Below are 60,948 nucleotides of genomic sequence, written 5' to 3' on the forward strand. Positions count from 1 at the left end.
CATGCCTGTGTTATCTAACATGGGGTCATCTTGTATACGCACGCTGGAGAGCCTTCAGGCACAAGCACTACGGATATGTCTTGGCTTGCCACGCTGCACGTCAACCAAGGGCACAATAGCGGAAGCACGGGCTTGTCCACTCGACATATACAGGTCTTGTGAACCTGTGCGAACCTATATTCGCCTGCTAACCAGACACCCACACCATCCACTGTCAACACTTCCAAGCACCAACCTTGACTGTGGTTTTTTCTAAAGCTATTGCATGCCACGCAAGTGTTATACCTGCAAGATTCCAGGCCACCGATATTCCCGCAACACCTCCATGGACATTGCCAAGACCACTAGTGAGGCTTCAGATACCCGGAATCATGAAGAAATCTCACGTTTCCCCTATTGGCTTGAAACAGCTCACCCTGTCCCATATATTTACATTATATAGTGGGACTGTACAAGTATATACCGATGGTTCGGTCACGCCATCTACCACAACGGCCGCATTTGTCATCCCACAACTTGGAATTACTCAACGATTTAGATTAGACCACAAATCGACATCTACGGCTGCGGAACTCGTGGGAATACGGGAGGCTGTCCGTTTTATGAGAGCGCAGACACCTCATAAATGGACGATATTGTGCGATGCCAAATCAGCGCTACAAGCGCTAAAATGTTTTTAAAAGAAAGGACCATACTACCTGCTCGTGCTGGAAATCGTCGAACTTCATCACAGTGCCGAGTTAAGTGGTCACGTGATCACCTTTCAATGGGTGCCAAGTCATTGTGATGTTTTTGGCAATGAACTCGCTGACAGTGAGGCAAGATCGGCGTCCTCTTCCTCTGATGAAGTACGGATTGCTTACTCGCGACCTGACACCAACTCCGTGATTAAGGCACTCATGCAGGACCTTACAAAAGCTTACAGAGCCCACTATAACAACATTCACAGACGTCTACACATGATTGACCCAGACGGTAAATTCTGTTTGCCCCCGAAGCTTACACGGAGCAAAACATCACTGTTACACAGGATTCGGCTCGGCGTTGCTTTCACCCGTCGCTACGCACACCTTATCGGCCAATCGAACAGCCCTGATTGTGATCACTGCCAGACGCCTGAAACACTGCAACACCTACTGTGCGACTGCCCAGCATATATGCTGGAGCGAAGGACGCTAGAAAGTTTCTTAGCCAGCGTTGGCAGGCAACCACTGTCGGAGGAAGCTATCCTCGGCCCATGGCCTGACACTGCAACTTCAATACGTGCAACAAAAGTATTGTTGAAGTTCCTGCAGGACACCAAGCTCGACGAGCGGCTCTAGCGAGTCAACTGTCTCATGTACATAAACACTCACCACTTCTATTATCATCATCATCCATCCCAATACTTTCACTCCCCTTCCCTCTTCCCAAGTGCAGAGTAGCAGACTAGAGCGCACTAGCTCAGGTGGACCTCTCTGTCTTTCCTGTCAATAAATCCAATCTTCTTCTTCTCACCAATCGTATGCTCCCCAATCATTTCATTGGATGAATGAACCGGCCCTACAGTCCATACAATGTAATAGACATAAAGTTTGTTTCAGCGGTCACTTTCAAAACGTTTTAAAGTTGCTTCTGGCAGATAGCACAATTTTAGTTCATGAGCTGGTCTATTCGAAGAGCCGGAGATTACCAGCACAAAGAAATTGAAATGCATATGCGACTCATTAGCCAAAATACACTAGTGAAGTTTTTAACTAACTACCTTATGGCCGTATTGCAATTCACAAATTCTAGCCCTGGCGTTCGCAAGCCGTATCCACTTGGAACGAATTCTCAGGATGTCATCAATTTGGAGATATTAAATCCCGAACTTTGCGGAGAAATGCGATGGCGTTCCGGTTACTTTCGTGCTTCAAAGCATAAAACAACGCTTTGTGAAGAAAGTAGCTGGAACTCCAATGCATTTCTCCGCAAAGTTCTGGAATTGATATCTCGAAATTGATGACATCCTGAGAATTCATTCCAAGTGGATCGGCCTTGCGAACACCACGGCTAGAGCTGCCATGAACTAGAATTGTGCTATCTGCCACAGGCAACCTTTAAAAAAAATGTTTGAAAGTGTTCGCTGAAACACCCGGTATATACTAGTTCAGTTCGGATGAAAGCAGCGATGACATCTCTGTTAAATCTTCAGCCATCATTAGAGACTTCTAGAATACGTGACAGAATCTGTTCCAGAGTTCCAACCGAAATTTCTGAAGATTTTTTTAAGCAACAGCTAGTTTCTCGGAATTTTAAATTTACACTACCCTTCTAGTTGAGTTTCGTGGCAGTACAAAACTCGCGAGAATTTTTCGAACCTCTGCTACAACGGACAGGACTACATTACCTTTGCAGAATGGGATTTTGTACCGTATCGCGCCAGTAAAAATGCTTTCAATGATGTTGGCAGCCCTGTGAATTTAAGCGTTTAGCGGAGCCTCCAGAGGCCTTACAGAGACCGGATCACGACCCCTATCATAGCTAACTGCTCTCCGAATGAGCCAAGGAAAAAAAAGTTAAAGAAATTGGCGTATTGTGTGCGCTCAAAGGCGTTGCCGAAGAAAAGAAATCAAATTAGCGCCACGCTTCCGTATCAGTCACAAGCACACGACCATTACAACCCTTTCATCCATCGCCCCTATGCGTGGTCTGTGCAGGGTTGGCTCTCCTTTCATCGACACAAGTGTTGGAGGTGGCTAAATAAAAGCTAGGATTGGGTGAGGGAACAAACGCGAGTTAATGACATCTTAGTTGAAATCAAGAAAAAGAAATGGGCATGGGCAGGACACGTAATGAGGAGGGAAGATAACCGATGGGCATTAAGGGTTATACGGACTGGATTACAAGGGAAGGGAAGCGTAGCAGGGGGCGGCAGAAAGTTAGGTGGGCTGATGATATTAAGAAGTTGGCAGGGACAACATGGACACAATCAGTACATGACCGGGGTCGTTGGAGAAGTATGGGAGAGGCCTTTGCCCTGCAGTGGGCGTAACCAGGATGATGATGATGAAATAAAAGGTCGCGAACAGTTTTAAGCACTTCTGCAACGCCCTTCCCACAAAATACGCCACCAGTACACCAAATTCCCCGCCACCCCGAAGCGTGTATTGCAGTGAAGCTGCGCGGCTGGTCAACAGCAGTGTATGCATTAGGCATGAAGTAGGGGCCAAACTTTAAAAAAAAAAGTTATTTTTTCTCACAAAACCAAAATTACTCCGAAAGAAGTTACGGAAACAAATTGTTAGAAACACGCAATCTTATATTTTCAGACGGAACACCTCAGTGCAGAATTCACAGCTGAAAACGATGCCACAAATGTAATTTTCGCAAACTTGGAATATTTTTTTTCTCATTATGGTTGTTGCGTGCCAAAAGATTTTAGCAGATTATTTGGACACAAGACTGCCAAGAATAGTTAGCAAAACAACTACGAATATATCGAAAGTTTCTATTAAAAATACCGAAAGATGTCACCAATGCTTATTATATTGCCCACATAACCAATATATGAAAAACAAGCTGGGGGACAAAGGAGACTGCAGAGTAAAGAGAGCACTTTGTAACAAAAAAAAAGTGTGTAACAGCATTTGAGTAAACTTGAACTTGAACAGCTCATTTAGAGATTTTAAAACCATTGAAAGGACCACGGTAAAAGAAATATAGAAAAATTGCGACATTCCTACGACATTGCTTTGATAACGAAGGTTTTTTTTTATGTGTGTGTTCTTCTTGCTCAGCACTGGATGGCTGACTAGGAACATGTTCTCATGAAGGCGTGAAACTATTTTTGAATCACGCGGTATATACACCGTGGCCGGACATCATATATCAACCAATAAGAATTGCCCAGTTGATTCGCTGCAGCGGCTGTAGCCGGCTGAAGCGCGGGCCAGTCAGCGGGCAACGTGACTTCAATGTGGCGTTGTTTGGATGTCGTTTGTTCCTCTTGATTTGATCGCAGTTTTTGAACATTTACATTACACTTTTGCACGACACTCAAGGAGCGCAGCTGCAAGAGGGCGCTCCGCTGTGCTTGCGTGCAACCGGTACGTTTGACATGCCCGTGTAGTTAAACTTTTGCATGACACTCGGGGAGTGTAGCTGCAACAGTGCGCTCCGCTGTGCTTGCGTGCAACAGGTGCTTTTGACATGCCCTTGTAGTCTCATTCGTATGTCGTTATGTTTCGAAGCGCTCTGTTAGCTAGCCGATGTCGCCTCCTAGGAATGCCAAGTCGCGCACGGCGCATTCATTCCGACTCCAGTTCATTGTATGTCCATGTGAGTACATTGTGAACTTTCTCTCGTGCACTTAGTACGTGATCGGCGCCGTAACACCGTTTTTCTTCTATGCAGTGGCCGTACTGCGAAAAACGCTGCACGTACTGCAATTTCAACAAGTACATCAGGTAAGCAGACCGCGTGGATTGTTCTGCGTGAACTTCTTAACACAGCGTACATACCGCCCGCAGCCGGAACGTTGACCACGACGTGATGACCGAGTGCCTCGTTCGGGAGCTGACGACGGTCATCCGTAGTAGCAGCATTTCTACGATCACGACGGTGTTCTTTGGGGGAGGTACGTTCTACCCGGGACTGATGTTTTTCGGCGCTTGTTCCTTATCTCCCAGTCGTGCAAAGCGGGAACACGTACACAAGAATACACGAATTCGTCCTTCCAACGTATTTGTGTCTTGCGTCTGTATTCCTGCTTGCGCTACTAGAACACATGCGTTACCGGCAATGTCACATTGCAACTCTTTGCACATTTGCCTCCATTACCTTAGGCACTCCGAGTCTGATGCGGCCTCGCGATGTGGAACGCGTCTTGCAAGCCGTCTCCCGGCTCACGGCGGCACCTGTTGCAGAGGTTACGTTGGAGTGCAACCCGAGTCCTGCTGCGAAAGACAGCCTCAGGTACGTACAAAAGTGCCTGCCCATCAGTGGGCAATGAACTGCACTGCAGGGTTGATGTCTTACGTGACTGCCTTGCAGCTGCCTTATATGGCCAGCGTTTTACATATGCACTGGGTTATAGGTGACATGCTGTTTTTCTTGTACAAAGTCAAGGGCTTACAGATTGATGCAGCGTGATTTAAGCCACCCCCTCTCTGTGAGTTTATTTCCTGCATTCTGTTCGTGGTCTATACTAAACTGCATTTTTACTGTAAGATATGCAGTGCTCACCACTCACTGAATTTCCTGAGTCTCGTGCACATGTGTGTGTCGTGTTATGCTTAATTTGTATGGTGAGCAAGGACACATACTTTGCCACCAAGAAATCATCCTGCTTTTGTGCCAGGTCATTATGTTCATCTCTGGCTGACAGCAAATTCCATCTGCATTGTAATGCATCATCTGTGTTAGCTTGGTAATCGCCTGTACTGAATGAGGAGGTAGGCCAGATCAAAGCCTGACAGTTTGTGCCATCCTCATGAACTGCAGCACAAAGCATAGCTGCTTACATCGCGAATTTACATGCTTTCTATTGGGGAGCCAACATTTTGTGGTTCATGACATTGTGTTGTAGCATGCAAATTGGGCTGTATGGCACGTTACTGAACTTGAAGGGAAGAGCACTACAAATGGGACAGTGACGAGGGGAGACAAACACGGCGCCGCCCCGTGCTTATCTCCTCTCATCACTGTCCTGTTTTTAGCACTGTGTCCTCCATGTTCTGACATTGTGTTGTTTGTTTCTGACAACGAGATGTTTCTCATCGCGCAGTTCCTCGACAATGGAGCTGCTTCCATCTAATTGTGTCAACGTTTCTTGCACTATCGGTGAACAGGCATTGTAAGCAAGCCAGCTCTTGAGACAGAGCTCTTGAGCCAGCTTGAGAGAGAAAAGTCATGTTAACTGAACTTGCAGGGGTCTGGGAGGATTGCCGCACCCTCTAGCTGATGATTCCGGAACGTTAGGTGCCAGTGTGGCGATGGTCTTGAGCTGAATACTGCTTACATGTTACATGTTACAAACCTGCAGGTAGAGAGCACGACAGCTCTCTGGACTGCACACATGTGTGTTCACATTTCTGTTTAATTTCCTTTTACAAAGGAGCATGTCATGTTCAATGACAATCGCACAAGTCGGTCAATCTTGAATGCAGTAACATCTTTGGGGCTTTGTGCTCCCATGAATGGCGAGGTCCGTGTTCTGGTACTTCGTTCGTTTACAAGTACCAGTTGTCCAGTCGTGCTAATGCTGCAGAGAGTGATTGTTTCTGTATGTCAAACAGTGACACACTCCGTAATCAATGGTCTTTAAAAGTACACCAAAGAGAAAGATGACTACTTCTGCATCAATCAATCACCCTTCGATAGTATCAAAAACACCACTCTTGCCACGATAAGATGCTTGGTGAGCCAGAAAAAGTATAATAACTAAAGACAGGTGGCAGCGCCTCGTTGAAGGTCCCACACCAGCTCTCTGTGACATCATGGATTATTACAGCGTTTTCTAAGATGGCCTAGTTAGTTCATTAATGGTGAAAATAGACTACATTGCGTTCTAAAGGAGCCAAAGATTGCACATGGCGAGTTCCAGGAACTCTTGCTGAGCCAACATGAGCCAAATAAAAGAACTACTTTGAAATCTGTGACGTGCCGGTGTTGGGGATTTCCTGTTCTGATAATCAACCTATCATTTCAAAATTAATGACAGCGTGTTTTTCCAAGGATGCTTTATACATCTAAACTGATTTAGTGTATTACTTTAGTGTCCCTTATAAACAACTACATACAGTGCATGCAACACTCGGCCACTCCGATGAGGGCCGGGTAGACCTCTATAAACGCAGTTCCGAACCCCAGCCTAAACACAGGAGAGTTGCCTTACAGTCTGGCTGGAGGTCAGAGTTGCTTGCAAGTATACAATCAATCAGGCATTCTTTATTGTTTCTTACAGATACACAACAAGATCTCTTTAAACAGGCAGGACCACAGAACCCTTTCAAAGGTTGTAGCAGGGACCCATTTGTTGACGAACAGGGTTGTCAGGAAATACAAGATGAATAAAACACATACGTATTGTCAGCAATTTTTCTCGGACGTGCTTTAAAAGCAGAACAAATTATTTTTAAAGATATTCACCGCTATCATTGGAATGATTTTTTCCAAATAAGATAGGCGAAGGGGAGCAAGCTGCTCGCACGAATAAAATGATGCGGATGATGCCATGTGGTGAAGTGTTCCGAAGCTTCAGAGCAACGTACTGAAATGAAAATACAATGTAGGCCGCTTATAACGTAAGTCACCAGAGTCTCGAATATCCACACTATAAGTGGTACCGCACTATAACCAAAACAGAGATTTTCAGGGCAAAACATGTAAGCCAAGTTGCCGCACGTATCTGAGAATCGAAACGTGCGACCAGGAGTTTTTCGTGCGTTTAAATTTACAAACATTGAAAGGGTAATGTCCAAGTACTCGCAGTCTTCGCACCGAGCAGACAAAGTAATGATAACTTTTGCAAAGACGGAAAAAAAGATAGCGACCAAAATTTTCAGGCACAGTACGGTGTCTCATCCGACTTCTCGGACTGATTGACATATGCATGGTGTCGAAACATGGCGACCGCGGACCAAGTTGCTGCCATTCGAGTGTTGCCCGTGCCATGATTTTCACTATCAAGGTGCTTTCTCTGCTTTCCATGTGCCGTACAGCCACTGTAATATGTTTTGTTGACCCGGTACCAAACCACAACTTTGGTCGCCGATGAGGCACACTTGTTAGGCCTAGCCGCTGGGGGTGTTGGGTGGCATGCTATAGCGGGAAGCTCGCCCTTGATGTGTTCATACTCGTAGACTTTTACATAGAGACTAAGCACGCGATCATGCATATGGGCTGAACTGACAGCAACGCGTACGAAGTGGAGTTCGGTTCCTAGGGCAATCAAGCGCGGCAACTACTGCGAATGCCTACCAAGTTTGTGTGTACGCACTTATAAACGGCGAAAGCTGACAAGTGCACCTAAAACCTAATAGCTCCAAACTAAATTTGCGGAACACTGCTTATTCATTCGCTCCACGTCTCGTGCTCCTCTGCATCGCCCTCGCTGCTGTCCTTTCCCATTGGCGGGCACACCCCGTTGAGAAGCGTGCTCGTTACTGTGCTTATCAGCGGGATTTTCTCGCATGGCTGCACTAAACGGTGTGTGTATACATGGAGTTCTGTGGGAGGGTAAACGGGAGTCTGAGAAAGCCATGTTGTAGCCAATTCTGCTCTATAAACGGTTACATTGTAAGTGTTCTAAGCTGTAATCTATAATTAATACTTACAGGTGTTACATATTGGGTACATTGTGGATATGTGAGCTTTTGATATTAAATTGTGGGGTTTTACGTGCCAAAACCACTTTCTGATTATGAGGGACGCCGTAGTGGGGGACTCCGGAAATTTCGACCACCTGGGGTTCTTTAACGTGCACCTAAATCCAAGTACACGGGTGTTTTCGCATTTCGCTTCCATTAAAATGTGGCCGCCGTGGCGGGGATTCGATCCCACGACCTTGTGCTCAGCAGCCCAACACCAAAGCCACTGAGCAACCACGGCGGGTAGCTTTTGATATACTGGCAATATTGAAGGGCATTGAATAGCGTCATATAAAATTTTGTGAGGAAGTAACAAAGCATGATCTTTGATACAAACTTTGATGGGTTGTGTGATTAGTAATCTGTAACCATACGTGACTGAATGTTTTACTGCATTCAAAACGAAGAGGGCATGGTGCTGTGCTTTGTGCTACTCTAAGGGGTTTCAACATACTTTAGCAGGTTAAGCTACAAACTGCTAGGCAAATATAAATGTGCAAATGTATAAGACTGTAGTATAACGTTAACCTCCGTATTCAGAAATGCAACTTAATATAAGCTCATGCTTGACTTCATATAAATGACGCCTGCTGCAAACGCGCCGAAGACGCTCATTGCATTTCTTTTGGTGCGTTCACGACAGGCGTCGTTTAAATCAAGTCAAGCATGGGCTTCAAATTAAGATGCCTCTCCGAATATGGGGGTAAGTGTGTTGTAAACGAATCACGGAATTATAGCCACCTCAGCCTGCTCCCGAAACACTACCGAGAAAAATATTTGACTCCAACCACAGCTGGCTGGCAGTCGTAACCAAATGTAAATTGCAATCTGTACTTTAAATAAAGCAACAAAAACTAGAAATTCTATCTTGAAGCGCAGCACCGAGGTATTCCAGGTGAAAAGAAAGTAGCATTAGGAAAAGTGAGAAGATTTGTTGATTGTCTGCTTGTATTCGAGTTTACTAGAAACTGCCCTAGTTTAATTTTACTCTGTGCTTGGAGCTCAATCCTCTACAGGCCATATATTTGTGAGTCCCCAGAAATTCTCATTTAAGAAGATGAGGCCTCAGCTATTAATCATGGTCTATCATCGTCTAGTCTATATTTGTGTCCTGTGGAATTCTATAAGAAAACAAAATATTTAAAGTGAAATTCATTGTAGTGGCATTCGGCCCAACCTGGTGAACTGTGAATGGGTGGAAATTTGAGTTTTGTTGTTCCTGCTTTGTTGTTTTGCTTTGTCATCTGTAAAGCTTGTTTATGTTGTACCAGGAAAAATGCAGCAGCCTGGCCCATTTGTCATTGTGCTCTGAAGACCAGTGATAGAAATAACACAGATCTTCTCTTTTCACTGCAGTGACTTCAAGGTGGCAGGGGTCACGCGACTGTCAATTGGCATGCAGGTCTGTAAGCTGCTTTATGCTCAGCTGAACTTTTGACCACATTTGTGTTGCTGTCATAGGACTAATTGGGGAAATCAGGCCTCGTTACGCTTGCAATACATTGAAAGGGCATCAAGTTCTTATGTAAACCTGGCATCTTAAAAACCCTCTCTTTATTAAGTAATATTTCTTTAATGATGTTTGCGACTTAGACATTTTGTCACAAATCACTAATGTACAGTCAACTCTCGTTACAACGGATCCTGATAATCCGTCAAAAAAAACGTCCGTTTTATCCGAAGTCCATAATATCCATAATGCCTCACTTCCGAAACTTTCCTCTTGATGTGCAACTTTATTGCAAAGACTGAGTGACGAACGTCCAAAGCAAGAAACACAAAAGAAGTCACAGTTTCAGCCGAAAGGCGAAGCATCGATTGCGATAGCAAATTAAGCAAGATAAGTGCGGCAGCAGCAGTGTGTGAATTGACCTTCATGCTGTCTCTCGCTTCAGCGCAAACTAAATGTTGAAATCACAGCGCATACGAAGCTACCAGCATTCGGCGCACTTTGTCCACATCGCAGATCGCTTTCAAGATATGGCAGCTGCGCCGTAAGCAGCAGTCGCTAGAGTAGGACCCCTCTCTCTCGCCTCCCCCTCACCTCCTGTGCATCGCTCGTGAATGAAGACGCGTTTCCACCCCACCTTCCTTTCTGGTGCGCGCGATATTGAGCCATGATCATCGGCTGACCCTTGCTAGTCAGTTGTCATCTCATGTGGACATAGCAAAGGTACATTTAATACTCCTGATTTGGAAAAAAATTCTCGCTAATTTCGTCTGCTGCAGTCGATAGTCCATTGTAGTGCAGTCTGTTAAAGGGCCCTTCACCAAGTCTGGCCATTTTGACCTGAGACGTGCAGATCATACAATGCGCGCCTACGATCATGTTTACAAAGAAAGTGGATGCAGTTGCATGGTGTGGAAAGCAGGCGAACATCGCAAGAACGATAGGACTATCAAAGCAGACCTTGAGTTTAATTGTTAACAAAGCCATCGCCAGCAAGCAAGGGCCGGGGGTAATTAACCTGAAGCGCTTCAGGCTCCGTGAGGCAACACATTTGGATCTTGATTCCGCACTTTTGATGTGGCTTCGTGATGCCCGAGCTCGCTATATTCCACTGGACTACTGTTGAGGAAGCGAGCTGAACTGTTGGCCGTGGTCCTCGGCCATGACGGTGTCACTTTCAGCGACGGATGGCTGGACCGTTTCATGGCGAGGCATGGCGTGACATTCATGCAAATATGCGGTGAACGCAACAGCGCAAGTGTGGACACCATCTCCGAATGGAAAGCAAATAAGCTGCCAACGCTTCTTGCCAGATACGAGAACAAGGACATACTTAATGCAGACAAAAGTAGTATGTTTTCTAAGGCGTAACTGAACAAAATGTACGCACTTTCTGTCAACCACTGTCATGGTGGTAAGCGCTCCAAGGAGTGTTTGACTGTGTTGTTTTGTTGCAACATGGATGGGACAGAAAAAATAACCTCTGTTTATTGGAAAATCAAAGCAGCCTTGCGGCACGTAAAGATTGTGCCAGTTGACTAAACTGCCAACATGAAGGCACGGATGACAAAAGACCTCTTCAATGCCTGGCCGCTGCAATTTGATAGGCAAATGATCAAGCAGAAGAGGAAGGTGCCGCTTTTTTTGGACAACTGCTCAAGCCACATGAAGCCACCCAATCTTGAAGCAATTGACCCAGCTTACATTCCCCCAAATGTGACATCAGTACTACTCCAGCCAATCAATCAAGGTGTCGTGCACTCCGTGAAGGCTGCCTACAGGACATGCCTTGTCGAACACCTGCTCTTCGACATGTAAAGTATTTGTGAATCGAAAATAGGCGTCAGATTCCCAGTCGAAGTGTTGGTGAGCATTTGGCAACAGCTGAGAACTGATGTCATCAAAAACTGCTTCAGGGAGGCTGGTTTTCAGGGAAATAATGAGACTGCCTGCGAGGAGTCATCTGTCCTAGATGATGAACCATTGGACCCATCAGTGTGGTCTCAGGTCAGGGAGGCATTCGGAGCTGAGAAGTTGTCCGGCTTTGTCACATTTGACAATGGTGTTGTTGACAGTGAGCAACTGACAGACAGGGGGGTTGATAGCCATGATCGAAGGCCATTATGAGCAGTCATGAGACAATGGCAGCAAGCAAGACAATGAGCCACATGCAGTCAGGCTGACTTCACAGCAAGTGATTGACTGCATCGAAGAAGTGAGAGATTACTTTTAGCACAAGCAAGACGACTGCTCCGTTCGATTGTTGGAGCTGACTGAAATGCGGCGCAAAGTAACTGCATCCTCCCTCAAGGGGATCTCTCGTCATAAAGTTCTTTTTGAGCTAAATGTGAATAAAAAGTTTTGTTTGTTTTCTATTTTGGACATTCGTCACTCACTCTTTACAATAACATTGTTAGACATTGCGACCAAAGTTTTGGAAGTGAGGTGTTCCGGTGCTCCAACTCCATGTCCCAGTATATTCCACTGGCAAATTAGAAAGCCATTACTGTGAGGAGTGCCTGGTATGAATATGTTGTAGTAGGTGAGGTGAGGGCAGGGGCGCACTCCGAACAGTCATCTCCGGTAGGGCCCCTCAGTGCACTGCACGCAACTTTTTCTGCCAAACATGTGGAAAGTACACACGCATGAATGGTTTCCTTTGTGGAGGGCTCCTTTTTTTTTTTTTTATCTGACGATGTTTCGCGGCATTCCGGCGGTAGTAGAAACATGCAGCAACTGTTCGATGATGATTTGATGTGTCGGCGGTGGCCTCCAGTTTGGATCTTACGGACTTCGGATAAAACGGACATTTTTTGTCGGGATTCTCAGGATCCATGGTAATAACAGCAGGCAGTATTTGGCAACGAGGGACATGTGTAGATGTGTTAACTGTGTTTATGCTATTGTGCATTTATTGTGAAGTCTGTTATTGAAGGTTTACCTCAGTGTACTATCTGTGAGGCCTTTGCCATGTAATCGTTATAAGTTATCTGCTAATTCAAACAAGAGAGAAGTTCACAGAAAGATTGAGGCTTCAAGGGATTAACTGTGGTCCAACAAGAAATTTTGCTGGAACGAACATTCGACTCGGGGACTTGTCAAAATGTTGTCTCCAGTGACATTCTTTCTTTGACCACTGTTGATGAGTTGAAAACTGTCTGAATGACAGTATCTCATGGCTGTACTTTGGTCAATGTGAACTGCCCCCCCCTTTTTTTTCCTTAGTATATTGCTTGGATTTTTCAGGCATTCCGCAATCCATGTATAGGTGGGCTTTGTAGAAGGTTGTGAAAAAATGAGTTGTTTTCAGCCCTCACTTGTTGGAAGGGTAAAGCTCCAAATTAAGCTTGAGATGAGAAATGCACAGTGTTGCTTTTCAAGTTGGTGGGCTGGCCATCATTGCCTTGTTCTCACAGTATACCGTATTTACTTGAATCTGGGCTGGCCACGAGTCTAAGCCGATCACCGAAAGTCGGAATCCAGAAAAAGAAATTTACCTCAAATGTAGGCCGAACAAGAATGCGAGGACACTGTTCACAAAATTAAAGCATCATTTATTGAATGATGACCATGCCGAGCTCATTCTACGTCATCATTGTTGCTAGCCTCGTCGCTATCTTCTTTATCACTGTGATCTTCAAACAGTAAATGCCGCCCTTGCTGCGGCACACACAAAAAAACATTTCCCATTGCCCTCTACCATGGGGACATTTTTCACATCGATGCCGAAGTCCTACCCAGTTTGGAACATTTGACTATGCCTCCGCGGCTAGCACAACTTTTTGTTTGAAAGTAGTACTAAAGTGGCATCGCCTGTTTCGTGCCATTACAATAACGCCACGTCACATGCCGATGCCATAGACTAAAGAACCAGATGCGATGTGGCACAGGTCAAAATGGCAATGTCGTGCGTGCACTTCAGTTGGGCTACTGGCACAGCGAGTAGCGGCTGCAATACTGATTTTTCTACATGGGGGCGCTAGCTATGCACCATATTTATCAATTTCAATTAAAAACTGGCGAGTTTTTTAAAAACTTCAGATCTAAGCCGATCCTACAGTTTGGTTGATGATTATTTGAAAAAACTATCGGCCTAGATTTTCATAGATACGGTAACTTAAAAATGGCTACGCTTGGCTTGTGAGAGACACGGGGATTGATGAGTAGTACCTCCACCAGATTTCATGTTGACGCAAGAACACTGAAAGCGTAATGACAGCAGCGATCCCAGCCGTCAGTCGTCAAAATCTCGTCTTGCAGGGCAAGTCTATCCAATATATATATACATGTGTCACCATACATTCCAGAATACACATTTGTGCTCACTTACATTCCAGAATATACAACGGCATTTGTGTCATGCATACAATGTGATTAGACAAGTTCCTTTCACTACAGAATTTGCAACATCGAATAATTTTTGCACATCGTGTGCATGTCTTACACCTGGTGACAAATTGATAACAGTGACAATCTTGTGATAAACAGTCACTATCAGAAAGCAAAACAATATGCATGTGTTAACATGGTGCAAAACACACTGTCAGAGACAGCAGTGATCACAGCTGTCAGTCATCGAAATATCATCTTGCAGGCCAACTCTATCCACTATATATATACATATATAGTGTCAGAGACTGTCGGAGACACTGGAGTCTGCAACAACCTAATAATTCAATGCCAGCTCTGCCCACAAAACAGCACTGCACTTTATTTCCTTGAAGACTCCACTTGGAGATATTACATATGGTGTGGCATTAAAGCAGTTGTTTAATAAATGAATATTAGGAAAGTCGCATGGTGGGCAGGTACGTTTTCTCTGAATGACTATGAATGGGTGATGGCAGCCATGTCATAGGGAAAGTGACTCCAGTCTACAGCTATGTGAGGGCAAAAAGACAAAAACTAAACGATACATGCTGCAACACAAGTGATGCTTAGTGAGTGTCCTGCGGAAAGTGATATTCTTGGCAGTGGTGAATTGTACTGTATGTGCTTTAGAGCATTGTAAAGGCATTTGTGAAATAAAGATAGTTTGCCAATGTGGCAGCTTGCCACATGTCTAGTAAACATTGTGCGATGCGTGGCTGTTGTAGGCTGCATGCTAATTGGTCCATTCTTAAGAGGAACACCCAGATTATACTTGACGGTTGTGGCTGAGCTATGATGTGAAGGCTTGCTGGCCTTACTTGATTGCTCAGATGTCAATCGAATGCTTTATAGAAGAGCTTCTCTATTGAAAATTTGAAGAAGTATTACTGTCGAGTTTGCTTTAGTACTATTTAGGTGTTCCTTTCAGGAATTGACTATATTGTACGTGAAGCTATAGCAGTATGTGTTCTGCAAGGCTTTTGTAAGGTTCATTGACCATTACAGACAGGTCAGTAACCCATATTTTAATAGGTCAGTGACCTATTGGTGTACTTTGCAACATTATATTAAAAAGAAGAAGGAAGGCGCCTTCAGCAGCAACTCTAAAATTCTGTAATGTTTCTAACAGAGCCTGTGCAATGATGCTGAGCTCTCATTCTTGGGGCGGACACACACGGTTGAAGAAAGCCTGCACTGTCTGGACCGTGCCATGCACCTATTTCCTGGCCAAGTGTCGGTAGACATTCTTTACGGACGGCCAGGACAGACGCTTGATGGCTGGCTACAAGAAGTGCAACAGGTATGGCTGCATTGTCATGGATTTCAGGTGACACCACCCTCTCAATGCCAGGTGTCCTTGAAGTGCAGCAAATTTTATTTTTCTATGTACAGTCAAATCTCGATAATTTGAACTTGAAGGGGCCTGAAAGATTGCTTGCATTAAAGGAAGCTAATTGAATGGAGAACTTGCCTGCAGTGACGCATGCGCACTAAGCTAACACATGAGTGGGAAGCTCCAGAAGATTTATTCACACGTATTTACAAATTACAGTCAACGCATAATCTTTTGGATGTCTGAAAAACGTCTGAAAAACGTTGGAAAAATTGGGTGGTCTGAAAAAATGAATGCATGCCTTTTACTGCACATCATCATCATCAGCAGCTGCCTGGCTCTGCCCACTGCAGGGCAAAGGCCTCTCCTATACTTCTCCAACTACCCTGGTCATGTGCTAATTGTAGCCATGTTGTCTCTGCAAACTTCTTAATCTCATCCATCCACCTAACTTTCTGCCGCCCTCTGCTACGCTTCCCTTCGCTTAGAATCCAGTCCGTAATCCTTAATGTCATCGGTTATCTTCCCTCCTCATTACATGCCCTGCCCATGCCCATTTCTTTTTCTTGATTTTCGCTAAGATGTCATTAACTCGCGTTTGTTCCCTCACCCAATCTGCTCTCTTCTTATCCCTTAACGTTACACCCACCATTCTTCTTTCCATAGCTCATTGTGACATCCTCAATTTAAGTACTAGAACCCTTTTTGTAAGCCTCCAGGTTTCTGCCCCGTATGTAAGTACTCGTTAGACACAGCTGATATACACTTTTTTCTTGAGGGATTAATGACAACCTGCTGTTCATGATCTGAGAATGTCTGCCAAATGCACCCCAGCCCATTCTTATTCTTCTGATTATTTCAGTATCATGATCCGGATTCGCTGTCACTACCTGCCCTAAGTAGATGTATTACTTCCAGTGCCTCGCTCCCTATCGTAAACTGGTGTTCTCTTCCGAGACTGTTAAACATTAGTTTTCTGCAGGTTAATTGGGATCTTTATTGGGATTTTGTTGCTTTCTTTATGGAGGACTGCGGTGGCGGTGGAGCCGCTATAGATATCTTTCAGTATTTTTACATACGGCTCGTCTACACCCTGATTCCGTAATGCCTGCATGACGGCTGAGGTTTCGGCTGAATCAAACGCTTTCTAGTAATCAATGAAAGCTATATATAAGGGTTGGTTATATTTCGCACATTTCTCTATCACCTGATGGTGTGAATATGGTCTGTTGTTGAGTAGCCTTTACGAAATCCTGCCTGGTCCTTTGGTTGACAGAAGTCTAAGGTGTTCTATTTGCGATTGACTTCCTAAATACCTTGTAGGCAGCGGACAGTAAGCTGATCAGTCTATAATTTTTCAAGTCTTTGACGTCCCCTTTCTTAAGGATTAAGATTATGTTGGCATTCTTCGAAGATTCCGGTACACTCGAGGTCATGAGGCATTGCGTATACTGGATGGCCAGTTTTTCTAAAATAATCTGCTCACCATCCTTCAACAAATCTGCTGTTACCTGATCCTCCTCAGCTGCCTTCCCCCTTTGCATAGCTCCTAAGGCTTTCTTTACTTCTTCCGGCGTTACTTGTGGGATGTAAAATTCCTCTAGACTATTCCCTCTTCCATTATCATCGTGGGTACCACTGGTACTGTATAAATCTCTATAGAATTCCTCAGCCACTTGAACTATCTTATCCATATTAGTAATGACATTGCCGGCTTTGTCTCTTAACACATGCATCCGATTCTTGCTTATTCCTTGTTTATTCTTCACTGCGTTTAGGCTTCCTCCATTCCTGAGAGCTTGCTCAATTCTATCCATATTATACTTCCTTATGTCAGCTATCTTATGCTTGTTAACTTGGAAAGTTCTGCCAGTTCTATTCTAGCTGTAGCATTAGAGGCTTTCCTACATTGGCATTTTGTCTCCTGCGATAGCTTACCGGTATCCTGTCTGATGACATTGCCCCCGACTTCTGTTGCACACTCCATAATGTTGCCCATAAGATTGTCGTTCATTGCTTAAACACTAAGGTCCTCTTTCTGAGTTAAAGCCGAATGCCTGTTCTGTAGCTTGATCCGAAATTCGTCTATTTTCCCTCTTACCGCTAACTAATTGATAGGCTTATGTACCAGTTTCTTCCGTTCCCTCCTCAAGCCTAGGCTAATTTGACATCTTACCATCCTATGGTCACTGCAGTGCACCTTGCTGAGTACGTCCACATCTTGTATGATGGCTTGTATGATGCCATCTTATATGATGCCAGGTATGATCCCCTTGGGCTCAAATCGCCACAGGCATGTCCGAAATAGCTCTAAAGGCCTGCCAATACACTAATTAGGCGTATTGGGGCTCGTACTGTGATAGGAGACGGCGGGTTCACGTGCGTATAATTAAAGAAAATGTGCCATGTCCTGTGACAATTGCCCCTTCTAACCTTTGGTATGCTTCACCGCCTAACTCTGCTGTATTGGGGCGAAACTGACTTTCGGCAACTGGCATTATGCAACACACCATGCTTTCCGTGCTCCTAGGCCATCAGCGAGGATTACAAAGGCTGAGCTGGTGCCATTGCTAACAGCAGCGAATTGTTCGAATGAAAAACAGGGCACCAAACAGCAAGGAGCTTGATCACGAACGTCGAAGTAGCTAGGCCTAGCATTGCCACAATGTGGCTACGGCTGCCAGTGGATCTGCGTGCGAAAGCGCTGGCTTGAGACAGCGAGATCAGCAAAATGGTGGTGGCCCTTATTAATGCTGTTTTGGGCCTGTGGTCATGGCCAAAAGTCAAGAAAATCGGGTTGCAAAGGTATCTTGCATCCGAAATTGCAAATGTTCGTATACATTGACGCTATGATGTGCATGGCGGTGCCGCGAAGGCATCAGAATTATCGAGCATGTCCGAAAAGGTGGGGGTCCGGAAAATCGGCTGTTGACTGTACAGGACACCCGTCGCTAACAGAAGTATTTGATGATGCGTGCCTGCACATTCCTGCGCACAAATTTCTGCCACATTTTTTTTTTCTTTGTGCACGGCATCGAGAGGTCCTTTCTAAGGTCTTCCTCCGTGGCAGGATCAGAGGAATGCTGAGAGCACTGTCGGGGCGCAGTATGTTCGAATTAACTGTCCCCAATGCTTGCACGTTCGAATTACTGGGTGTCTTCGCCCATTGGAACACGCATAACATTGTTGGGACCCACAGTGTTAGTTCAAATAAACTGAAAGTTCGAATAAGTTGGGTTAGAATTCATGATATTGAATTGTAATACCTTACCTTACCATGTTCTAAAATTCAAAGTTACGATCTTTAGTTTGAAAATTCAAACAAACATTAACACATACACTCATTAGTCATGTTAATTTAGATAACTAGTGTTATTCAGGCAGGATAGCATCAGAGTCCTCTGAATCAGAGCTCATGAGCAATTCTTGAACTTCGCTCTACCTTATTATTTCTACATTTCATATACAACAATGAATATTTTCCCTTATGCTTTCTTGTCTTTATTATGTTTCCTTCATACTTCCGTGACTAAAAAAATTTTATCCCTTGGTTCTGCCCTTCTCGTTCAAAAAACTGAAAAGTATCGCAGACGTGCTGAGCTATCCATTGGCCATTTATAACAAAAACACGCAGGCGAACCCACCTCGTCTATGGCATGGGAGGAGTTAAAAAACCCTAGGTGGCCCTAATAGCCCTGATAATTCTAGGTGAATTTGCTATAATGCTTACGAGGGTACAGCAAAAGTCCTATTCACATATTAGTACTGTAAAAGGATAGACAGTTGGGCGAGTTGGTACGGTAACATGATCATGAATTGTAGCGCGAAGTGACACAGACAGAGACTAGAAGCAGACACAACTCACTCGTCCTGTCTGCTTCTACTCTGTCTGTGTCACTTAGTGCTACAATTCAAGATTAGTACTGTATTTGAGAGCTATGCATAATGCATCAATTTTGTCTGCTTCAGATTTACTATTAGATGTAGTTTACAGAGTTCTAAATCTGATAGTATTGTTTTTTGAAAATTCACAATTTTCATCAATTTGTATAAAATACTGCCAGCCTAAGTCTAAGTTTCGCTTCCAACAGTCACTAGACTTTAAGCTTCTTTCTTTTAAATGTAACAAACTGCATAAAACTTCGTGCAGCGCTTGCTGAGAAAAACAACTTCCCTCTTCCCATTCATTTAGATAGTAGCCCCTGAGGCAAAGCTTCCTCTAAAGCCCGAACCCTTCACTACTACATTTGTTATAGCGCCTGTGTCGCTTTGACATGTTCAGCTCCATCACTCTAACAGTCGAAGGCGGTGGGCATATAAGACAGCATGTTGCGCTAAACATTCCTTTTTCTTGCATGTATCACAATAGAATTTTTGTCATTCTTGTGAATAAACAGGGCCACAAGGAACATAGGGTTGTGCTCACAAGCGTCAACTAGGCTATCCAATGGGAAAGATTACTGAAAACTCGCTTCCACAATGCAGGTGGTGCAGCTTGGCACCGCACACGTGTCCCTCTACGAACTCACCCTGGAGAGGGGTACCCAGCTCTTCAAGGAGGTCCAGGCTGGCTTACAGGTGCGTCCACTTTTGCATGCTCCCTATTTATGCAAAGATGTTGGTACGTTGTAGTGATGGTAAAGAGCCAAACACCACCATAGGCGTGATTAAACATCTAACTCTGTTTTTGGGCGAACTTGTGCTCGGCAAAGATGAACTACGCTTGAATCGCAACAGTAGTGACGGCCATAGTCATTGGTTGTCAAATCTAATCCCACGGGTTGAGTTCTTCACCGAAGTACACGAGCGACGTCGCCATTTTTACTTGTAAGTAACGGCATGTGGCATGTCGTTATCGTAATAGCACCAAACAGGCGGTGCCACAAACGAAAAGTTGTGCTAGCCGCAGAGGCATCGTCAAACGTTCAAGCCGGGCAGGACTTCAGCATTGATGAGAACGTCTGTCATTGGAGGGGACAACGGAAGATGCCTTTTGCGTGTGCCACAGAGGAGGTGATAGCAATGAGGAAGATAAGCACGTGATAACAGAGAGGAGCTGTTCACTGAAATCGCGCCACATTTAGATCCATTTGAACTGTGCCACACTGTCTGCGCATGCATGGGCACGCGGACGCGAGCTTGCAAGCGTACGAGGCTAGCAGCGATGATGACGTAGAGTGAGCTCGGTAGGTTCATATTAAATAGAGACTTTTCATTTTGTGAATGTTATCACTTTGTTGTATGGCTTATATTCGAGGTAAGTTTTTAAAATTTTTTTCTGGCTTTGGACATTGGGGGGTCAGCTTAGAATCGGGGCCAGCCTTGATTCAAATAAATATGGTACGTTTTTGTCTCATTTAGAAAAAGAATGATTTACTCCCAATGCACTAACGTTGCGATAAATAAAAGAAGTCAGTTTCACTCGAAAGGCAAAGCATCAGTTGCGATAGCAAATTAGTAGACAGCTGTACTAAGTAAGGACAGTAGTTTTATCGGCCGTATAAACTTTTGAACATTCGCTTACTAGCTAAATTAACAAGCATGGTGTCACGAGCGTACGAGCAAACATGAACACGTCTCACTCAATGACTGCGGAAACACTTTATCAAAACGCTAGAGCGACCAAGTGCTGTAGCAGGAGAGAGGGAATGGACCTTTGTACGGCTTCTCACTTCAAGGCGAACTAAGCAACGAGAATACAGCGCGGTGTGCCTAGATGTGCACTCTTGTCTCCATCACAGATCGCTTTCAAGATAAGGGCTGCGCGCGGCCGCGCTGTACGTAGCAGCCACCGGTGCAGAATGTCTCTCCTGTTTGCGCCAGTCCCGCACGCAAGTTTCGGGAACTCCTAACGCCCGTGACGCGGCCCAATTTCTGTCCGTCTCCACACACATAATCGCTTTTCTTTTAATTGCAGCCTTGTGATGAATTCGGCATGTCATTGCAGTCGGCACTTCCATGCTGATGGAGCAAACGCAGAAAACAGGAAGACGGACGGTGGACTAACCTAAGCACATATACAGTCAAACCTCGATATATAGAACACGGATATATCAAATTATTGCGTATATCGAACACTTTCTGTATCACCCGAAAAATCGGATGCATTTAAAAATTGTTATTTCGAATGGAGTCAGACTTAAAATGGATATATTGAACTCCGCCACCCCAGACCACGTGCGCTCTGTTGACAGGCGGTGAGCTTTCCTGCAACACCCTTGAAGATAGCGGTGGCGCGATGGGGGCTCCCGACTGCTGCGCACTATAGCTGTACACATTGATCGCACCGAGAGCGCCATTTGAACGTAGCAGCGTACGCATGCGGTGGCTTGGTTAGTTCGACAATGTCAACGACGCATTGCATTTGCCGCACTGACTACTCCTCAGTGCCGCCCTCGGCGTCTGCTGCGCTTCGCGAGAACTAGCAGTTTGCATCCACAAAGACGCATGACAGCGCACGCTCACTGGGCTCACATAGACACCTTGGCAGAAGCCACTTCATACATTGTTATTGACAGTGTTTCAAAATGCTTCGAATGACAGACATGGAGATCGCAGCAGAAACGGCGGCCTAACGAAGACGCTGCCGAGGTTGATCCTACAAATGCTGATGTTGCCCCGCTACCGACTTCAACTGAGGCTGTAGCTGCTTTGGCCCTTCTACGCCTCTACAGCGGCGCAATAGAGGGCACCGGCCTATCGCTTGTGGACCGTTTAGACTACGTTGAGGAGTGCGTGTTTAAGCACGCGGCTGCCAATAAGAAGCAGGCTACACTGCTGCAGTACTTTCAGCCCAAAAACATTGTGTGAAGGTTCAAGCGAGTACTTGCTGCGCCACGATTAGGGCACGATCCGGGATCGTTCTTCGGAGCGTGCGTTCGGTTGCACCTCACACGATTGGCCTAGGCCGCGCCGACTTCACGTGGCCAACGAAGTCCGTGCTGCCCAAGCTAATTGCGTGCGGCACAATTGACTGCGGACTCACGGCTGAGAAAGTCGGTGAGGTCTAGGACAATTGTATGAGGTGCAACAGAATGCACTGTAAAAAATGATCCCCGATTGTGCCCTTGGTTCATTGAATTATTTGCAGAAGTTTTTGACGCGTTTTTGACGTGATTTTATATATTGAATTCTGACTATATCGAACTCTTTCGCGATCACCACATTGTTCGAAATATCAAGGTTTGACTGTACTACAGCACATTGAGGAAGCTACCGCAGCTGGGCTCGAAGCGTGTAACAGGCGGCCACGTTGAAATACTCATGGCGGTATGGTAACGCAGATTTAGCTTTGCACTCCATTCTAATGCACGCACATTTTTCGGACCCGTTTTACCGTAAAGAAAGTGTGTGTTAAATTCGAGCAAATACGGTATATCGAACAGTTCTAAGATCCCCTTGAAAATTCCATGCAAAAATATAGTGATGTACTACGCATAGGTTGAAATCCCGTTCATGACCACATTCGGTGCATTGGACGCCGTGCCATGCCACACCCCAGCAAGTGCACTTTTCCTAACAGAAGCACAATCACTTCTCGCGTCACTGGAAATATTAAATATCGACAAATTTGAAACGGCACTGTTTTGTCAGATGCAGTCGAACAAGAGATTGAATCTGAAGGGCAGTACATGCCACGGACTAAAAATTAGCAGGGTGCTGTCAGTTTTGCTCGCTACGCGCCTTCGAATGACTTGTTCAAACTGTGGCCATTCATTACTGGCAAGACCAGATTGCCACTCTGCTTCAAGAATGTGAAAGGCGCCTCTCAGTCCAATACGTGTTACACAAGAAAGTGTCAATGACAATCGGATCTTGTCACCGAGTGGCGTTAGGTACGGTATGCTAAACCAAAGATGCTGTGCCGCCAGGTTTGTCTTGTAGGCAAAGGCTTTCCCTGAAGGGCATTTTATGATTCTGCGGATGACTAAAAGAAATCTGACTCTGAGCACTTGGAGGGATATTTACATTACCGCTTGCAAAACCACCGCGCACCACATTTGCGTTTTGTGGAAGGACCATCGTGGCAGCAGTGTGCGAGGCTCATCACTGTGCGATTCAAGGATCTACAGTTCACACTGAACACATTTAATTCACACTGAGTTACAGGTGAATGCGAATGGTCTCAGACATTCTGCAAGCTGAAGGCCACTTTCAAATCTAGCAGCTTCTGTGTAGTGTCAGTGGTCATGCATGCAGAAGGGAAGGGCCAAGAATGAAGGAGCTATGAGGCACCGGAGCGCCAAGTGACATGGCACTCTTCGTAGATGCACATTGGTGTTTTGTTGTAGGTTTAATTGTTACACAGGTTAAATTTACACAGGTTAAATTTTAATTGTACAAAATTCGAACTAATGAAAGACGGAGAAAAAGAATCGCTAGGTTAAGGCATGCATATACAGTGGAATCTCGATGATACGATCACGGCTAATACGAATTTCCGAATGATACGAATTTTTCTGTTGTCCCGGCCGAGCCCCATTACTTTGCAACGTGCTAGAGAATGGTTGTTACGAACCAATTTTCGACGCACGTCAGTTGATAAGAAAATTGCCGAAGACACTTTGGAAGACACTTTGGAAAGCAAATGAGAACGGACTTTTGCTTGGATTTGCTCGTTCATGCTTTCTTGGGGCATGGGGAAGAAGGGGTGTGCCATTCTGAGCTCCGGGTCGTAATCAAACACCCACGTCTCGTCACTGGTCACTACATTGTCCAAAAAGTCGAGGTCCTCATTCACATGATGAAGAAGATCCTGGCAGATCGCTTTCCGGTTGGCCTTTCGCTCGTACTCGTGGCACAAACGTCGCGCACACTTTCCTCATGGCTAAGTTTTCTGTCACGATCTCAAAAACTTGGGTTTGAGGAATGCTCAAGTCATCCGCAATCATTCTGATACTCATCTATGATCGCTGTTCAGTAAATTTATTACTCGCGACACATATTCATTGGTCTTGCTGGTCGAAGGGAGTCAGGAGCGGTCGTCGTCTTCCACTCTTTCCCTACTTTCTCTGAACAGCTTGTGCCACTCAAAAACACCTGATCTACCCACGGCAGCATCACCGTGGGCCTCCTTAATTATGTCGAGGGTCTCTTTGCCTGTTTTACCAAGCTTTACATAAAATTTAATCGCGTATCGCTGATCCAATAAACGCTACATGATTTTCCGTGACGAAGCGTTTCGACGGGGGGTTCACAGTACAAGCGACCTACTCTCTTGAACGGTCGAGAGCCGACTGCTGATCTTTCCCAGCGTTCCCAATATCCCCCTTCACCGACACTGTGCGTGCAGACCGCCTCTCGTTCGCCCGTTTGCCCAGGAAAAACCAGTCCTACTACTTTCAGAACAGATCCTGTATCTCTGGTTATACTTTCCGTATCACAGTAATTTTTTTGTCAGAAAGGTGGACAAATGGGAAGTAAAATAGGCCTAAAATATGAACAAATATATTTACGAAAATGTTCAGAAAGTAGTAATTTGTCGAGGCTGTTACTAACGCCTTTTGCTTACAAAAGTTTGACATGCTGTAACTTCTGCCCCAATCAGTCTAGAACATTCATTCTTGTAGCACTGCAAACTATGATCATTCAACATCATTTTGATATGCTAGTCTCCTTCATAACAACCAGCATTTTAAAGAAAACTTGCCTCTAAATTAGTCTATACAAAAAATATGAATTGCTTATATATTCAAAAACACTTGGTGCACAAAAACACCAATTGCATATTTGAAATCGGCATGTCAAAATACATAAGTGATGCAAGTTTGATCAAATTTTGCTCATAGATAAATAAAAGTCTTCTAATAATAATTGAAGTCATTTATTCCTAGCATGTAGGCATAATCCTGCTCCTTTTGCCGCACAATATCGCCGCTAAGGGTGATTTTCTTGGCCCACAACTCCACAAACCAGGTGTAAACTGCCTTGTCCAAGGCCTCGTGCACAGGCTGAATCACTTTCTTGTGCTTCGCTGATGTCCCTGAAGCTAGCTAGTGCTTTGGCTATAGCATCCTTGCTCTTCAATATTGTCGAAAGAAAGCTCGCCAGAATTCCAAATTTTTCTGCGATGACAAATTTTTTTTCTTTTCAGCTTCAGCCTGGGTGATAACTCTATCCTTCTCTTCTAGCAACAAAAACTTGCGTTTCTTTGTCAGCTGCGACGTGCTTCAGCTGATGACCCAACAGATTCGAGAGACAATGACTAAATGGCATGCAATTGTTCGTTGTTAAGCGTGTTGCCTGAATGCCTCGTCGCACCCTGCTGGGATTTGACCTCGCAACCGCTGCTTCGTATAGTGATTCGTGTTGTACACCACAGCCATTTTCACAAAACTTTGTAGAAAATGAATAATCAGAAATACTATAAAAATAAAACTATTGCATTTGTGTTATTTGTACACACACCATTTTCCTAACCAACATGACCCAAAACGTTTCCTCAGAATTCGGATGCTCCTTCATAAGAGCACATTGCTCGCCATCACCCACGCGGCATGGCAGCTTCCTGTTTTATTTACGTTGCGTCATGGCGTGAGCAGCTCCAGTTTGTGTGGTCTTTTTTTATGCTATCAAGGTTGATGGTTTGTCAAGGCCTGAAAAAAGTTTTAGGGGCTTTTCTAAGCAACAGTTTAAATAATTTTGCTCATTTATGCTCTGTAAAAACTTCATTGAAGTGAAAATGTGTCCGCGAAGTCGTTCGTTTTAGAAGGAAATTTCAATGCATCATGTTCTATAGGATATTGACGGAGAATGAAAAAATCTTCGTTGAGGCGAAAATTTTGAAGTAGATTTCATTTTGTTGGGATTTGACTGTATTCAGTATTCGCACACCTTTAATAAAAGCAAAGGTTGGCAAAAGTTGAGGTTGGCTTTGAGGACTTGGGCTTCCTTCAGGCTGGTGTTTTGCTGGCTTTTCTGTGAATGGGTTAACCCCCAACCTAGACCTACTCACTAACAGCATATGCTCTTTCCACATCGTCCCCCTCATATGTTGCAAATGTTCTTTGCTGCAGTCCCTGCCAGACAGTGAGACGTGCTCCCAGATGTACCTGGCCGCTGTTGAGGTAACGAGCCACCTGCGCAAATAACTCTCACATGCTTGGTGTGTTTGTTAGGGGCATGCAAATATTTGAAGTTTGATGATGAGTCCAGGGGCTTTTTCTTAGTTCCTGCTGATTAGGTGAACTGATGTTAAGATGAAAAAGCGACGGCTTCTTGATCTTGCTCATGGCTTTTTCACCTTCGGCCATCCATTCTGCATACAGCTTCCGAACATTATCCTCTAACGGCTTGTTCAAGGATATGTCCGGACGTTGCAGCATCGATGTGAGACCACCTGGGATAATGGCTAGACCAGTCTGCAGCCCCTTTAGCTTCGCCCGAACACAGTCAACAAGCTGTCGACGACGAGCAGCGATGGGTAAAGTGAAATTGACGACCGATAATTCGGACTCCATGGGAAACATAAATAAGTCCGAACTATCGAATGTAAAAAAAAAAAACAAAAAACAAATAAATCCAAAAAAGAAAAAGATCGCTTTATTTAGGTTGTAAAGCCCCTGTGCTAGGAAGAAGTGGTCGATTCATTGCTGAACACACTTTCGCTTACGTGCAACCAGGTGGGCCTGTATTTCTTCCAGTTTTGAGTTGCGCTGTACGGCGATGCAAGGACTGCAAAAACTTGAGTCAGATCTGCTTGTGAAGGCTCCGGAGTGCACAGCGCATCATCATCTTCGAGTCAGATCGCTGTTTGACGGTGGGAGTACATGCTCAATTATTTCGTCATCGTTCAGTTTGGCACATGATGAAACCGCTCTGTCAACGTCTGCAAAGTCTTCAAATGTAACGGTGGCAAGAATCTGTACACCGCAGCCTAGTAGGTCATCAGTGATGTCATCATTTGAGCTAGTTGTGGTAAGCGGCAGTTCAGGCTCTTCAGTTACAGAGTTGGGCTCATTTGGATTGCGAGCGCACTGTTGGTGCCATTTGATGCGGCCTCATATAACTTCAGGAGAAAAATGTCTTGGAGCCAGCAGAGCGCTGTCTAGAACACAAAGCAAACAAACAAGTATAGCATGGCAGAATGCTGTCCGGAAGGCAAACTCAACAAACAGAATCGCAATAGCTGGCCATGCGCGGGGGTGCCGGAATAAGATGTGATGATCGCAATGCTGATGCAAACTCACGAATCGGACAAAGCCTCCGAGATTGGCATTAGCATTTAAATCTTTAAGGTGTAGAGCAGCAACCAAGGCTAGGCCTCAAAGACTGTTGTCTAGTGTTTAATCTCTGAGGCCCTACTTGATGTCGAGGTTGCCAGAGGAGATAATGGCGGCAGAGTCGGCACACACTACAGCCATAGACGGAGTCTAGATAATCAAATGTAGGGCTGGTGGCTATCCAAAATATTGGTCGTTTGTACAAATCTTAAGTTTATGGGGCCATTGGCGGTGCTGCGAAGCTGTCTGGATTATTGGTGTCCGATTTAGCGGTCGGCGACTGTAGTGCCCCTGGGCGACGTCCCCAAACAGTTCTGATCCAATCAACCATTAGGTCTGCGGTCATCTACCCATTTTCTTGCACCCGAATGTGAAAGCCAGGAGGGAACTTTCCTTTTGGGACGGCCTTTCGCTTGAAAATTACAAAAGGTAGCAGTTTCCGTCCGTCCGCTGTCATAGCGAGCATGACGGTGCACTTTTGTTTTTCAGCACCTGTAGTCCTAATGTGCATACTCTGCACACCTTTTTGTTCGACTGTTGTGCTACTCAGCATGTCAAAATTTAGCAGCATCTGGTCTGTGTTGCCGATCTGCGAAAGCAGAAAGTTCTTCACCTGCCGGATCCTAATCACAAAGCGATGAAAGTCAATGATCTTGTCTTTTTATGCCGAGGGTAACCGCTGACACAAAGTTGTCCATCGCCTAAGTGACAGGCCACTTCTGTGCCTAAATCTCGTGGCCCACCCATTGCTCGAGCAGAAATCTTGTGCCGGGATACCTTCCTTCCTTGCAATTATGCAGGCCTGGTTCCTGACAAATTCAATTGAAGCAGCACATCTTCCTGCACGGAGGCCCTTGATGTATTCAAGGAATGCTGCTTCAACCTGTAGATATTTTCCATCCAGTCTTTGGACCATGAAAGGCCTGGTGTGTCTTGTTGGTGGCTTTTAGCTTTTTATGCTGCCATCGCCAGTAGCGGATGCAGAACTCGTCGAGCCGCAAGTGCCTGCCGGCTGCCCTGTTGCTGTTGTCCAGAGCATACTTAATCACTTTCAACTTGAAACCAGCCGTGTAGCTTCTGTATCAGCCCACAGCGAAGTGACACGAACAAAAACAGTGCCAATGTCAGCTTCTCACCTGCGACCATTCGTGCTACCAAAATCTGCAGCTGGGATTTTTGGGGGTGCAATCAATACTCGAGGAAAAAACTTAATCTTATTTTTGATGGGCAATGTGGGCGCTGTGAGCATTATGCGAGTGCGAGAATTATGCAAGTAAATACGGTAGGGGGAGAAAACAGGTGGTACGACACAGAAATTTGACAGGAAAAAGACGATAAGCTTCAACTGAAAATTTATTTTTGTAGCTGTCCCTAATTTATAGCTGATGCACTACTTAATGTGCATGTCCGTCATCATACACAAAGGAGAAAAAAAATAAAGAAGAAAGTGCCGTTGTCTTCTGTTATTCGACCCTGACGGGACCTACGAAATTGGTCGACTTATCTGGTGGGCTGAATTATACAAGAGACATGAAAAAGATGAAAATACACTGTGGAGTCATTTGGGGCAGTAAAGTCGAACCCGACTATGTCGAACCCGTTTACACCGAATTATCCTGTATATAGAACAGTTTTTGAACACTGTATTGTTACAATGAGTATATATAGCAGAAGTTATGCTTACATCGAACAAAAATAGCAGCGACTCCCGACATATAGAGTGTCAAGCGGCACAAAAGTGCCCCCAGAAGTTGGCTTTCCTTGGTGGCGGCGAGGAAACCCGGTGGCACGGCTCCATCCACCCGCTCTTCCTCCTGACTGTGCTGCGTCGTGCGAGTCGTCAACACCTCCCTGCAAAAAATGGTCCTGGCCAATCTGCAGCGCATGCTCAGATAGCCAATCGGAGGCTCTTGTGCACTCGTACACGATGGTGGAAGAGTGGAAGTGCGCGTGTTATCACTGCTTTTCTGGTTCATTGTGTTTGCGCATTGTGGGCCTTCTCCTGTAGTGCTGCCATGATGGCTAGTGCAAAGTGACGAAATTTGCTTTTTGCCATGAAGCTCGAAATCGTGAGTCGATTCGAACACAATGAGAAGTTAGATGTCGCCGTAGCATGTGACATTCCGAGGAGCACCCTCGCCACGATCTTGAAGGAAGAATAAGGGGAAGATTAGGGCTAAAGCGGACCAACTCGTGACCCGACGTCCGTGGCGCCCGACGCTTATGCCCGTCGACGTCGAGGCGGCTGTGTGCAAGTGGTTCATCCAAAATGGCTTCAGACGCGCCGGCTTCAGCGTGCCGGCTTCCGTGTGCCCAGTGGTGACTGAAAATTCTGATGAGTGCGACGAAGCCGTTGCCGATGTCGCCAAAGTTTAGAGCGAGCTGTCAGAATTTCTGGAAGCCGTTGATGGATCAATGGTCGATGAGTTTGTGAGTGCGGATGATGGTGTCGCGACCACAGGAGAGCCCGAAAACGAAGACTACACTGCCGACATCATACCGAGCACTAGTGATATTGGGCACAATGAGGAAAGCAACGACGATCCTTTGCCGGCATCATCCGAGGTGATTGGTGCAATCGCATTAGTCTGGCGCTTCTGCTCGAATGTGGAAGATTGCGACCTCAGCTGCTCTGACTCTTTAGACAGTGCGTGCGTCGCAGGCAGCGAAATTGCCCAAGCTGAAGGAAATACAGGACTATTTCATGCAAAACTAAGCTAGTTTCAACAATAAAGTGCTTTTTTAAGTGCTATGTGCTTTTATGATGCCAAATTCTTTTGCAGGCTTATATCGAATTATGCCCTATATAGAACTGATAGGCGTTTTCTTTTGAGAATTTGATATAACCAGGCTCGACTGTATTTGCCCTTATTTAAACACTTCACTGAATCGAATGTGCACCCACTTGTTTTCAGCTGAATGTAGAAAACTAAAATGAAAATGGCATTTGAGCTCCTAAATGAAGAAGTCGAACATGCACCCGATATTTTGCAAGAAAAACATAGCATGCCTCCGATTCTGGTAACAAGAAAAATGTAGCATGCTTGCAGTGCTGTCTACAAGCTGAAGATGAAACCAGCCAACTTTACTTTCGCAGAATGGAAATTTTGTTTACTGTAAAAAGTCGTGCATACGTATTAAAAAAAAAATGCGAGAAAGAATGTACGATCTGAAGTGACGAAAAAAATTTTGACACACTCAATTGTAGTCGACATCTACATAATGCGAAGCATTGTGTGGATCATGCACATGAGGCATGAGACACACATCAGGTCGGTTCACCTGTACCTTTGCATTTACTGCTACAGCATAACACAGTATATAATGGATACATCTGAGAGTGCCAGACTGTGTGCCACTTGACTTTGCCATTTAACTTTCCCATTGAATCCTCTTTTAGGTCTTGGAGCGTGAAGGACTACTACGCTACGAGGTATCCAACTTTGCCCACAAGGTACGTGTTTTTTCGTAGAACATTTGTAAAATCTGTTTTCTTTTTTTAAATCTTGGCAGCTGCAAACTAATTGCTATCATAGACAAAGGAGACCTGAACTTTAACATTCGAATCAGAGTGACAGAAGGGAAGACTACTCTGGGGGCACGCAGATGTATTGGTACACATGATTAGAACATCAATGTGTGATACACCATTCTTCGTACTGGAAAATGGACTCGCTGTTATCACATTTTGTGAGTTAAACTCTTGAATTTTTTAGGTTAGTGTTTCAGTTGCCCTGTTTGTAAATCATTTGTCTATGATGCTAGTACGTTGACCTACATTTCATTCCAACAATATTAAAAGAAAGTTCTTCCTCATTGCGGCAGTCTTTTTCCTCATATTATGTAGCGAAGTTGCACTTCATCATGCCTGTCATGTTTGCCATGACCAGAGAGTGCGTGCTCAGGTGATATCCGCGAGGAAAGCTCTGGCTGTTTGTTCGCTGCGGTCGGGAATCGTGGCCGGCCTCTTTTTGTGCCCAAGTGTACGGTAAAGTGCTGTATACATCTCAATCCCACGTCCTCCTACACTTTTTGTCTCCACATTATTCAGTAAAACAATTGGATTTTGTGCTTGTCCTGTTCATCCTGAGCGAAGGGATAACCGCCATTGTATGGCACGTGCACTTCGCCGTCTGAGGAGCGGACTGCCATGGAGACGGACCAGTTTCACTGCCTCTTGGCAACTAAAAAGTCTTAGTGAACCAGGCTGACAATGATGCCAAGTACTTTATTGAAGCATACACACCAAGAAGGTCAATCTCGTGTGTTACTGGCAAACGTGACAGACAGAGAGGAGAATAAAGACTTGAGAAAGCCAACTTTATTGGAGCATGGCTGCTTGTAGAAGCTACAGTGGTGTAGTGCCATGTGGACATGCAGTAGAACCTCCTTATTAAGCACCCGATTAATGTACACAAATGGCTAAAACATAGTCGCAACAAATCCCTGACCGAGCCTCCTTAGATACTAATGTATTGGCTGACCACTTAAGCCTTAGCAGCTCATCATACGATTACAGGTTGGTGTGTGCCATGATCTCTTTTTGTCGTGTAGAGGCTAACTGCGCCGCTTCAACTTGCATTAAGGCTGACAACGCACTGTGCCACAAAAGTTGTTCTGGCTTTATCTACCACTGATTCTGGCTTTGATGCGGGTGTGGCAATGCGCATGCAGATAAGCATAAGAAATGCACAGAGGTGTGCTGGCAACCTTGGCAAAAAAACGTGGCCGTCTACAGGCAAGCCTGCATGGCTTTTTCAGGATATGCACCTTCTCCAATCACAAGGCGTAGCATGTAGCATTCTAAGAAGAGTACAGCATGCTTTTAATAGGCGACAAACCAACCATGCTGCTGTTCAGCCTTTTGAGGGGGACCAATTTGAGTATGCATTACTTACAAAAATGAAAGCAGCCTGCAGTATCCACAAAGGCTTAAGGGGCGATACTGCTATTGAAATAATGCTCACCATGTTTTTTTCAATACTAATAATGACACTTTCTGGTCTTAAGATTTCTGTGCAGATTTCAAATATGTAATTAGTTTTGCTGGGGGGTATGAGTTCCTATGATAATTAACATTTCACTTCCATTGTTTAAGACCACGACAGAAAATAAATGGGACAGTTAAATTATTTCTAAGGCACAGTTAAATAGCATAAAGAGTAAGGAATCAAGGATAACAAGCACTTTTTTCATGTGACCCTTAACACATACAGCCCATTGAATACAAGCCCACAGTATGTGGCAACAATTTAGCAGAAAAGGAAGCAAAATAATAAATTTTCAAAGTGACATCAAAAAAATGAAAATGCTTTGCTATACTTCATAGAGGATACATTATGCTTCATTGTGAAAAAAGAATTTTAGATCTCTCCGTTCTTGGTGTTGAGATATAGACACCTGAATATTAGATAGAGGGCAAAATGTGTATTTTCAGAAAAGTACAAAAACGAACAGCATTAAATATGAAAGGACATGGCACCCAGAAGAAAAATTTTTATTTTTGCTCTAGACACATCAAACTTTCAGGACGCATCCAATCTTGTGTGCTGATTACAAATATGCAATAGAATTTTTTCTAAAATAAAAAAAAAAAATTAGATGCAGTTCTTGTGCTTAAAATTTGGGTTGTGACTTGCAAAAAATCTACTGCAACAAGATAGATAAGAGTAAGCAGGTGTTCCTGGATGTTCAAAGACTACAAATTAGCATTTGGTGTTTTCATCTGTACTTTAGCCAAGGTTATGAAATTCTAAGGTTGCAGCTTTGCAAATGTGAATTCTTGTTGGGGATTTCTAGAGGATTCCAAGATATGGCTGTGTCCTAAGACACTATATCATAGTTATTGTGTACTCTCTGACTCGCCAGCATTCAGGGAAAAAAAAAAGATTCTCGAGAATTGAATGAGTAGAAGGAACGCAGTGCCGACCCCAAAATTTGAGACGTTGAAAAAGTTATACAGACGAGGACCGATAATTCTCCACGGGGAACGAAAATAAGTCCAAACTATCGAATATCTGGAAAAACAACTGTATCCAAAAAAGACTATTTTATATACATATTAAGGCCCGTGTGCAAGGAAAAAGTGGTCCATTCATTGCTGCACAGACTTCCACGTACGTGCAACCAAGTTCATTTGTATTTCTGCCAGTTTTGTGTTGTCTCTGTACGCCAATGCAAGGACTACAAAGGTTTGAGTCAGATCAGCATGTGAAGTCTCTGGACACAACCGCCTGGATCGGCGCACGCGGTGGGCATGCCAGTCCGGAGCACACGGCACATCATCATCCGAGTTACAGTCGCAGTAACTTGCTCAATTGTTTCGTAATTTCTCAGTTCGGCACACGATGCCACTGTGCTGTCGACACCTGCAAAGTCTTCAAATGTAATGGCAGCAGGAATTGGCACACCGCAGCCTAGCAGGTCATCAGTGATGTCCGCGTTTGAGCTCATTGTGGTAGGTGGCAGTTCAGGCTCTTCAGTTTTAAAGCCCCTTAAACTTGTAAAGTAGTGCCACGCTTTGAAGAATGCCACCTCCTCCTTGCGCGCTCTGGCTGAAACCAATGCTGCGTCGCCATTGGCTTAATGGCACCACGTGGGCCCTCGCGCTGGCTTCGTTTGTTTACAGTCGTGCTTCAGTTCCATTTTCGCTTGAGAAGTATCCACGAAGGGGCGAGGAGCGCATGATGTCGCTCTTGCTGTTCCATGTTGTTTTGGTTTGCGAACGCCTTGAGCTAAGTTTTGTGGCAAGTGCGACGTCGCTTCACGGCATTTTCTATCACCATAACCTGCTGCGCCTTCCATGCCAAAATAGTTTCAGCAAAAACAAGAATTTGTTCTCGATACCGTATGGTAAGTGCTACGGGTTAAGAAGAAAGACATGAATTCATCGAATTGGGAGGGAGAACTTCAGACCAACATTCTCTGCACGACTATAGAGGTAGCTGCGAGTCTCTCATAGTGTAGCATGTGTCAGGCTTGCGTAATTTGTTGCGGATCATAATGTAGTAAATATTGCACAGTTCACTGAGGACGTTGCCATTCATCGTCACGCTTTAACACGATTCCTATGCGACGTGTACTTTGTTTATTTAAGCAGTACATGGTTGCATTTGTTGCGCTTAATCGTATTGTACGCCAGCAGGCTTGAATTTTCGAGCACACGAGGCTGAGAGTGAAAACGCGATTACGAAACCTTTAGAATTCAGCACATTCCATTTGATAAAATTTGAGGCTCATCTCAGGAAAGCAACTCTCTGCATTTTGTGATTACACAGTAGCCTTCTTTAGAGCGAATAGCTTTATTCACCTCTTTTGTTCATGTTCGTCATTGGCAGTCGCTCGGTGGATTTGCGATATAAATGAAAAGTGTACATGCTCTCCCGAAATGCGTTTGTCACCGAACGACAGTATCATAAGTCTTTGAGACGTACGTGTTAATTCTTGTCAGCTTTAACGTGTCTATAGGTTAAGATGCGGCGGTGGAGCACTTGCAAAGAAAACATGTGGTCGCTCGTTCATTGGTTCGTTTAGTCGTTCGCTTACTCGTTCGTTCAACTTTTAGCTTGTTCGACCACTATGTCTCTGAGACACACGTAATAAGACAACAAATGGTGCCTCACTATAAACGACTGCATCACTTCACTTACCGCAATTTCGGCCGCGTCACAGAGCGGAAATTTTTTGCGGGGTCATCACTCACTAAAGTCATATATCGCAAATGTTATTTTGGAGTCCTCAATGCATGCAGCTTAGCGCAACTCGGTTCTCAATAAGTATGTCACTTCGTGAATGGACAAGCTAACACATGATGAAAAGTTATTCGTGATCAGTTACTAACCTGAAAAAGTAATGCACGAGAAACATAATAGCACAAGCGCCCATCTCTGAGCCTTTGTGCTTAAAAGATTGGCAAGCACGCACGTTGGTGGCACTGTAGCATGTAATACTCTTTCCAACATTCAGAGCAGCATTCGTTTGGGCCCTTTGTCGTCTTTTGTACATCATAGCTGATATGTGCCACGAATTCACATAGTAAGGATGGCACGGATTATTTAGGCTACTGAGGGCTTGCTGGAAGTCAGTACGTTGACATTGGATCGTACATGTGTTATTTACAACCATTCACAACAAGGTCTTGCGACACGCACTTGGCAAATGTTGCGTACCTAATTGTAGTGCACACGATACATTCGGAGTCGTCATGGCACAGCGTTGGCACTCGTTCAGATACTTTTTTAAAGAATAGCTATCAAAACAGAAAAAAGCTGCCATCACTGAATTTGCATAACGCTTCGTTTAGAAATTCTATGTTGTACACGAAGTTACTCGGAGCTAGAAAGCCAACGTGAATGCTTAAAGCTCACTGCCTTGCGATGCGTGCATTCACTCTGCGAAAGGTTGGGTGGTACGCTTGAGCAGTGTAGGTGGTGCCACGATCAAGGAGGGAGCATAAATGAGTGGAGAAACGAGGAGGAGAGTGTCGCTGCTTCACGAACGTTAAGGGGCTTTATTCAGTTGCGGAGCCGGGCTGATTGGGACTGCGAGGGCACCATTGGTACCATTTGGCGTAGACTTTCGATAACTTCACAAGAAAGACTTCTTGGAGCCAGCAGAGTGGTGTCTGGTACGCATACTAAGCAAACAAATAAGCACAGAATGGCGGAAAGCTGTCCAGTAGGCAAATTCAACAAGCATGCGTGGTGGTATTGGAACGAATATGATGATCGCGATGTTGATGGGACGTCATAATTCAGGCAAAGCCCCCAAGATCGGCATTTGCAGTTAAGTCTCTGAGGTGTAGTGCCGTGGCCAAGGCAAAGCCTTGGGGATTGCCTTTTGGTGCATAATCTCCGAGGCCAACTTCATGTCTTGTTGAGGTTGCCAGAGGAGATAATGGCGGCAGAGCCGTCGTACGCTACAACCACGGAATGTGGAGCTGGCGGCCATCCGAAATATTGGCCAATAGACATTGTCTATTGATGGTGCCACAAAGCTGTCCAAATTACTGAGCATGTCCGGATTATTGGTGTTTGATTTATCGGTCGGCAACTATACTTGTGAAAAAAGAAAAGTTGGAAAATATAAATTTCTAGCTTTAAAGCCTAGAAATAATAATTCTAAAATAATTAGACACACTAAAATGATTATGCCGATGCTGACATTAGGCGCACTGCAGGCTCATAACAGGATCTAGAATGCAGCAACACGAACCCACTTATGCACGACAGGCACTGGAATAGGCATTGTCTGCAGTCTCCAAAGTAAACTTACATGAGAGGATAAAGGCCAATGATTAGCTTTGCTGTTGCATTACTGCCAATTCAATATGAGATTGCACGGTGCAGGGACTTCTTTCCGCCATGATGTTATCATCGACTCATCTGAACCTTGGAAAAATGGCCTCCTCTTTCTTGCTATAGAAAGCAGAGACGGCTTGCACTTCGCTTTCCGTGGACGGATGTCCAGTTTCAAACATTTTTTTTAGAGAGGGTCGATTTATTGCTTGCATTTACTGCTTACTGCAATATGATCAACAAAGAAACAGCGGATCAACAGTTTTTGAAGCAGGCCCACTGGCAGGCCTAGCAGATGAGTGCTGCGCTCGCAGCGTTGGGGCACTAGTTGCCATACCAGCAGCCAATCGGAAGGCGCCTCTCAGTTGGCACACCGAGTGAATAGGAGGGCCACGTGCATCGCGAGCTTCTTTAGATCGGCCCGTGATTGTTTTACGTTTGCGCTTTTCCTATGCGGCCATCGTCGGTGATTTTTTTGGGAACTGAAAAGCAGGACTTAGAGCTTTTGAACGGTACCAAGATGGTGGCGCTCAGTGGCAGAAAAGCTGAGAAATAGCTCCGTGAACTCTGGTGCTCCTGCACGATTTTAGGCTCCTTTCTTGCCGTCCACACTGACAAAATAATTTTTTGGACACTTAGGGTGTGTTGTTGTGCAAATAGTTTTGATACGGTGTAGATTAGGCAATTATAGATGCCGAAACAAATAGTTACCAAAAATCGGATTTTTAAACAAAAATTTTTGTGCCCCCCCCTTTAACCTGTGCCCCCCCTTAACCCGTGCCCCTCCTTAACAAGCTACTTGCCAGACCGCCGGCATGGCCAGAAATGGTGGAGGCATGAAGACACTGCATGAACACTCCCATAAAACATGCAAAAGGACAGCGTGTAGGCTCAGTAGGCGACATGCTGCACCTAAAATACCGGGACATGCACATTTTGCTTAAAATCGATAAAGAAGTTTTTGCTTACTGCTGCACTGTTCTTGGTAAAATTTTGATGAAAGATCGCATTTTAGGGTCCATGTCATTCATGTAACACTTCACCTACATTTATGGAGATGCAAGCTGTTGCCAAGGCTGTGCTAGCTTAAACTTGTGTCACCACCGGTTGGCAGCTGTAGAAAGTAGCTGTTCTATAAGGGTTGCCGCATGTTTCCCACTCCTTTGGAACATGTGGCAACCCTAACATGAAGGCATCCATAGTGGGGAGGCCAAGCTAGCTGCCACTGTGCTACCTACACAGCAGGCCTAGGAGCTAACATCTGTCGCCACAGTCGCTCCAGTGTTAATACAAGATGCAATTTTTTACAATGTTGCCAGTGCAGATTTTCTTTTACTCATGAAATAACAACAAAAAAAGAAACTTGTATTGGTTGCGCCAGTGTGCATTGTTTTTGCATATATGTTGCACTATTGTATAGGATGCATTGTGTAATGAAGCTGGTTTTTGTTGTGATAGCAGTCGTATGGTCACTTAATGACGTGCTCATGCCACTGCTGCCAGGCTGTCCCGGTATTGATGGTACATGTACTGCCTGTGCGCTCTGTTGTAGGCCACGTGGCCTGCTGTTGGGATTAGAGCAAGAAGTTTATGCAAGAAGGCCGCTGCTTTGTTTGATAAACATGTTAGAAGGTCTCGGGGGATGTGCACGACATGCGGTACATTTGGCTGCAAAAGTAACAAAGCCAACTTGATGCACCATCACACTCTGCTCATACAGCTCGTCAGCGGAGTCAGGGTCGCACTCTGCCTTTCGCTGCTGGCAAGAGCGTTGTACACAAGCACAATAGTTTTCCTGCAGCTGTGTGCAGACACTCGTCTGAGTTAAATGGACAGTGTACATCAAACTTGAACTACTAATCGTTGGATACTGACAGGCACTGACTGTTTACCATCGGTCTCATCTTTTTTTGTTATTGATGTGTGATGTCTGTAATGGTGCTGGCAGTGCTCCATATTGTGCAAGCATTGTGAGACGCCTGGTAGCTCCCAGGACACAGTTTCTGTTGCGGAGCAGCAGTTGCTTCATGTGCTTCGTCGAGCCGACATATTCCTTCTGCATATTGTCGGAACGCCATCCAAAGAGCTCGAGTGCTACACTAAACCTTGCCACCACTCTCAGTGCTTCATCCTGCAACCAAAATTGACAAATTTTTCAATACATCGGTATGAGCAGTGACTATATGTGCACATTGTACGAGAAGTGTTTGACAGGAATCCTATCATGTGTGTCAACCTGTGGTCTGAAGCCTCCTTTGACCCACGCAGGGCCATGAGTGCAAGCACAACCAGGCATGCTGGAGAGGGTTGCAGTATCTGGGCGTAGGGCCAGGTAGGCAGCTTCCATTTCTAACCGGAGCTTTCTGCATCATATATTGGAATGCAATATAATGTTCGTCCGTTCCTGAGAATGATGCTTTGCTGGCTTTTACAGATTGTTTGTAGGGACCCAGCAGCAGTGCTGTTGACAGAGAGAGACTGTTTTGGTGTGGTTGGGGGTAAAGGGAAATTGCTTGAAATGTTGGGAAACTGGGAAATTTAATTGACTGGAGCATATAGGGAGATACGGGAAATTTCTATATTTGACTTGTGAGAAACTCCCTCCCCCTCCCCCCAGAGGTTGGCAGCATTGCCTTGTGCAAAGCTTATGAACTCCTAGCTGCCTGACATTATTTTTTCTTTTGTTTCCCTATACAGGGCTTGAAATGTATTTGATTTATACATATGGCAGCCCACGTGGGCTATAGCAGGAGTCGGGGTGGGGGAAACAGATAAAACATAAATACAAGTGCCGCGAACCTAATAAAATGCTGTCATAACATGAAAAAAGTAAACACAAGAAGTCAAAATGTGCAGAACAGTAAGTAAGAGATATTCAGTGATAAATGCAATAGTACAGACTGAGAGGTAAAGCATATTGTGTCAGAGCACTGTCTTACCTTGTTCAGTAATGAAACAGCTGCACCAATTGTGCAAAATTGCTCCAAGAGTCGTCCTCTCTGCCCTCCTGCTCCAAAACGGCATTACAGCAGAGAATTGTGCCAAGCCTGTGGCAAGTCAACCATGAAAACCTATATGAAAACCTCCTTCCATGGATGCTGCCTCGATAGTAGAACTGAAGCCAAAACCTAAAGTAGGCTGTCATCGGCTGTTGTCATCATCATCTTGTAACTCAACAGGGGACACATTTTGGGATGATCACCTTCGGCGATGCTGTCACCTCGTCCATCAGGCACTCGAGTGCTGATTGGCTGGTTGAGCATTACATCACACGAAGGCGATAATATTGCCGAAAGTGATCGTCCAGGAATACGTTCCCTGAGTGGCTATAGCTGTGCAGATATGCCCAATGCTGCTAGTTCTCCATTCGCTGTTTTTGCCCTTTTGTCGCATCTCTCTTCAGTGGATGTTTCAATGTACTACTGCTGTGCGGCATCTTTGTTCGTGCTATTTGTGCTGCAGATCGGCATTCCTCTTGCCAGCGTGATATGGGGCTCACTGAACGAGGATGCTGCATCACAAAAGAGCGATTTTTCCTACTACGAGTTTCGAGCACTTGCACGCTTTCCCACTGTTTGCTCGTTAGGGCGAGCTCCCCTTTCTACTTCAAGTTGCGGCTGGCTGCTTGCTTGCCGTGCTCCTTGGCATCATGACAACTTTGACCTTAAATGCAGCTTCGTACGCTCCAACTGTGGTTGCTTTCTAGGTGCGCACAGCCGTGTACTTGTGGGCGACGGTCGCTGGGAGGCACGGGTGCAGACCCTGGAGCCCAACCCGTGGATGCATGAGGTCTCGAAGCGAGGCCACGGGACACGCCTCACACGACCGCTGTCGAGGCAGGACCGGTGAGTCAGCGCCCAAGCCCTGCTCAGAGCGGCTGTCTTGCATGCTGCTTGTTTCCTCGGCATTGAGTACACTGCTCATAGATGCCCAACTTGGTTATTGTCATGGAGCCAGGAGAGATTCAAATACTTTCTCTTTGTTCATTGGGAACCTGCCGCGGTGGCTACGGCGTTGTGCTGCTGAGCTCGGCATCACCGGTTTTAACCCGGCCACAGTGACCGTATTTCAATTGGGGTGAAGTGCACGAATGCTTCTGTGCTTAGGTTTAAAATCCGGAGCCCTCCAGTACTCACAATATGTTTGTCTCTACCTCTTTTAGCCCCAATGTTGCTTTGGGACATTCAACTCCATAACTCGATTTGATAATGAAAACCTGAGGATAAAAAGATTGGCAGTTTAACCTAAAGGGAGGAGCACGGAGAACAATAGCAAGGTTTAGTGTTGCACTTGAACTTCTCGGACGCTGTTCTCATTATATGTAGTTGCGCCTGCACGGATGCGACATAAGTGGGTGCGCCAGAATTTCTGTTGGAAGCTTTTAAGACGGGGCCTGTAATGAAACCACACAGGCGCAATTGCAATTGCATCACTTTCAGGTTATGAGTACAAAAATTGTTGTGCACTTATTTATAGTCTGAAAAGATAAAAGTGCAGTCCACTTAAAACAATATCAAAAAAGAATGAAAAATACTATCGCTATAACCAACCATCACTATATCTGGACTGTCGTAAAGAAAAAGTTGTCGAACATACCTGTGTAGCCCTGAACCCAAGTTCGCCACTGGTGCTAAAGAATGGATGTTGTAAAGAATAGGCTGTGAAAAATAAAACCTTTATTTATACTACTCTAAACAATTTATCATGTGCTAGGACTGCTGAAATACTGTGTTTTACCCAGTATTTCACACCCGATTCAGAGTCGTCAATATCATTATGTGCATGTGCTCGTACTTCTTTGAGTCTTCCAAAATTTGCAGCTTCGTCTTGATTCGATGCAGCTTTAGACTTTGTTGGCACCTTCAGCTGCTTCCGTGGCGCATTTACGCCATAGTTTCAGTGCTCGCTGAGAGAGAGAGATTGTAGAAAGGAGGGGCACCACTACGCCACTTTGCTTTGCACTTCTTGGTTCTTTTCTCTCGCTCTCTTTTTCTGGATGCGTAAAGACCACATTTGTGAGTGACATGCGATGCGGACGTGGAGCAGCTGGTGCCACTTTGTGGCGAACTGCACCAACTTGCAATGTTCTCCATGGCTCTCGCAGACGGCGTATGGGCAGGACATGCTGCGCTGTAATGACGGCAGATGCAAACTCATGTAGGCAAACTTTGTGTCCCGTTTTTGCCTCGTTCGTTCAAGGGGCACTTAGCAACACAAATGTCAAGCTCATAGTGCATGTAACACACCGTCCAAAGGGCAAAATTTTCTTTATATGTGAAATGGGTCGTAACATATTTTATAGTCAAAACCTGCAATAACAAAATCGCCAAGGAAAGCGAAAATTTCACTTTTGCGGGAATTTCGTGAGTGCGAGAATGAGACAGAGAAAACGGGAAATTGGCTTGCAAAAAGTTATTTCCGAAAGTCAGTAAGCTTCCTTTGCCGAGCCTTGCCTTGCAGAAATGCGACAGCTCTTAATTCACACTGCGAAAAGTGGTCCTTTGCCACATTGGCGTCATGCTTGCCGAAAAATGAACACATTGTGCCGAAGGCGTTTCACACATCCTGCGGATTCGTCGTATTCTCTTAATTAGGTTGTTGGTCATCGGCGTCGTCAGTATTGCACGCGTTGCTTATGATGGCCTCGTCGGACATCTCTTCGTTTCACGACAATGTCATCAACCGTGCGAATGAACTCATTGACACTGAGGCCATCTGGAACTCGCCATGTCACTGCACAAGGCTAACGGCAAGGCACGACATGGGTTTGCCGTTGCACAAAGTTCACCCCATGCGTTAGTCAGCGATGATGGCATTGCACCGTCAGCACTGTCATTGAGTGCACCTTCGGGCAAATCTTCCTGCAGTGCTGCCGGAACAGCGCACAATGCCTGTTGAGAGGCAATGAAGCTGGCATGTTTAAAACAATTTGCGATCACGGCTGGACACATCACAATTCCTGCGGCAGCCACTATTTCATACGCTATGAACATCTCCACGTCGGTGGGATGCTTGAACTGGAGGATCAGCAGCAGACGCTGAATCAGCCTCTGCACACTCGACGATGCGAATTACCCCTTGATCGAGCGGCTGCAGCACGAAAGTGCAATCTGGTGGGGGAAAAAAAAAAGCGCACATTCCTGAGCTCCACGTCATCATGACGGGCGCTGCAATGATAAAAAAAAAGGCAGACTGACCTGCCTGCCTTCCGCATGTCAGCATTGAAGGCCTCGAGCCAGCCGCCAAATAATTTCCAGGTCTTCCGTGACTTTAGGTTCGCGGTGTATTGTACAGGCAGCCTATGATTTTCCTTGAAGCAGCGGGTCTTCTTGCTTCCACCGAATACAAGCAGGGGTCCATGTTAGTGCACAGTGAAAGTGTTACATGGCACTTTCTGTGCTTTCCCCCATGGCATGTCTGGCCTTTTAAGTCCAAGGTCTTCGATGAAAGCATCTCGTACAATAAGGCCCTCTCATGTGTTGTAAATGTCCGAGGGCTTGTACTGGTCTAGTACTTATTTGTTCGTCAACAGCCATGACGACGTTGCCTCAGGGTCCACCACTGCTGTCTCCCCGGAAATGACATTGGCAACTATGTCGCCCGCCTATGTGGACAAGCCTGCCACAATGTTCTAGCTAGCTTTGAAATGGCTCAACTAGCCAGGATTTGCCTTATAATTATTGTGCCCAAGCATGCACGTGAAGTCCAGCACCTTCTGCTTAATCACTCTGCCACACAACAGCACTTTGTTGTCACGCTGTTCACGAAATCATGCAAACACCACCTTTTAGACATCTGGCAACGCTGCAGCCGTCACCGTTTTGTTCTTTGCACTCGCACAATATCCAAGCTCGCCGAGAATGGAGGCCTTGTTTTTCAAAACTGTAGACATCGAGCTGCCCGCGATTCCAAATTCGTTGGCGATCTTCATTTTCTTCCTACCCGTTATAACCTGGGCAATAATTGCAGCCTTATCCTGCAGCACCGTAAATTTCCTCTTCTTGGCTGGAGGCGGCATCTTAGCAGGCTGGCAAAGCAGACGGTCCGACCACCGCAGGCACAGTCGATGCACCCTAGCACCAACCACACACAGCTACCACACGGCACACTCATGACCGTGTGCAGCATTACACAAAGCATAAAGCGTCATCGGGGTTATCTGAGCCTTCACAGGTGGGTGTCGATTTGGCTAGTCGGTGATTATGAGTCGGCATGCCATCCAGGCGTTCCGTTCCGTGTTAGCACATGCTGCGATGGCACACAGGATTATAATAAAATGAGCCCACTGCGAGGTAGCCTCTGGCTCTTGCCTTCTTTTTTCTTTTTTTGTAACTTAAGAGGGGACACTGCTATATAAATAATCTGTATTTTCCCATCCATATTAATCAAACTTCTCAGTCTTGATATTTTTGCACTGATTTCAAATATGTACTTAGTTTTGGTGTAGCTCAATTAGTTCTAAGGTAATGAACATGTAATTTTCTTTGTTTGCGGCCTTAATTAAAAATAAATGGCACAATAAAAATTATTTGAGGCATGGTTGTGAGGCATACAACTCGTCATGGCATCGTCGTCACACAGTAGTCATGCAATCGTTGTAATGCCGATGCCGTGATGCCGTTGTCGTCGTAGTGTCGTCGTCATCCTGTCAACTGATGCAAAATAGAGGTGGATGGGGATTGGCTTGCATAAATTAAGTAAAAGATAATGCAAAATTCTATATTTACCTAATGCAACGCACACCTTTTTTCCAAGAAATTAGGTCCGAAAATTGCCTACATGTTACAATTGGATACGAAACCAAAACTGTGTGTGCGACATTGTCAACAGCCTACCTTCAGAGCCATCAAATGCAGCATCATCACCATCACAAAGTGGCGACAGGGTACATTGTTGCATGGGTATTGTGAAGCTTCCTTTTGGTTAATTTTGTGCTTGACTACAATCTAGAGTGGTGTTCTTGGCCGATAAGTTTTGCACGTACAGTAGACTTCTGTTAAAACGACTCTGGTTAATTCAGCTTTTTGGTTGATTTGATTCCGACCAAAGGTCGCAGCCGGCGCCTATACATCTCTGTTGTTCGAGACCTCAGTTATTTCAATTTCAGAATTAGCTTTTGCCGTATAAATTGAACTTGTCATCTTCGCCACAATACAGTTGTTTTGCAGTGAAGCATATGCAAATTGTTGCAGTGAAGCATACCAAAAAAAAAAAAATGAAAGGGGCCACTGTTGCAGGACATTGTACGCAATTCTTAACCATACAGGTGCCGTCTTCAGTCACGGTACGAGGTGCCTAATCAGCATACTGGCCACCGTTCAGAGCTGTTTCTGACTTAGCTGCACAGGCGATTTGAGTCCTGGTTTTGCAACCGCTATCCATGTTTTGTATATAACACGTTAACTACATCGTCACCATGCCTATAAAAATCAATCAGTTTGAGTGTCAGTTTTTCTACCCATTGTTAAATATTTAGATTGGAAATCTAGCAATGTCATGCATTGTTGAAATGATGACTAAATTTTAACTATTTGTCGGATTTGACAATTTTTGGCAAGTCTGGAAAATTAAAACTTCGACTGGAGGTATCGTTGAAACTAGCGTCCAGTGCTCCTAGCACTTATTCAATAAAAAGATGCAATATTGGTGCGTTGGTCGACTTGGCTTTGGAATTTTTAAATGACAGCAACAGTGAAAATGCGAAACTTCTCTCGGGTTGTTAATTTTCCGGTGACATATAGGCTGTTCTGACAATTTTCCGAACAATGGTAGATGCTCATGAGTGTGTGTTATTTTGATAATTGTGTTCGACTAATATCAAGTCCAACTTGTCTGCATCATGGGTTGCTTTTATCCATGAGGGCTTACACAGCGCATGTGCAGATTACGAGCAGTCCTTCTCGTTGTGTGGGGTTTTCACTTGCACAAGAGTACGCAGTCAGTTTCAGACCACCCTTCAACCAACACTTGACTAGCTGTTTAATTTCTTACATTTGGACACCGCCTATGCAAGTGTGCTTATTCGTTACTGTACAATATTGTGCAACGCTCTACATTACTGTACACCACTGTACAGTAACTCAACAAAGCGTTTGGAGGCTCCAGCACCACATTGAACCACTTGAATGGCACTTTTATTTGCAAACTATAAGCCTGGGAAATTGGGTGTGCGATAGATTCAGGGTCATGCCGAAACCGGGTAAATACGGTACTATGCCCTACTTGCTGCATCAAAGTGTCGCAGGCTTGCAATTTAGAAATTAAATAGAATGTTCATAAAATATACTGAAAAAAAAATGAAAAAAAATAGTATAAAAAGAAAGATGTGTCGTAAAAGGTAGAACCACAACCGAGCAGAAGGGTGGAAGTGAGCTTTATTACTGACAGTTGTGAATATACAAGTGTGTATTGTTTGAAAGAATATGAAGACTAACAGTGAGTTTAATGAAAGGTCATCTTGTCTCGCAACATGTCTGGTCTGTGCAAGTAAGGGTTTAAGTGTTTTTGCTGCAATTGTGACAAAGAGGGAGTGAAAGGCTCAGTGTTTGCCGTTGCCATTTCAGCAAGCCTTCTGTGTTAGTGCGCCCAGTTGCGTAACTTGAGCTGAAAGGCTCATTGTGCGATGACTTAAACCATCCCTGTGGATTAATGAAGTCTGTGCATTGCAGCCTGGAAGAGCTTCTGATGATGGGACTGCGTACTGCGCGTGGAATTTGTAACCAGGTAATGAGGGCTGCCTTTTTTTCAAGTCTTGTGTTTATCGTTTACCTCTTTCTGGTCCAATGATTTCTGCAGGCATCATAGTGCTCCTTAAGGCATATTCAGCATAGAGCAACCAATAAACAAAACTAATTTTGGAAATTTCACTGCCAGAAATTAATTATATATGTCGAAAAAATGAAGATATTTAAAATTTTGTGCAGTGCAGTCAGCTACAGTAAAACCTTGTTAATACATACCCACTTAGTAAGTAATTCTGGTTTAAATATAGCTGTGATAAATCTCCAGTCCTGTTGCCATTCAGCCTAATGTATTGGCTAACAGTTTGCCATAGTCGCTTAATACATGCCAAACAGTTTAGGGCATAGTAGTTACTTCATTTTTCTGCATGCCCGAGTGTGGAATTGGCAAAATGTCATGCGCGTAGACCATAGATGGCGAAATTGTGGTGCATAGACCTTTCCTGGACTGCAGTCGCCACTGACAATGATGTCAAAACATAGCAGCTATGACATGTTTCCTGCTCCCATAACTTATAGTGCTTCTGCATGGCCCTTCTGTATCCGACGCGGCTAGTGCGTTGACCGTCATGAGCACGTTCGCAGAGAAGCAGGGCCTGATAAGAAACTGGCTCGTGGCCTTGCCAAGTTTGCCAATGCCATTGTCGCTGCTAGGCGGCCATAGCGGCAAGTGAAAATCACAAATTCTTTTCCTGCCTGCTTGCGAATAAAAAAACTTGCCTGTCTGTGTGTTTGAGTGAGAGCACCTTCTTTTGGGCTGGTAAGCCTCTAGCTGCTCATCTGCCATTGCCAGTTAATTAGTACATCGCTTAGTGTGTACTTGATCCACATTCCCCACCAACCAGGTTTTACTGTAATCAAAAAATGACAAACCAACGAAACATTTATTTCAGCACAAGTGCCAGCATTTAGATAGGAAAGAATGCATTAACATGTCCAAAAAGAACACATATGGCATGGGCCAACATCTGGCACCACAAAATCGATTGACCCTTAAAATTATGGATTTCCATATTCACCAGACAAGTGACCAACGTGCGAGTCGACTATCGATTGTGTGACGGAGAGAGAGGTTTCTAAGATGTTCCTAACTGTTGCAGTGGATATTGGTAATGTCTTCGGTGCCATTATTGCCTTTCATTGTGTTGGTGACTGTGGGAGATGTAATGCCTAATGTTTAGTGCTTCTATAATCACAAGAATAGCCTTGCTGCAAAAGCACTGGAAAGATTTGCATGAAGTTGAACAGTGTCGAGTGTCTTCTATAATAAGGCCAAGGTCCCACGTGATGCTTACATTACATACCCCCGCAACCTCTTTTTTTTTCTGCTTAGTGTGTTTTCAGAGGCAGTCTTGCTCACTCCAAATTTTTCGAGTATTCCCGAATTGTTCATGTTGCCGGCTATTTGTCATTTCTCTGCTCCAGGCAGTATGCGTATGAGAAGTTACCTCTGCTAGTGGGTACGAGGGCTCCTGCAAGAAAGTGGGCATGCAGCATTTGCTTAAATTTTCAGTAGTTGTTGTGGAATACATCAATGTTATGTACACTTTGCAGCCATGATGGTCATCATCCGTTTACAGTGTTTAAACCTGGCAAGGGCCCTTTAATTTGCTCACAATCAATAGGCGAGTCGAAATAAACCTGCATCAAGTTGAAAGGAGTATCAGAGGAGCGAGAAAAAGTTATAAATTATGGCTACGCTCTTTGCTTTGCATAAGGACTGGCGAGCTGTGTCCGGTGGCGTCGGCTTGCTCGACACCTTCGCTGACTGGGGTGAAACAACACAGCTGCTAGATATTGGCCTGCTGTTGCTTGATGAGAGGTGAGTCAAAGCTGCTGCTTGTGCTCAAGAAATCTGGTACAGTCAAACGTCAATACAGTGAAACCCAGTTATAATGAATTGCAATATGGACTACAATTACAGTGGAACCCCGGTCATACGTTTTTCACCGGACCGAGGAAAAAAAGCGTAACAGCCGGGAAAACGCAACAGTGAGGAAAGCTCCGAAAATGAATGAAAACAGTGCAGCTTCAACTATAGACAATTTATTTCCACAGAGTGCGCTTAGAACTTAAAGAAGTCTAGAATGGTGGCTTGCCGTTTCTTTCGCTCGCTAGAAATCACCACACGTTTCTCAATAGCCTGGAAGGCCGCATTGCTGTCAGCGTCGCTGTGAGGTGCGACGTACCTGCGGAGGAGGTCTAGAGCTGCGAAGGCTTCTCCAAAGCTAGGATTTGGCAACTCCCCGGAATCATGCGGCTCGTGCTCCTCGTCGTCACCGCGCCACAGCAGTGGCAACGGACAAAGAAATATCCGCAGGAAATCTCATGCTATTTCGGTTAAGCAGTACTACCGTTTAGTACGTACGTTTTCCGAGCTCCGGCCAACTACGGTTTAAAAAGGTTTCACTGTATGTACCGTGTACCATGTCAATTACCCCTTCCCACTCTTCGTATGCTTCACCGCCATACTTTGCGTATGCTTCACTGCGTAACACTGCTGCGTTGAGGCGAAGCTGACTTCCGGGAACCGGCATATACAACGCGCCATGCTTTTCAAGCTTCCAATACATTGGCGAGGAACGCAAGGGCACAGTCGGCACCATTGCTAACAGCGGCGAAATGTTTTATGGAAAAACACAGCACTGAACAGAAAGAAGCTTGGTAGCAAACATTGAAGTAGCTAGGCCTAGCATTGCCGCAGTGACTGCCAGCATATCTGTGTGCGAGAGTGCCGGTTCGAGGAGGCGAGATAATCAAAATGGAGGTGGTGGTGACTGCAATTAATGTTGCTTCGGACCTGCGGTCCTGGCAGAAATCCCAGAAAATCGGACATCGAAAGTTTGTTTGCATCTGAAATTCCAGACGTTCTTATACATTAACTCTATGGGCTAAGTGGTAGCGCTGCAAAGGCACCCGAATTATTGGGCATCTCTGAAAAATCGAGCGTTCGGAAAATCGGTCGTTGACTGTGCGACCCTACATATGCGTTAGCATATCGCCATCCGTGTTCCAACATGGCCACCTCATATGCCCTTTGAGCCTAGCTGCCATAGCATCCTTACTGTGCTGTGTAGTATGCGTGCTTAGGTTAGTCAACCATCTGTCTTCCCGTTTTCTGCATTTGCTCTATCAGCGTGGAAGTGCTGACTACGAAGACAGGCCGTGCTTCCACATTTCATTATGATGCCACATTTAAAAAAAAGTGATCATGTGTGCAGAAACTGACGGAAATTGGATCACGTCACGGGCGTTCAGAGTTCCCGAAACTTACGTGCGAGACTGGCACAAAAAGGCGAGGTGTTCTACTCCAGTGGCTGCTGCATATGGTGTGACCGCCCAGGCCCTATATTGAAAGCAATCTGCGATGGGGACATAGTCTAAGCATCTAGGTGCGCCGAGAGCCGATAGTTTCATGTGCACTGTGTTCTCGTTGCTGAGTTCACGTTGAAGTGAGAGGCAGCACAAAGGTCAATTCGCTGACTCCTCTACCCCACTTCCTCACTCCAGAGTTTTGATAGTGAGGTCGCGTGGTCATCAAGTGTGACGTGTTTATATTTGCTTGTGCACACGAGACACTATGCTTGTTAATTTAGTTAATGAATGGTCAGAAGTTTATTCTGCCGACAAAATTACTATCCTTACTTCGTATAGCTGTCTACTAATTTGCTATAGCCGTCAGTGGTCTGCCTTTCGGACGAAACTGTGACTTTCTTTTATTCATTGCAACTTTAGAATAGAGATAGGGACTTTAGGATAGAGAATAGGAACTTTAGGAAATTCGGAGGAAATCTTTGCTTTTCAATGAGAGAAAGTTGTATTTCTGTATGAAAGCATGAAGTGCACGCTACTGTAAAGGACATGTTTTTTCCTTTGGTCACGGAGAATGGCTGCGCATTATAATCAAGGGTAGCTTTTATTTTTTATTTTTTGTCATGGAAAACAGGTGTGCATTACAATTGAGGGCGTGTTAGAATCAAGTAATTAAAGTAAGTGTTGTACACTTGTACGTAGCTATGTGTGTGTCATGTGGTCTATGTTAAAACAAGGAAGACATTTGTGCTCCGGTGAAGAGATGTTAAAACCTCATATAATTCATGCCATCATGAAGGCAGTTCACTGTCGCACAGCTTCTAGGTAGTTTTAACTGCTACGAGCAAAGCACTGGGAAATTTGGGCCGATCCCGAAGGTGGAGCAGTTTAAAACAGCATCTTGTGGCCCTTGCTGCCATGAATAAAGAACGTGGCAAACTGGCACAGGAGAAGTATGTTGGAGATCACGGCAGCCTAGTGGCTAGACCATTACACTGCTGTGCTAGAAACAGGTTCAATCCCACCATGGAACACTCTTGTGTTATTGAAAGTTTCCAAAACGAGGCAAGACGGGAGCCTACCAGCCTACTGCAAAGTTCCTGGAATGAGGCAGGAAATGCTTCTCATTAATGTAGGCTCTTCATATTGAATCAGAGGCCGAATATTTGCTTCCATACGTAGAAATTGGAAAATGCTGCACCACTACTAGACCACTGAGAGAGGCTTTTGTTCTGCAGTGGACATAGATTAAACATGGTGATGATGATCAAATGTTGCCAAGGGAAGATAGAGCAGAGTTGTAATGAAAAGCACCTTGAGGATCCTTTCTACGTTCTGTAGCACAAAGTTTCATAATGAATTGACTAATACAGCTGAGCCTCAACATAACGAACACAGATACAATCAAATCTCGATATATTGAACTCGAAGGGGCCTGAAAATTTGCTCGAACTAAAAGGACTTGTTTTTGAAGTATTTGTGCATCATATCATGATGCACGAACGGTGAGTGTCATGAAATATCACGGCACACAAGCACACAGCGAATGAGGACCACGAAACTGTCCACACCGGCCTACGCTCACCTTCCTGATAATGGCAGAAAACGATACTTCGAGGAGTGAGCTAAGCGGGTGCCGGGCTGGTGGGGCCGGCGGCGCCGGCGGCGCCAGCTCGAAGTCTGTCAAAGATGAGTGAGTTACGAGGGAGTTGAGAGGGAGGGGAGCATAGTTGTGAGGAAAGCCGGGAAGGAAGTGGATTTGCTTTCCTGCCAGTTTGCTGGATGGTGATTACCTCTGCCACCAAAGCAACTGTGTTGCCGAGGCTGGACTGTGCCTCCGCTGCTGCTTCCCTCTGCTTGCTCGCGTGTTTTTTCCTTCGACTGCTGACAGATCGGCGCTGGGTTTACCTTCTTCGTCCTGCGTTCTTAATGCGAGTCATGTCTTATCAAGATGACCAGGTCGTTGCTGCTGATCATAACCGTGTTGGTGTGCTCCCTTCTGCTGCAGCATCGCCACGTTCAAAAGACAAGGAGAGTGAGGTACTGGGTGCAATTTTTGCGTCCTTGTATTCAGGCTGTGTCTTGTCGTACAGAATCAGGCAGATGATAGTGTGAAAGAAGCAGTCCGGCTGAACGAGACATAGAGCAGTCAGGAGGGTTCGCATGATACCAGTTTTCCGTGCATACGTCGCTGTAGGGGCTGCTCTTATTGGTCTCCTGACGAAAAATCAACACAGGACTGATCTCTTCCACGGTGCGCGTTATGCGGCTAGTGTGGCTGGGGCATTACAGTGCACCGCAGAAACGGCGACCTTGCTATTTGGAAGAAGGTGAAATTTCCACCACATTTTGTTTTTGTTCTTTTTCATGCACAGCATTGAAGGATTTCTCCTAAGCCTTTCCTCTATGGCGAAGTCAGAGCAATGCTGGTCCAAGGCACCGCCGCATGATTTGGCATGCTGCTGACAGCATTGTCAGAGCACGCTATGCTTGAAATAACCGTCGCAAATGCTTGCATGATTGATTTACCAGGTGGTTTTGCCCATTGGAATGCACATAACTTTGACGGGACCATGGCGTCAGTTCAAATAAACTGATAGTTTGAATTAAGCATGTTCGAAATAATGAAATTAGGCTGTATAAAAAATTTTTGGATACATAGGAAACCCACGACAAAGAAATACTGTGAACGATTGTAAGATATCGGCTCTTGACGCCAAAATTCCGTTGCCGTCTACAGGAACATCTATTCACCGACTCTCACAGACGAACTTAGCAAGATGGTTGCAGCTGATCTTCTTCCGGCACAAGCTGCTGACCTCCGCCATCTCTTAGAAACTTAGTGACATTTTTCACCTTGGCGGCTGCCCTTTAGTCCATACATCGGTGGTCACCCATCGTATTTACACCGGAGACACCAATCCGATATGCCGTTGGCCGTACCATGTTTCACATGCTGAATGACAAGTGATACAACGAGAAGTCGAAAAGATGTTAAAGGTACACTAAAGTGAAAAATGATTTCTTCTGCATCAGTAAATTACCACTCTACAACACCGATAACACCACTCTTACAACGATAAGACGTTTGGTAAGCCAGAAAAAGCGCAGAAATGAAATACGGGTGGCGACGCCTACTTAAGTTCCCGCACCTGGGGGCTGTTACGTCTTGGATTTTGATGGTATCTTCTAGGGCCTACTAATTATATATAGCGGTACAGATTGACTACATTGTGTTCTAAAGGAACCCAATATTAAACATGGCAAGTGTCGGGAACCTTTGTTCAGCCAACGCAGCCCAAATGCGAAAATATACTTTGGAATCCCTGACGTCACGCTGACCTACCGGCGCTGGGGTTTCGGCGCGAAATTCAAATACTGATACTTCGACCTTCTTTTTCTCATCTAATAATCAAACTTTCTTTTTGAAATGACTGCCTGCAGGGTTCACAAACAATGCTTCATTAGTCTAAACTGATTTATTGTTTTGCTTTAGTGTCCCTTTAACTAAACGCCTTATCCAGCCATTTTACAATCTGTGAGCCTCCCCTATTATCCTTGTCAAGAAGGACGGCAGCTGGTGCTTTTGTGTGGATTACAGACACTTAAAAATCACATGCAAGGATGCTTACCCCTTGCAGCGTATTCATGATGCCTTGGACTGCATGCACGGAGCCAAGTATTTTTTGTTGATAGACCTCCGATCAGGCTATTGGCAAATCTCGATAGATGACATGGACCGTAAGAAATGGTCTTTGTAACACCTGAAGGCCTCTACCAATTCAAGATTATGCCATTCAGCCTTTGTAATGCCCCAGAAACCTTCGAAAGAATGATGGACTCCTTACTTCGCTGCTATAAATTGTACACATGTCTGTGTTATCTAGATGATGTCATAGTCTTTTCACCAACTTTTACCAGTCATCTAACGTGTCTATCAGCTATTCTTACTGTTTTCCAATGCACCGGCCTGCAATTGCACTCGTCTAGGTACCGTTTTGGAAGTTGTCAAATTACCGTTCTTGGGTATCTCGTCAGTGCCATTGACGTTCAACCCGATCCTGACAAGATTTGTGCTGTCCAGAACTTTCCTCTTCCATCTCCCACTGCAGGCATAAGAAGCCTTGTTGGGCCATGCTCGTAGTTTCGTCGTTTTATCAAGAATTTCGCCGAAACCACTCGCCCACTCACCGACTTACTTAAGAAGGACGTTGCTTTCACATTTGGCCTTGCTCAAACCAAAGCCTTCTCTGCCCTCATATGGCAGCCGAGCCATGAGCATGAGACGAGCCATGGGCAAGAGCTCATGGCTCGTCTATTGTTGGCTCATTATGATCCATCAGTTGCCGCTGAACTTTACACAGATGCCAGTGGCAACCCCAGTTGGGGCTGTACTTGTTCAATGGCAGTGTAACGCAGACCGTGTAATTGCATACGCCAGCTGCCTCCTGTCACCCACCAAGATAAATTTTTCAATTACCGAACGGGAGTGCCTTGCATTAGTTTTGGCAGCTGCCAAATTCTGCCCCTACTTGTACGGCTGTACATTTTCCGTGGTTACCGATTACCATGTCTTGTGCTGGCTCTCCTCACTTAAAGAACCTGCTGTGGTTGCTTAGTGGCTATGGTGTTGGGCTGTTAAGTACGAGGTCACGACATCGAATCCCAGCCATGGCGGCTGCATTTCGATGGGGGCAAAATGCAAAAACGCCCCTTAGATTTAGGTGCCCGTTAAAAAACCTCAGGTGGTCCAAATTTGCGGACTCCCTCACTATGGCGTGCCTCATAACCTGATCATAGTGTTGGCACATAAAACCCCATAACTTAATTTTTTTTCCCTCACTTAGAGGCCCTACTGGACAATCGGGTAGGTGGGCTTTACGGCTACAAGAATATTAATTCACTGTTTTATACAAGTCAGGCTGTTTGCACAAGTACGCCGACTGCCTCCCGTTATCCTGTTGACCGCCCTGAATATGATGTGCATGGCATAAACTTTTGCATCTTGGCCATTTTTGATCTGCACAACATCCGCACCGAACAACAGCATGATGACTGCTTTTGTGTTCTCATCGATCGGTCATTCGGAGCCCACGCTGTGCATGTTTATGCTCTGCAACGGTGTTCTCTACCGTCGCAGCTTACGTCCTGAAGCACCTGAATTTTTACTCATTGTACAAGGCCATCTCCAGACATCAGTTCTAGAGCAGTTGCATGACACCCCTACTGCAGGCCACCTCAGCGTTTCCCATACTTACGACCGTGTATGGTGCCGCTTCTACTGGCCAGGCCTGTACCGCTCTGTCCACCGCTACATTGCAGCCTGTTCGCTCTGTCAGCACTGCAAAAATCTGCTGTGCTGCCTGCTGGACGCCTTCACCTCATTGATGTCCCCTCAGAACTGTATTTCGCATAGGTGTGTATCTTCTCATCTTCTTTCCAACGTCGAAATTTGGCGATAAGTGGATCATTGTCGCAACTGATTACATGACCTGGCACACATTCATGCGAGCATTGCGCACAAGCTGTGCAACGGAGGTGGCAGATTTCCTTTTACATGACGTCATCCTCCATCACGGAGCACCCCGGCAGCTCCTCACTGATCGCGACCGCACATTCTTGTCCAGAGTAGTTGAAGACCTACTTCACTCCTGTTCTGCCGAGCACAAGCTTTCCACCGCTTACTACCCGCAGACAAAAGGACTGATGGAGCGGCTCAATCTCATGTTGACAGAAAAGCTGTCTGTGTATGTTTCTGATGACCACAGTCATTGGGCAGCACGTTACCCTTCATGACCTTCGCCTATAATCCGTCCTGTCACGAGACTTCTGGCTTTTCTCCCTTTTGCCTTCTGTTCGGCCACCACCCTTCTTTGCCCTTTGACACATTGCTTTGTTCATCGATCAACACTCCCACTGAGTATGCTCAAGAAGTCTTCACCCGGGCTCACACGGCACGCCATATTGCCGACTCTCGGCTCACTGAGTCTCAGGCCGCGCAGAAGATCCAGTACGACAGCCGACATCGGAATGTTTGATTTCCTCCTGGCTCCATTGTCCTCCTATGGACACTTCCGCCGCGTCAGCTTGTCAGAAAAGTTGCTGTCACGCTACACAGGGCCCTACACGATAGTACGTCAACTTGGCAATGGGAAATACGAGATCGCTCCACTGGACTCTCATGTCCCCACAGATGTCGTGCATGTGTCCTGGCTGAAGCCTTTCTTTGCCAGGAGTTCACCTCCCTTAAAGTTAGCGCCGAGACGGTGCCTTTACAGGCGGGGGTTATGTTATGGTGCAACCAAGAGTGTTGCCAGTCAGAAGGAGACGATTTAACGTGTGCAGGTGGAATCGGTCTAGACAGCCATCGTGTTTGCGCTTGTAAATTCTTTAAATACATCATTTTATGTAACTTCTGCAATGTAACAATACGTGATTAAGCCCCGAGACATCATCTTATTTTACACTATGCAAGTAGCGCTCCAGCAAAGCTAACACTAATTTCGATGTAGAAAGTTGCCGTGTCAGCCGGCACGAAACCGCAACCTTGGTTGCAGACTCCCTACAAAGTGGCGCAGCTTGGGCCTAGGCAGTGCAGCCTGTGGAGTAGCTGGTGACAAGCTGTTGTGAGATGCTTGTCTTCAATATGTTCGCACTTGTAGATCTTATCAGCGATCGAGCATGAGGTCAGATGCACAGGCTTGACTGGTGGTTGTAGTAGTGGAGTATGGATCCACACAAGTATGGATCCACATTTTCTAAAAGTCTAAAAAGTAGGAGCAAAGATGAGTGAAACACCAATTGTTTCTTGAGAGGGTTTTTTTTCTCTGTCGTGCTATTTTGTCTGTGTTTTCTTGTTTTGTGAGTTTTACACGCAGCCTGTAGGTGCCCATTCCTGCGTTGAGAGTGTCAGCGCTACCGAGCGAACGCGGAGCGCCACAGGGAATGAAAGAATAGTGAAGAGAGTACAGAAGAGAAAGCGGAAGAGGAGGCTACAGTGAAAGCATGAGTCAGAAAGCAGAGGAGCAGAGTATGGCGAAAGGGTGAGGAGAAAAGTAGAAGACTGCGATAGCAAAGAGAGCACAAGGAGGAAAGCGGAGGAAGCGACCTTGAAGCACCACGAGATGGCACTCAAGTCTGCGCATCCGCAACAGCGGCGGCACCAGCTCTCCAGGGGAAAGAAAAAAAGAACCAGAAAGCTCGCCTTTGCACACAGCTTTCACCGCAAGCGTTTCTTTGTAAAGATTATTGTTGCATAAGCTGCAGTTGCTGGGATGTGGAAACTGTTTGGCCAGTCTATATATAGCGCCATGGCGCAAGGCTCAGTACGGTGCTCAGTGCTAAATGAAAATGCGTATAGAGTTGCACACAAATTTCGCATTAGGGAGTATCATAATAGTCGGTGAACTTTTTACTATTAAGCTTACACATTTTCAAATCGCACATGCATGAAGTGTTCAAAGCGAAGATAATAAATACTTTTGCCTCTGTTTTTCCAGCTGCCTGCGTGCCACAAAAGCTGGGATGAATGTCGCGGACAGCCTCATCTCCTCCATGCTGCCACGGCTGAGGGAGAGGACAAGCAGGTAGACTGCCAAGGTGCTTCCCCACAGAGCCACGTGATGCCTCCTCCTCTGCACATGTGCATTGTGGGTTTCGCAGCTGCATTCGGACTGACCATGCACAACTCTGTAAGTCGGAGCAGCCATTTGCAGGTAAAAAGGCTCTGCAAGACTTCAATAGTCAGAAGACTTCAATAGCCAGAAGCTGGTGGAAGTTCATACTTGACAAACAACAGTGCTAACATAGACGAAGACAAAGAATTAAGGTTCAGAACACTCAGTGCTGACTGTCGACTAAATGTGCATTCGATAAAAGAACTTGAATATGTGATCAATTGCCAACTTGACAATGTTTAACAGCAATGCATGCGCTGCAAGAACTTTGCAGGTGAAACAGAAACTGTGTCACGTAAAACATACACGTGTGTGAAGGAACCAACCAAACAAACAAAAATGCTTGAAAATGAAGAGTTATTCCAAGAACCGGATACATTCTAACGTGAAATGGGGGGACGTGGGTTTTAAAATGTTTTTGTTTATTTTTGGTTCAATCTGAATGGAACTTCACTGTTTCGATCAGCTTTTCATGTCGATTTCAAATCTATAATTAGTTTTTTGATAGCTACTCCAGTTCAGAAATTAGTAAAGTCTGAAAATGAACTTAGTTGGTACATCGTATGGGGGCTTCTTGGCAATTTCGCCTAGCTAAACATAAAAAGTAAATGCATGACCATAGTGCCAAAGAGTTGTTTCAGCGGGTGATGCTTGTTTTATTTGTTTGAAAGCATTCAGAAGGTAAGAAAGTAGACGGACATTTACTGTGAATATTTTTTTTTTTATTTTCACTCATTATAATTTTTAATTGTAATTTACAAAAGGATGATAGAGTAACAGAAATAGCATCACCCCTATATCATTTCATTAGGAATATCAAACTTGTTATTCTCACTTGACAACGTCATAGAAAAAAAGCCCCATAAGAATGAGTGCGGTGTGTGAGAACATCTGAGAAAAATGCATTTGAAGTTTAGACAGCTGTAACATTTTCTAGAATGCAGCTACAGCAATATTCAAGACATCATTCTGTAGCTTTATTCTTCACAAGAATGGCCATACTAAATATATGATTCTCTCTCTATAAAATATATAACCCTTTCAAGAAACTAGGAAAAGATTGTTATAAAACCATGTGCCGCCCCTAAAATAACATGAAAAACTACATTTACCACTTCATGTGCCTGTTCCAGTGCCCCGGAAGCTAAAGGAATAGAAAAGTTCATAAATTATACCTGCCATAGGTAAACAAACTTACACTAACACACATGGAATATTTACTGAATTACCTAAATTGGTTATTGCCATGCAAAAAATAAAAGAGAGGACACACACATTTCACTCTGCAGCATGCCAGGGCTCTGTGCAGGGTCCTTTGCTGGCTTGTGCCGTTTCGAAAGCCTGGCCTTGATAGCACAACTGTCCAGACGCTTTTTTTGTGACTTCCGAAGCCTGCTCTTGTCCTTCTCAAGGCTGCGGCGCGCTAAGCAATTCCCAGCACTGTAGCCCAGCTTCTCAGCAATTTGGGTGTTGCTCTTTGTGATCGGCTGATAGCCTCAGCCACTGCCCTTTCAGATCTTCGCAGTGAGGGATGCTGAGTATTTGGAACCTGCTCCAAGATCATGGCGTGCAGGCTTTCATTGGAGCTTTGGGCGATTCTATCACTGCATTGCTCCAACAGGGCTTCATAACTAAGACGCCTAAACACAGCCTCTAGTGCCTCACAAACAAAATCTGGCAGACTGTCCTTACGTGGTGCGGGCTCCTCGTTAGCCGCAGCTCTATAGAACTTGCACCATAACTTGGGGCGTTCAGGGCAGAGGTCGTGTTTGGGTGCCTTGTCCATCGAAGACATGTGCTGCATTGCTGGCACATCGTTTCTGTGGCTCCTCAAGGCATAGCCATAGTAAGAAGTGATCTTCTTGATCTTGTCTTGCGTCAGCCTTCCTTTACCACCAAGTGGCTCACCTTGAGCTTTCTTTTTCTCCACAAGTACAGTCGAACCCACTTATAACAATATTCATGTGCCACGAAAATTCCATTGTTATAACCGATAATTGTTATAACCGGGTTGCAGGAAAAATCAAAATAGGGCAGTGGCAGACCTGATATGAGAAAACTATATAGGCAGGGAGGCCAGTGCCTCTCCCCATAACTTTCGTCTGCCCGGCTGCTGATTGTGTTCACTCATTTAACTGCTTCCTGGGCGCTCCAATCGCGTTAACAAGCCGCAGCTCTCGGCGTTAAAGAATGGCACTGTTATAACAACTGCAAGGAGGTGTCATGGGTGTCAAGCGATATGTGAGCACTGCCGAGGCATCACTTTGGTGACCCCAAAAGGAGCCTTTTAAATACAGTAAAAGCTCGTTAATTCGAACCGCAAGGGGACGCCATCTCAGTTCGAATTAAACGAAGTTCGAACTAACGAAAGCAATGAAGAAAAACAGGACACCGCGACCAGGAAGCAGCAGGGCATGGCGCCAGTTCAATTTAATGTTTGAAAAAATCCGTAATTGCGGTCTGCTTTTTTTTTTTGAAGGCAACAGCAAGCACTTTCTGCTCTAAAGAGCGAATGTTGCGGAAGGCTTCCTCTTCGCTTTCTTCAAAACTGAAGAACAGGCGGGCGGCATTAAGTCCAGCCATGACTTCCGTAGCGGAGGGCCGCACCGGTGCCTCGTCGTCTTCCTCGTCGTCGTCACTGGCAGCGACAGGCTCTATGTTTTTAACTTGGGAAATGATGTCCTCGTCTGTGGTCACACCACAGACAACTGCGCTCGCATCCACGTCTACGTAGTCGGCAAAGGAAACGTCTTTCAGAACGTCCGACATGGGAGCGGTGACGCTAGTGACGCAGTCTCCGTGCGCAGGTGGCTCGTCCACGTGCTCGCCTTGCGTGGTGAAGCCACAGTGGCGATAGCAATTGGCTATTGTAGCCCCTGTCACTTGTTCCCAAGCACGCACAAGCATATGCAGTGCACTCAAGAGCGTCACTTCGTAATTCTAGCATAGAATAACTCTTTCTAGTATGTGGCGCCGATAAAATGTCTTCAAATTTTTTATAATGCCCTGGTCCATGGGCTGCAGCACTGCCGTTGTGTTGGCTGGAAGAAAGGCCAACTCAACGGCATTCGTTTGAACTTCAATCTTGTGCGCAGAGCAGTTATCGACAAGAAGAAGGATTTTGCGGCCACAGCGCTCGAACTTCTTGTCTACCTTCATGAGCCACTGCTTAAACAACTCTCCAGTCATCCAAGCCTTCCTGTTTGCCGCGTAGTC

At 45.2% G+C, this 60,948-nt stretch overlaps 1 protein-coding gene across 1 annotated transcript; it reads left to right on the forward strand.

Annotated features, from left to right (window-relative positions):
* The first annotated feature begins 3,928 nt into the window (after nt 1–3,928).
* On the forward strand, nt 3,929–57,949 carry LOC126534629 (radical S-adenosyl methionine domain-containing protein 1, mitochondrial-like). Its single transcript, XM_050181901.2, has 14 exons — nt 3,929–4,302; nt 4,378–4,430; nt 4,494–4,600; nt 4,809–4,938; nt 9,690–9,735; nt 15,284–15,454; nt 19,973–20,065; nt 26,503–26,553; nt 31,109–31,162; nt 39,273–39,336; nt 40,711–40,849; nt 46,673–46,727; nt 48,463–48,566; nt 57,556–57,949. The coding sequence occupies exons 1-14, from the start codon at nt 4,204–4,206 to the stop codon at nt 57,644–57,646; spliced, it is 1,257 nt and encodes a 418-aa protein (XP_050037858.1). The 5' UTR covers nt 3,929–4,203; the 3' UTR covers nt 57,647–57,949.
* The last annotated feature ends 2,999 nt before the right edge of the window (nt 57,950–60,948 follow it).

Source organism: Dermacentor andersoni, chromosome 7 (assembly GCF_023375885.2).
Source record: "Dermacentor andersoni chromosome 7, qqDerAnde1_hic_scaffold, whole genome shotgun sequence".
NCBI classification, from domain to species: domain Eukaryota; kingdom Metazoa; phylum Arthropoda; class Arachnida; order Ixodida; family Ixodidae; genus Dermacentor; species Dermacentor andersoni.

Excerpts from the sequence above, each read along its gene's own strand:
- LOC126534629 (XM_050181901.2), top strand. The coding sequence starts at position 4,204 with ATGTTTCGAAGCGCTCTGTTAGCTAGCCGATGTCGCCTCCTAGGAATG. Across the intron at positions 40,850-46,672 it reads CCGCTGTCGAGGCAGGACCG|CCTGGAAGAGCTTCTGATGA; the intron begins GTGAGTCAGCGC and ends TGTGCATTGCAG. Across the intron at positions 48,567-57,555 it reads CTGCTGTTGCTTGATGAGAG|CTGCCTGCGTGCCACAAAAG; the intron begins GTGAGTCAAAGC and ends CTGTTTTTCCAG.